Source organism: Neoarius graeffei, chromosome 9, assembly GCF_027579695.1.
Source record: "Neoarius graeffei isolate fNeoGra1 chromosome 9, fNeoGra1.pri, whole genome shotgun sequence".
Classification (NCBI taxonomy): Eukaryota; Metazoa; Chordata; class Actinopteri; order Siluriformes; family Ariidae; genus Neoarius; species Neoarius graeffei.
The window spans coordinates 36,814,933-36,871,671 of record NC_083577.1 but is presented as its reverse complement, the minus strand read 5'-3'; the positions used below and the strand labels follow the sequence as shown (position 1 = coordinate 36,871,671).

Here is a 56,739-nt window from a genome sequence, read left to right as displayed (position 1 = left end):
TTGACAGCCACTCTTCATATTTAGCGATCATAGACTGTACGCACTCCACTGCTGGCTGGCTGGCTGCTGCACCGCGACACAGCAGCAAGTAACGTTGCACTGATCAGCACACAGATTTAACGCATCGTGCTTCTACTAGAACTGGACTGTACCATTTCGCAAAAGGGGGAGGGTTAAATGACAATATGTTGAAGAACTCAAGAAATAGACAACCTTGTTCAATTAGCTGATTTTACCAGATGGAATATTGCATTGTTGTTATTTCAAAAGTCTTATTAAAATCATTAAAAGCATATTATCAGCCCCTTAAAGGGCCCCATGGCAGTGCTGGGCCCCTAGAATTGTTCTAACCTTTCCCCCCCTGGCAGCGCCCATGCTCACTTCTGAAACTTCAGAAATACTTCATCCACCTCAAAAACCTAATGCACTCACAGCATAGCATAATAACAAATAAACTCACATCATAGCATAATAACAAATGCACTGCCCGAGTAAGTAATAGTATAAAACAGTGACAGCGACTCACGGTAGTTTGTGACAAAAAAAGCCCGGCTGCTCATATCAGGAACTGTATTGGACATTATTTCACTAAGTAAATAACGCTACCGATTATCCTTAAAAAAATGATGTATTATCTTACTGGTGAAATGTGATCCCGTGTGCCCTACTTTCCAGACATCGCCGGTTCGAGCAACCGAAAGCCGCGCAGAAGTCTGGCATCTCGTCACAGTCAGTAATTTAATTTCCTCTAGAAATCATAATGTAAGTTGTTTTAAATTAACCAACCCGAAAATGAAAACCATGTGCAAGTGCAACTTCAGTTATTGAAAATATTATCTCATGACCTTCCATGTAAAATTACTTGGTGCTACGAGCTAGCCTAGCATGAAACACAACTTTGACAAAGCTGCAGTAAGTCGTTTTTGAAGAGAAAAGGTACGATTTTAGCATGTTCAAGCACCCAGAATTACAACCACATTAATAATGTTTTAAGAAATCAAACCACTTGTATATGCGTCAAAATTTCAGCGAGATAAGAGTATAAACATTTAAGCATCTCAATGGTCTTACCTCAGTGTACCGCAAATTCTGTGGAAAAGCTTGCCTGTGGTAAGATGGCCGCCCTGTGCGGACGTTCTGGAATACGCGGCGAGGCATCTATACATAATTATGTACGGTATATCTATGGGACATTGACTCCAAAAATAGCAATGGAAGCAGGAAAAATGGCATAATTATGCTTTGGCTCCTGGGATAAAACTAGCTCATGTTTAAAGCCTTTAATTTTTTGTAAAGATGCTTTGAGACAATGTCTGTTGTTAAAAGATAAGATAAAACTTTATTAATCCTGAGGGAAATTCTTGTGCCAGAAGTCGCTCTGTAACAAAACAGTATAAGGGTTGTTTTACAATCAGGGTACAAAGTTTGTGTCACAGGGGTCCAAAATTCAAATTGATTCAAACTGGTTCTTGTACCAGTTTTTAGGTGAAGGACAAGTTAAAGAACAGATAGGCATGTGTAATTGTTTGTATTATAACAAGATTAAGTGTAGCTTTAAGCAGGGCTGGGAGAAACAAATGAAGTGATTCCCGGAGAGGACATACATATATATATATATATATATATATTTTTTTTTTTGACAATTCAGAATCCACTACTTCCATAGTGCTTTTAAATATAAGGCTATAAGCTTTGTGTTAGTTGTCTCTAATATTTATGTCCCAATATCTTGACCACATTTTAGGATGAAAATAATCATTTTAGATATGTTATTTTATATTGAAAAATTAGCTGTCTCGGAGAGGACTTTTTTTTGACACAATTACATACTAATTTGATCAAAATAGTCTGAAAACTTACTGGCATTCAACATTAAAACTTAACTATGTTTCCAATGATATGGAACCAAATATGTGTTTTATGGTATAAAGAATGATGTAAGTGCATCCCTTTTGGAGCTACCTGTGGTCAAAAAAGCACTTTTTCTAAATGACACGAGTAATTTTGCTAAATATGACACATATTGCGGCGGCACGGTGGTGTAGTGGTTAGCGCTGTCGCCTCACAGCAAGAAGGTCCTGGGTTCGAGCCCCGGGGCCGGCGAGGGCCTTTCTGTGTGGAGTTTGCATGTTCTCCCCGTGTCCGCGTGGGTTTCCTCCGGGTGCTCCGGTTTCCCCCACAGTCCAAAGACATGCAGGTTAGGTTAACTGGTGACTCTAAATTGACCGTAGGTGTGAGTGTGAATGGTTGTCTGTGTCTATGTGTCAGCTCTGTGATGACCTGGCGACTTGTCCAGGGTGTACCCCGCCTTTCGCCCGTAGTCAGCTGGGATAGGCTCCAGCTTGCCTGCGACCCTGTAGAAGGATAAAGCGGCTAGAGATAATGAGATGAGATGAGATGAGACACATATTGCCATACATTCACCAAAAATAACGTTATCACCAAATTTTTTTTTGCATGGTAAATAGAGCTATCACAGGGCTACAATAAACAACCAAGTTTATTTAGTCAAGCCTTTTGATATTGAAGATAATAAGTGTTAAATGCGATTTTTAGCTTGCGTACCCTGATTGTAAAACAACCCATAAGTTAAAATACAACAGTACAAGCTGGAGGGGGAAAAAACCCTGATAAAAACTGTTCAAGGAATAAATACTAAAAAAAAAAAAAGTGTCCAGGTGACGTCAAAGCAAAATAGAAACCCAGATGTCGGCCATGTTGGTGGATATACAAATGCAGGGTCAAGCGATGTTCCATACAAAATATAGTCACGCGTGCGCAACTCTCTTTGTTTTTCCACTGTTTTAAGCATTCTTTTAGCTCTGCCATATCTTTGTGCTGTACATGGTTGTGGTCACAACAGGACTCGTGACCGTGGCACGTTCCGATTTTTTAGAATTCTGTCCGTGATTCCGAAAGAGGGCGAGGAAACCCTGAGGCTTAGTACGGAGAGGAGACGAGCACGGCTGAACAACATCGGCAGGGCTGATCTAACAGAGGCTAAAACCAAAACAGCTCGTGTTTGCAGTAATCATTTTGTCTCAGGCGAGATCTCTCAATAATATCATGGAAGAATTTTATTTCGTGTTGCTAGAATCCTGCTATAAAATGAGCGTTCTCTTGTCATGGTTCACTCAGTTGTTGTTATAATTTTATAATTATACAATTATAAAATTGTTATAATTTTAGAGTGGTTGACCTGAAATAAATTGAAATGTGATTTGTGAGCCATAAAGCGAAAGACTTGTCAAAATTTCACACTTCGTCTGTTGTTTGCACATAGAAGTGTTCAAAAGAAGCCCTAACTTACCCTTGTAAGTACAACTGCTTTGTCATTGTTGACTAGTATAATTAATAAGATATTTACCCATCCAGAGACAAAGTAGCTATAAGCTTCCATGGACTTATAAGCCTTCACTTGAGATTTGTCAACCCATGAAGTCTGCCAAACCAGATAGAACGTGATATCTGGGTATTCGATGGTCGGTAGAAGCGTCTTATCTTCAGAAAAGTCTGGCTTTGTTAAATAATATGGGTCAAAACCACACATATCTAGCTGCTCTTTGTATCGGATCTTGCTCAACCGTTCAAATCGTGGTAATACTGAGAAAATTCAGCATTGCTTACAGACATGCTTTTAGCGGCTGCCACCCTAGTTGCTTTGTATATCCACCATCATGGTAGACGCTCATGACATAGCACATTTTGATCACGTGGTTGCAAGTCATCTATAGAACAACATTAGAAATACTGTAAGTGCGCTATACAAATAAACCTGACTGTTGTTATAAGGATATTTTAAGAAGAACAACTTTATCACACGTACTCTTAAGCACAGTGAAACTCCTTTCTGCATTTAACCCATCTGAAGCAGTGAACACACACATGCACACACGCATACCCAGAGCAGTAGGCAACTATGCTACAGTGCCCGGGGAGCAGTTGGGGGTTAGGTGCCTTGCTCAAGGGCATTTCAGCCCAAGACTGCCCCATGTTAACTTAACCGCATGTTTGAACTATGGGAGAATCCAGAGCACCCGAAGTAAACCCAAACAGACATGGGGAGAACATGGAAACTCCACACAGTCAGGCCCCCATTGGCCACGGGGCTCAAACCCAGAACCTTCTTGCTGTGAGGCGACAGTGCTAATCACTATACCACCGTGCTGCCCATGACAATATTTCACATACTGTCACGACCGATATATTTCACAGATTTATGATGGATATACGCAAGCTGTAAGACATTTGTTTATAGTTTATTTATATTTTAATCATTTTCAAGATGTCTCAAATTACCAGGCATGCTCTGGTAACTGGGCAGTGCGGTGAGGAAGTGAGTAGCTTTTACTGCCTCACAGCTCCAGGGTCCCGAGATCCATCCTGAGCTTGGGGGATTGTCTGTGTGGAGTTTCTCTGTGCTGTATATGTCTGTGGGAGTGTCCTCCCTTCTCCCAAAGACATGCCAGTAGATGGACTCATCTCATCTCATCTCATTATCTCTAGCCGCTTTATCCTTCTACAGGGTTGCAGGCAAGCTGGAGCCTATCCCAGCTGACTACGGGCGAAAGGCGGGGTACACCCTGGACAAGTCGCCAGGTCATCACAGGGCTGACACATAGACACAGACAACCATTCACACTCACATTCACACCTATGGTCAATTTAGAGTCACCAGTTAACCTAACCTGCATGTTTTTGGACTGTGGGGGAAACCGGAGCACCCGGAGGAAACCCACGCGGACACGGGGAGAACATGCAAACTCCACACAGAAAGGCCCTCGCCGGCCCCGGGGCTCGAACCCAGGACCTTCTTGCTGTGAGGCGACAGCGCTAACCACTACACCACCGTGCCGCCCAGTAGATGGACTGTTTAAGATAAATTGTTCCTATAGTGCCTTGCAAAAGTATTCATACCCCTTGAACTTTTTCACATTTTTCCACCTTACAACCATGAACTTAAAAGTTTTTAATTGAGATTTTATGTGATAGACCAACAGAGTAGCACATAATTGTGAAGTGAAACGAAAATGATAAATGGTCTTCAAAATTTTAAACAAATAAAAATCCGAAAAATGTGATGTGCATTAGTATTCAGCCCCCTTGCGTCAATACTTTGTAGAGCCACCTTTTGCTGCAATTACAGCTGCAAGTCTTTTGTGGTATGTCTCTACCAGCTTTGCACATCTAGACACTGAAATTTTTGCCCATTCTTCTTTGCAAAATAGCTCAAGCTCAGCCAGATTGGATGGAGAGCGTCTGTGAACAGCAATTTTCAAGTCTTGCCACAGATGCTCAATGGGATTTAGGTCTGGACTTTGACTGGGCCATTCTAACACATGAATATTCTTTGATCTAAACCATTCCATTGTAGCTCTGGCTGTATGTTTAGTGTCATTGTCTTACTGGAAGGTGAATCTCCTTCCCAGTCTCAAGTCTTTTGCAGCCTCCAACAGGTTTTCTTCCAGGATTGCCCTGTATTTAGCTCCATCCATCTTCCCATCAACTCTGACCAGCTTCCCTTTCCCTGCTGAAGAAAAGCATCCCCATAGCATGATGCTGCCACCACCATGTTTCACAGTGGGGATGGTGTGTGCAGGGTGATGAGCAGTGTTAGTTTTCCGCCACACATAGCCCTTTGCATTTAGGCCAAAAAGTTCAATTTTTGTCTCATCTGACCAAAGCACCTTCTTCCACATGTTTGCTGTGTCCCCTACATTTCTTATGCCTGTCTTTCAACAATGGCTTTCTTCTTGCCACTCTTCCAAAAAGGCCAGATTTGTGGAGTGTACGACTTATAGTTGTCCTGTGCACAGATTCTCCCACCTGAGCTGTGGATTTCTGCAGCTCCTCCAGAGTGATCATGGGCCTCTTGGCTGCTTCTCTGACCAGTGCTCTTCTTACTCGCTCTGTCAGTTTAGGTGGACGGCCATGTCTTGGTAGGTTTGCAGTTGTGCCATACTTTTTTCCATTTTTGAATGATGGATTGAACAGTGCTTCTTGAGATGTTCAGAGCTTGGGATATTTTTTTATAACCTAACCCTGCTTTAAACTTCTCCAGAACTTTATCCCTGACCTGTCTGGTGAGTTCTTTGGTCTTCATGATGCTGTTTGTTCTTCAGTGTTCTCTAACAAACCACTGAGGCCTTCACAGAACAAGTGCATTTATGCTGAGAGTAAATTACACACAGTAGGACTCTATTAACTAATTAGATGACTTCTGAAGGCAGTTGATTGCATTGGATTGTATTTAGAGGTATCAGAGTACAGGGGGCTGAATACTAATGCACACCACATTTTTCAGATTTTTATTTGGTTCAAATTTTAAAGACCATTTATCATTTTCGTTTCACTTCACAATTATGTGCTACTCTGTGTTGGTCTATCACATAAAATCTCAATAAAAAACTTTTAAGTTCGTGGCTGTAAGGTGGAAAAATGTGAAAAAGTTCAAGGGGTATGAATACTTTTGCAAGGCAGTGTAGGTGTGTACAAGCATGTGAACGTGTATGTGTGTCCCATCCAGAGTGTGTTCCCAGGATAGGCACTGGATCTACTGCAACCTTGATAAAGATAAAGTGGGGTCAGAAAGTGGGGGGGTTAAAATACACTAAGATGAGAGAGGAAAAGTGAAGGGATATAATAGATGCATGGATGGATGCAGCGGCACAGTGGTTAGCATTCTCGCCTCACAGCAAGAAGGTTCTATGTTCCAACATCATGGCCAACTGGAGCCTTTCTGTGTGCAGTTTCCATGTTCTACCCATATCTGTGGGGGTTTCCTTGGGGTGCTCCGGTTTCCTCCCACAGACCAAAGATGTGGATTAGGTCAGCTGACTACTCTAAATTACTCACAGGTGTGAATGTGAGCGTGAATGGTTGCTTGTTTGTGTGTTTGCCTTGCTTGGCAACCTGTCCAGGGTGTACCCTGCCTCTCGCCTGAAGTCAGTTGGGATTGGCTTGATTATATCTGTTTATATTATTGTGGCAGCGGGGGCGTGGTCAAGCGTCGGTCTGTGACTGGAGGGTGGAGTCAGGGAAGGTAAGTGGCAGAATCACTGCACCTGATGTGAATTAACCTGTGTTTGTGTGTCTTCCCCAGTGACCATGCCCTATAAAAGGAAAGAGAGAGCAAAGGAAGGGAGCTCTCTCCCGACCAGAACACGTGTGCGCGCGCGTGTGAGAGAGTGAATGAGCTGAAAAGCCACATATACAGTAAAAAATAAATGTTTCTGAGACCTCAGTTCTGACCTGCCGTGCTTCTGTGCTCCACCCACCTGCTCTGGTTCTACAATTATATTTTAGAAAAGAAAAATTTTGGAAAATATTGAAGATATTCTAAACTGTGGGCGGCACAGTGGTGTAGTGGTTAGCGCTGTCGCTTCACAGCAAGAAGGTCCGGGTTCGAGCCCCGTGGCCGGCGAGGGCCTTTCTGTGCGGAGTTTGCATGTTCTCCCCATGTCCGCGTGGGTTTCCTCCGGGTGCTCCAGTTTCCCCCACAGTCCAAAGACATGCAGGTTAGGTTAACTGGTGGCTCTAAATTGACTGTAGGTGTGAATGGGAGCATGAATGGTTGTCTGTGTCTATATGTCAGCCCTGTGATGACCTGGCGACTTGTCCAGGGTGTACCCCGCCTTTCGCCCGTAGTCAGCTGGGATAGGCTCCAGCTTGCCTGTGACCCTGTAGAACAGGATAAAGCGGCTACAGATAATGAGATGAGATATTCTAAACTGTGTTATTGTTGTAATTGGTGTAAGAAATTAATAGACTGTTACATAGAGCAACATCTTAATAGCCCATTTTACTTCGTAATGTTGATGATTAATTTGCAGATTTTTTTTCCAAATATCGATACAATGAATAAGCATGCTATAATAAAGTGTGCTATAATAGTGTTTTTATGTCAGTGATTACATAGCATTACATGGCATTTAGCAGACGCTCTTATCCAGAGTGACATACAATGAGTGCAAAAGTTAGGTACACAAAGTGCTGAACTTCTAGACAAGAAAGTTTCTAGTGCCAATTGAACAAGTGACAGCAATACCTGGTGTAATATGCTGTTGAAGTACCAATACTCAAACAGCCAAGGAAACAAACCAACCATATAAAGTACAACTAAATAGAGCACTCAAAAAAAAAAAAAATGGCTAACCCCAGGCTGGACAGTACGCAGATTGGGTTGGTCTAGACCGAAACGCAGCAGTGGGCAGGGAGGAAGGGGAGAGGTGCAGCCTGAAGAGGTGAGTCTTCAGTCTGCGCTTGAAGGTGGTCAGGGAGTTGGCAGTTCTGACCTCAATGGGAAGGTCATTCCACCAATGGGGAACAAGGACAGACAGCAGTCTTGAGCAGGCTGGGCAGGAGCAGAAAGGAGGAGGGGCCAGGTGACCAGTAGTAGTGAAGCGTAAGGATTTGGCTGGTGTGTAGGGGCAGAACAGACTCTGGAGGTATGCTGGCCCTAACCCCTTGAAAGCCTGGTAAGCTAGCACTAATGTCTTAAATTTGATGTGAGCCACCATAGGTAGCCCGTGCAGGTCGGCAAGCAGAGGGGTGACATGGGAGGAATGAGGAACGTTGTAGACCAGGCAAGCTGCAGCGTTCTGGTTGAGCTGTAGGGGTCAGATGGCAGAAGCTGGAAGGCCAGCAAGAAGAAAGTTGCAGTAGTCCAAGCGGGAGAGGATCAGCACTTGGACCAGGAGCTGAGTAGAGAAGGTGGTAAGGGAAGGGCAGATTCTTCAGATGTTGTAGAGGAGGATCTACATGTCCAGGTCACTGCAGCGATGTTCACTGAGGAGGAGAGTTTGTTGTCAAACACGACCACAACCCCAAGATTATTTGCCCTGGGTGAAGGTGACGTAGAAATGTCCCCCAGGGAGATGACAATGTCCAGAGGTGGAGAGGATGGAGCAGGAATGTAGATTAACTTTGTCTTGCCTGGGTTGAGCTTCAGGTGGTGGTTGTCCATCCAGCTCTGGATGTCACACAGGCAAGCAGAAATGTGAGCAGAGATCTGTGTGTCAGAAGGAGGAAAAGAGAGAAACAGTTGGTGTCATCAGCATAGCAGTGCAAGGACAGACCATGAGCAGAGATAATCAGACCAAGAGACTGGGTGTAGAGGGAGAAGAGAAGCAGACCATGGACTGAACCTTGAGAGACACCAGTGGTAAGTGGGTGTGGTGCTGATACAGACCAGGTAACCTGGAAGGAGCAACCAGAAAGGTAGGACTTGAACCAGTCTAGGGCAGTCCTGCAGATCTCTAGAGCTGATAAGAATGACAGGAGAATGGGGTGATCAACAGTGTCAAATGCAGCAGAAAGATCAAGGAGAATCAGGACCGAGGAGAGGGAGGCAGCACGTGCTGCATGAAGTGCCTCACTAATGGAGAGAAGCACAGTCTCAGTTGAGTGTGTGGCTTGGAAGCCAGACTGGTGGGGATCCAGGAGGTTGTTCCGTGAGAGAAAAGAGGAGAGTTGGTTAGCAACAGCATGTTCAAGCATCTTTGGCAGGAAGGGGAGAAGAGAAACAGGGCAGTAGTTCTAGATGACAGAGGGGTCTAAGGTGTTCTTTTTTTTATAGCAGAGGAGTGAAATGGGCCCATTTGAAGCTGGAAGGAAAGTATCCAGAGGACAAGGAGGAGGGAGGTGATAAAAGGGATGATGTCAGGAGTAATGGTCTGGAGGAGAGATGAGGGGATAGGGTCAAGGGCACAGGTGGTCGGCTGGTGAGAGAGCAGGAGTGATGAACATAAGCGTAAACTAATGAAAATACAGTCTCATCTCATCTCGTTATCTCTAGCCGCTTTATCCTGTTCTACAGGGTCGCAGGCAAGCTGGAGCCTATCCCAGCTGACTACGGGCGAAAGGCGGGGTACACCCTGGACAAGGCTAGGGCTGACACATAAGGCAAGGCAAGTTTATTTGTATAGCGCATTTCATACACACAGGCAATTCAATGTGCTTCACAAAAAATAAAAGCATAAGAACAGTAACAAAGAATTAAAGTAAAAGTGAAATCATTAAAATCCAAAATTAAAAAGAAATTAAAATAAAGAATTAAAGTAAAATCATTAAAATCAAAATTAAAAGAAATTATGTTAAAGGAAATTAATTACACTTTAGGTAAAAATTAATCAAGTGAAAGCATCTGAAAACAGCTTTGTCTTGAGCCTGGATTTAAAACTAACAACAGTAGGAGCATTTTTGATATCATCTGGGAGTTGGTTCCAAACTTAGCAGCATAGCAACTAAAGGCTGCTTCACCACACTTCGTTTTGACAGCTGGTATTACTAGCAAGTTTTTCTCCTGTGATCTTAGAGACCTAGTTGGTGCATATAATTGAAACATATCCAGTAGGTAGCTGGGTCCCATCCCATTTAATGTTTTAAATAGAAGAAGTAATGCCTTAAAGTCAATTCTATAGCTCACTGGGAGCCAGTGCAGAGACCTTAGGATTGGAGTGATATGGACTACCCTTTTTGTTCTTGTAAGAACCCTTGCTGCTGCATTTTGGATTAGTTGAAGCTCTTTGATGGTCTTTTTTGGAAGACCTGTGAAAAGGCTATTGCAGTAATCAACCCTACTGGAGATTAAAGCATGAATAAGTTTTTCTAGATCATGCTTTGACATGAGACCCCTGAGTTTAGAAATGTTTTTTAGGTGATAGAATGCAGACTTTTTTACCACTTTCATATGACTGTTGAAGTTAAGTTCACTGTCAATAAGGACACCAAGGTTTTTGACAGTATCCTTTGCTTTAAGCCCCTTAGTTTCAAGAACAGTGGCAATCCTAAGCCTTTCCTCCTTTTTGCCAAATATAATTACTTCAGTTTTATCTGCGTTCAGCTGAAGAAAATTGTGAGACATCCATTTGTTAATTTGGTCAATGCATCTATGAAGAGACTCAAGAGGGGCATAGTCATTAGGTGACATAGCTAAGTAAAGCTGAGTGTCATCTGCATAGCTATGGAAGTTTATTGAGTTATTATTAATAATTTGTCCAAGTGGGAGCATATAAAGGTTGAATAGTAATGGTCCCAGGATTGAGCCCTGGGGAACCCCACAGTTCAAGGACACGGGTGATGAACTGTGGCCTCCAATGGCCACATAAAAAAATCTTTGTTGTAGGTAAGATTTTAACCAGTTGATACCAGTAAATCCAACCCAATGCTCCAGTCGATGTAACAGTATGAAATGATCTACCGTGTCAAATGCAGCACTTAAGTCTAAAAGCACCAAGACTGATGTTTTACCAGCATCAGAATTAAGACGTAGGTCATTCATAACTTTAGTAAGAGCTGTTTCAGTGCTATGATTGGCACGAAAACCTGACTGAAACTTATCAAAACATCCGTTTGATGTCAGGAAGGCAGTTAATTGATTAAAAACAATTTTTTCAATTATTTTACCAACGAATGGCAAATTGGATATGGTCCTGTAGTTGTTGAGTACTGAGACATCCAGGTTATTCTTTTTCAGTAGGGGTTTTACAACCGCTTTTTTCAGAGATGAAGGAAACATGCCAGTTCGTAAGGTGGTGTTGATAATCTGAAGTACCTCGTCTGATATTAGGTGAAGAACAGATTTGAAAAAGACTGTAGGTAAAATGTCCAGTTCAGATGTGGAGGAGCTGAGACTTTGTACTGTTTTTCTCAGTCTCTCAACATCAATTAAACTAAATGTTGACATTGTATTACGACCCCCTCTCTCTTTATCCAGTGGTTCCAGATTTTGAAGTGTTTGCACCTGCGTGGCTATATTCATACGTATTTTATCAATCTTTCCTTTGAAAAAAGATGCAAAGTCGTTGCATGTATTAACTGAGAGAAATTCAGAAGGCATTTGTCTTGATGGGTTTGTTAGCTTTTCAACTGTAGAAAATAGCACACGGGCATTGTTGATATTCCTATTAATAATGTCAGCAAAAAAAGACTGTCTTGCTTTAGAAATTTCTAAGTTGTGTTTACATAACATCCCTTTGTAGATTTGATAATGAATCTGGAGTTTAGATTTACGCCATTTTCTTTCAGACTTTCTACATTCCCTCATTAACATTTTAACTGCTGGATTTAATTTCCAGGGCGCTTTTCCTTTGTCTATGACTCTTTTGGTTTTTAAAGGAGCAATAGCATCCATAATATGATTCATTCTTGAATTAAAAATTTCCATTAGATCGTCTGCACAATCTAAAGATTGACATGGGAGTTCTGAGAGTGCCTGCTCAAAAAGAGCTGCTGTGCCATTGGTAATTACCCTCTTTTTTACAGTCACAGACTTGTTTTGAAAGTGAGGGGAAATGGAAACATGAAAGAAAACACAGAAATGATCAGATATACCCAGGTCCATGACACTAGTAGATACATTAAGACCCTTAGTGATGACAAGGTCGAGGGTGTGGCCATGGGAGTGTGTTGGCCCTTGTACATGTTGTGTTAGGTTGAAGGCATCAATCAGTGTAAGAAATTCATTTGCATACGTGTTATCTAGATTATCAACATGGAAGTTAAAATCCCCAGAAATAATAAGATTGTCAAACTCTAAACAAATATTTGACAACAGTTCCCCAAACTCCGCTAGGAACAGTGGTGCAGAAAGTCTTGGTGGTCTGTAAATAGTCAACACTAATATGTTAGAAGAACATTTTAGGATTGCACTTAGGTATTCAAAAGATGTAAAGTCACCAAGAGTTGTCTGTTTGTACTGAAAACATGTATATATTTGCTATTCCTCCTCCCCGTTTATTGGCTCTTCCAACACTCATAAAATCAAAGAGTGGGGGAGTTGCTTCAATAAGAGTAATAGAGCTGCTTGATTGTTCAAGCCAAGTTTCAGTAAGAAACATAAAATCCAGTTTGTGTGTACCGATGAAGTCATTAATTAAAAAAGGCTTATTAAGTGATCTTACATTCTGAAGAGCTAGTTTTACAGTGAATGTGGGGGTAATTTCCACAGAAGCGTTCTGTGGTTGTTTTGGAACTGGAAGGAGATTTGACAAGTTTACCCCATTGATAGGATGTATAAGAACACCTCTCCTTCTTGTTAGCACAGGAATAGAGAAGTACGTCATGGGTCCCAGCTTATTTTCAAAACTACCATCTGGACCCAGATTATATCAGTTCGTTCCAACATGAAGGTCATCACTGCTGCCGGTGAACTGTAGCTGTGCACATGGTCCTTGAGTCTTATCTGTAGTCACAGGGGGAGGTGGTGCCCTCCGTTTCTGGGGTGCTGTAGCAGTTGGATATATCATTAAAGATGTTGGGGTACACAAGGCCTGACCATGAGACAGCTCTGTGTACGGTACTTGATTTGAGTGTCCTCTTGGGCTTGCCAAAGACACTCGGCTTAAAGACAATAGTCTCTCCATTTTCTCAGGAAAACGCAGTCTGGGGGTGAAGGAGATACAGAGGGGCTTGGGGTTACATCCACTGTTGTTGTTGGTGATTGCCTATTGCCAGTCTCAGGAGGTTGTGGTGATGCTTGTTTATCTGATTGTCTTTCTGATAGTTCTGCCAGCTTACCCGTTAGCTCAGATATCATGTTGCTAGCCTTGGAAAGTGACAGGGATGTGTGTGGTGATAGATCCACCCTCTGATCATTTTCCTGAAATGACACACATAGACACACAACCATTCACACTCACACCTACAGTCTATTTAGAGTCACCAGTTAACCTAACCTGCATGTCTTTGGACTGTGGAGGAAAACGGAGTACCCAGAGGAAACACACGCGAACATGGGGAGAACATGCAAACTCCGCACAGAAAGGCCCTCGCCGACCACGGGGCTCAAACCCGGACCTTCTTGCTGTGAGACGACAGCGCTAACCACTACACCACCGTGCCGCCCCACACGAGTGTTTTACTGGGAAATATACCACTCATATTTTTCATACAAACTGCATCCAGTTGGCAACCATGACATAAATCTATATGTCACTTGTGAGGAAATCGATGAATTGTTTTGATAAATTTGGGTACTTTTTGTTTGTGAATGTCTCAATATAATAAAAATCATACTTTGGTTTGAAGATATGAAGTTTACCTTCTCGTGTTGAAAAACTCACATTTTTCAGACAAAATACATCACAGAGACTCAGATACTCCCACACATCACAGAGACACAGATACTCCCATCTTCGCTGTGGATCTTTGCAGCTCCTTCAGTGTTATCTTTGGTGTCTTTGTTGGATCTCTGATTAATGCCCTCCTTGCCCGGTCTGTGAGTTTTGGTGGGCGGCCTTCTCTTGTCAAGTTTGTAGTGGTGCCATATTCTTTCCATTTTGCTATAATGGATTTAATGGTGCTCTGTGGGATATTCAAAGTTTGGGATATTTTTTATAACCCAACCCTGATCTATACTTCTCCACAACTTTGTCTCTGACCTGTTTGGAGGCTCCTTGGTTTTCATGTTGCTTGCTTAGTAGTGTAGCAGAGTCAGGGTCCTTCCAGAACAGGTTGATTTATACAGACATCATGTGACAGATCATGTGACACTTTGATTGCATGCAGGTGGATCTTGATCAACTAATTATGTGACATGAAGTGAATTGGTTGGAGCAGCTCTTATTTAGGGGTTTCATCTGAAAGGGGGTGAATACCTATGCACACTCCAGATTTTTGTTTATTCATCTTATTGTTTGTGTCACAATAAAACGATTTGCACTTTTGAAGTGGTAGGCATGTTGTGTAAATCAAATGGTGCTAACCCTCCAAAAATCTATTTTAATTCCATCTTGTAATGCAACAAAACAGGACAAACACCAAGGGGGATGAATACTTCTGCAAGACGCTGCATTGATTGATTGTCAGGTGTCATCAGGAAACTTACCAGATGTATAAACAACACTTCCAAAAAGAGAAAAGACTAATTTACTCTAGTTCATGCCACTTGGTTATTTGTTCTTTCCACAAGCTAAACAGCGAACACATCACCTACAAATTATCACTGACACTAATCTCATTATAGCAAAACACTTCAAAACACACTGATTTAAAGCAATTTTATTTTTCACCCAATGTATGAAAATGTGATGTTATTCACAATCTCAGCCCTACTCCTTTTTTAACAGGCTTGACTGTAAAAATGTTAATGTGTATACATTCAGTAGGCTATATTTTTAAGAAATCATTCAGTATAAATATTACAGCTGTAGAAAAACTTCAGATCTGAACAGTCCCAGAGTCAGAGGTTGATGAACAGATCTTCACACTTTACAGCTGAGAGAGAGAGAGAGAGAGAGAGAGAAGGCACTGACTAACATCCATCAGTCACGCAGGGCAAACTGGGTTGATAAAGGGCATTAATAAAAAAAAAAACTTTCCCGTTATTGTGTTCTCTAGTAATATCATATCAGTATATTGCCAATCAAATATTTCTGAGCACCCTATATTAAAAAGTCTGATTTACTTTCATATGTTTTTTTTTCTTATCTTATTAATAAAGGAGTTAATAAGTGAAAAGTAGAATGTATTTTATTGGAAACAATCAAGACATAATTGGGAAATTCCCAGATCTTGATCATTCTGTTTAGGCACTTGTTGAATACAACACATAATTGATACCAGTGCTGTTTTATCTTTAGACCCAAGCATTAATTTTAAAGTCTCATTCAGGTCAGGTTTTCAAAAACCTTTGACTATCAGTATGTACTATTATTCTGAAATAAATGGTTAGTGCCCTTAGTACAACTATGCAACTTGAATGTAGGTTAATTGAGGAAAAAGCTAATTTTGTTAAATCAAGGGGTGTAGGTTTTCTGTTTAGCACCCAGTAATGCACCAGCGTGACCTTTAACCTCAGGAACCATGTTTCTGCACTGCAGTGTCTGTGGAAGGCACACACACTGCGTCATCATCCAGGTCTGAAGGTAACTTCTCCTCTGCTGTTAACTGCTTCCGACTCTGACGCTTATTAGCTGAAACACAAACATGTAACCAGTAAATACCTCAGTTACTCTATTACTATCATCAGAGTTCCTAAATTTGTGTGTCAGTGTAAGGTGAACACCAAACAATACCGACTGAAATACACATACACACACATTAGAAGTGGGACAATCTCGCTGTGATAGATCAGGGACAACCAAGAACAAAGTTCAGATCTCAAAGACTGTATGAAAACAAGAGATGGACACAACTAGATCCATAAAATATCACAAATCTATACCTACTGGCTTGTCCCTTTAGCAAATATATTCTCCTGGTAAAATAAAAGTCACGGTTAATGATAGGATGTAGGTAGTAATCTTCAATTTCACTCTAGTCTTGTATTTTTTTTTTTTATATAAAATATATGTAATGTCAACTATAGTAAATATACTAAAATATGACATTTCAGTGGTTTCCCAGAAGGACCACATTTTTCCATGACTTTAGTAGTATTTCCATGACATTTGATCAAGTTTATAAATAAAAACAAACTAATCTTGATATTTCCAGGTGTTCCAAAACATCTTGGAAAACTGTTTCATCAAAACAGATCAAATATAACACTGTAGATGTATAGGTTGATCATATTTGAGGGTAACAATGTCTATGCTTGTTCTGCTCGCTGTAGGCCATCCTATATCCAATTGTCATGAGTCATTGCCAGGCACGTGATGTGATCACATGCTACATTAGTGACACAACAACTTGAGACTTGAAGAGAGCCAACCTTGTGCCAGGCTACATGGCGTGAGGACAGGCTGGTCTTTTTGCTCATCCCCTCGGACAACAGAAGAGATTTTCCGCGCCACGTAGGCACCGGCTGACAGAACAGAACAGATCACACACACACAATTACATATGAGCATTAATATTGTATAACTGGTGTCATGGAACATTCCTTCTGAGGATCAGCAAGAAACTTTACTAAAAAGGTAACCCTAAGCAATAAAGGAAGTCGATTTCGAGAGCAAACACTGAAGAGATGACAATAGTGCATGATCTTAAAAACCCCAAGGGTGACAAATTTTTTTGCCTCCTTTAAAGTGCATATTCTGGACAAAATTCAGGGTTTTTTTTTTTTTATATGAAAGAATGTCCCTTTACACACTCATCCAGAAGGGTAATTTTGCACAAGGCCATCTGTCTACAGCAGGAAAAAAAAAAAAAAAAACGCGTCTGGAAAAATCCCAAGGGAGTCTGGAGCCAGATTCGTGATGTCACCTGCGGAAGCGCCAGCAGGCTGTGCGAGCTTGCACGGTTTCAGTGCACAGCCTGTGTAGACTAAGTTTAGCAGCTAGCGATTTTGCATTGAAATATGGAATTGTCACCTGAGCGCAATGTTACTTCACCTTTGGATGAAGAATATAATGAGATGTCAGAATTGGGGCTTCATCTGTTTGGATTTGATGATGACTCAAGTAGTGAAGACGACGGAGACAACACCGGGGATGTAAATAATACGGCGGTGTTTACTTTTGTGTGTGTCAACAAATAACATTATCCGTGTACCACAGGAACACCTAATTTAGAGTATAGTCTCTCTTATTTCTTACCCTGGCAACAGTCAACTTGTGAATTGCCGATTTTCTTGGTCTTTTTCTCGGCTCTGCTTGGTCCTCGGCTTCGAGGGCCTCAGTGGATGCGGCACTTCGCCTTCTGTCAGGGGAGACGAACACGGCTGGCTCCTTTGGTGACGCTGACACAGATGGAGATGGTGTTGCTTTGGGCATTCTGACAGATAGAACTGTGTCTTTTTTCAGATCAAGTTGCCTCGTGAAGCCCATTTCCCACTGCAAATAGTTCTCAAAGTCGTCAGGCCTTGTGAAGTGAGCTCTGCAAATAATGCTGTAGTCTGTAGCATGTAGCCAATTTTTCCGGGTGCCTCGCACAAAGCGCTCCCATTTCTCTCTCATTGTCCGGTCTTTTGGAAAACGATGAGTACTAATCCCATCAAGATTGGTGTTGCTACACCCTCCTACGATACATCTGTTAACCATTTTAATAATTACGTGATAACGTTGAAGAAATTTGCAGAAAACCACCAGGTCGTTTTCTCATAAACAAACCAGCGCTGAAGTAGGATTCAGAGGGAGGCGTCCCACACGTGACGTCACGAAATTCAATGTTTGCCGGGAAATCCAAATGCCAAGTTTTTTCAGAGGTGGACAAATTCGCCTCAAGTGACTTGATTTCAAATGAATTTTTCTGGTATTGTGCAAGGTAAAATAATTGCACAAAATGCAAAATGTGACAGATATTTGACCAAAGTTTAATATAAAACAGGAGAATTACATTGATCTTGCGCCTGAATTTACCCGTGATATGCACTTTAACTGGCCAATTCTAATTTGCCTTACTTTAACTCTCTTTACCACCCCTAGATGTCTCCCCATCCCTTTCTATCACCCATCTGCCTTTTATTATTATTATGTTATCTAAAGCAAACAAGGTCACTGAACTGCACCAGACCTGACAGACCTGGGAGGTGTCTCAACTTCCTTTCTTATCGATATCAGAGTTCTGCCTGTTTATCTATCAAGGTTTTTACTCCTCATCTTAAGCAATCCTTTGCATACCCTTTTACATGCTAAATTTATTTGGCTATCTGGTATCTCCCTAAGCAATAGGAGTGCTTATTCCCTTGCGATAGTGATGTGCAGGCTTGAACTTGTTTTTCTCATGTCAAGCTGCACTTTGCATGCAAGTCCCACTTCATTGTTCCTTCTCAAAGGAATCATGTTGAGACAAACATGATAAAATGGCTTCATAGCTTTATAAAACATACAGCAGAAACACAAATATTCTTATTTCAGCTGCTCCCGTTCGTTCAGGGTCACCACAGCAGATCTGTTCCACATATTTGATTATATCCTGATGCAACCCTCCCCAATCTATCCAGGCTTGGGACCAGTGCCAAGTTTGCACTGTTTTATACAAACCCAGTGGCTAGGTATTTTACCTAATCTGCAAGGTAGAAACCGGAGCACCCGAAGAAAATCCAAGCAGACACAGGGAGGATACTATGGTCATGGTTCGAACCCAGAACTACTGCACCACTATACTGCCCAAGCAGTGACACCAATATTATTCATCCATCCATTATCTGTAGCCGGCTTATCCCGTTCTACAGGGTCGCAGGCAAGCTGGAGCCTATCCCAGCTGGCTATGGGCAAGAGGCAGGGTACACCCTGGACAAGTCGCCAGGTCATCATACAACCATTCACATTCACACCTACAGTCAATTTAGAGCCACCAATTAACCTAACCTGCATGTCTTTGGACTGTAGGGGAAACCGGAGCACCCAGTGGAAACCCATGCAGACATGGGGAGAACATGCTAACTCCTGGGCTTGAACCCAGGACCTTCTTGCTGTGAGGCGACAGTGCTAACCACTACACCACCGTGCCACCCGAACACCAGTATTAATTTGTGTTAATACAGGTTAATGTAATAGATCCCCCAACCTTATAATCTGTGTTTCCTTGGGTTCACTTAGGTGCATTCAGGACATTAATAATAATAATAATAATAATAATAAAACACTGAAGACCTGCGCTGCTGAACTGGGTGAACCACTCCAACGCATTTTTCAACCTCAGCCTGCAGCTGGGGAGAGTGCCCACCCTCTGGAAGACATCATGCATCGTTCCAATTCCCAAGAAGAACCGGCCCAGTGAGCTGAATGCCACCAGTCGGAAGTCACTCACTTCACACCTGATGAAGACGTTGGAGCGGCTCTTCCTCAGCCTCCTCAGACCCCAGGTGCAACATGCCCAGGACTGTCTGTAGTTTGCATACTGGGCAGGTGTTGGTGTGGAAGACACCATCCTCTACCCGCTACACCGAGCCCACTCACATCTGGATAAGGGAAATGGCACAGTGAGGATCCTCTTTTTGGACTTCTCGAGTGCCTTCAACACCATCCAGCCCCTTATGCTTCAGGACAAACTGAACAGGATGCGAGTAGACCCGTCTGGTCACCTGGATCTCCAGCTACCTCACCGACAGGCTGCAGTACATCACGTCTGATACTGTGATTAGGAGCACCCCAGTGCATGGTGCTGGCCCCTCTTCTCTTCACCCTGTGCACTGCGGACTTCTGCTACAACTCGGAGCTGTCACACATTCAGAAGTTCGCCGATGACACAGCCATCGTGGGGTGTATCAGGGACGACAGAGAGGAGGAGTATAGAAGCCTGGTTAGGGACTTTGCCATTTGGTGCAACAGGAACCATCTGCAGCTCAACACCTCGAAGCCCAAGGAGCTGGTCATTGACTTTGGGAGGTCCAGACCAAGGTCACGACCAGTTCTGATCAAGGGAGTCGAGGTGGAGGCTGTGGATTCCTACAAGTACCTCAGGCTGTGGCTGGACAGCAAGCTGGACTGGCAACATACAGGAAGGGACAGAGCAGGCTGTACTTCCTGAGGAGGCTGCAGTCCTTTAACATCTGCAGGAGTTTCCTGCAGATGTTCTATCAGTCCGTGGTCGCCAGTGTCCTGTTTTACACCGTGGTGTGCTGTGCTGGGGGGGGGGCAGCACATCCAAGAAGGACACATCCAGGCTGGACAAACTGATCAGGCGGGCCGGCTCTGGGGTCAGCATGAAGCTGGACTCTCTGGTGACGGTGGCAGAGAAGACGACTACGGACAAAATACTGAACATCATGGACGATGCCAGTCACCCTCTGCACACTGTCATCAGCAACCAGAGGAGCCTGTTTAGTGACAGAATGCTCCTTCCCAAGTGCAGGACGAAAGGCCAACTTATGCTGACAACCCAGTCCTCGCAGTTAGCGTCTGCGTAGCCCCTCCCCCCCACCTTCGCAGACGCTCTGCGCGCACCTCCCAAAAATTGTGACCACCGCAGAAGCCTCGCAGACAGCGTCGCAGACAAGAGGGCTCTGATTGGCCCACTCTACATCCGCTGTACATGCACTTCCGCTTCCCTACTTGTTTGTTTTCACGACCGCCATTTTTAAAAACACGAGCGAAGATGGAGCAGCACGAAGAGCGGTTGATCGAGGAAGTACGGACATCTATACAACTCCAGTTCTAGTCATTATAAGTAACCGGAGGATAAACACTCCACTAACCACACCCACCAACTACTCCTAGCGATTTCGCGACTTCGCGCCCCCTTGTGTTGTGGCGGTGAATAACATCGCGCACACCTATTACTCCCCGCTCAACGATAAATTACAACTGTCTACGAAAAGCTATCTGCGAAAGCCTTGTCGCAAGAGCATGTAGAGGCCCTAACAGACTTAAAAACTCCTTTGTCCCTCACGCCATCAGACTGTACAACTCCTCTCTGGGGGGGGAGGACGGGGAACAGGAGGACAGAGGACAGGAAGTAGCAGTAGTTTAGCCTGACAAAAAACAATACTGGACAATGTGCAATACCTTTTCCGTTGGCCCTTCCCCATATCTTATTCTTTTTTTTTTTATATTTGTATATGAGTGATTCCACGCTTATGGGTACTGAAATGGGGACATGAACTTATTTTTAAAAATTCACCTAAAACCATTTCTTTTTTTTACCATCAGGTCACAAAACATGTAATCTTTAATGAATGATATGTTAAAAGATAACTTTAATTTTCTGAGATGTAATAAAAACATATTTATATGCCAAAGTCAGAACGTAACAGAAGTGTTGTGGACATATATATTCTCAATTTTAACAATGTAGAATTACTTTTTGAAACATAGGAAGGTGATGTTTTAGCAAATATAATTAATAAACATGTGTAGTAGAATAAACATACACATTCTTTCAATAAGATTAACATGGTATATAGCTAGATTGTAATTAATTTGTAACAGACGCGAGATGGACAATCGTAACAGAAGTAATGTAACAGACATCATTTTGGAACTCATAGGCTTGACTTTGGCATATAAATATGTTTTTATTACATCTCAGAAAATTAAAGTTATCTTTTAACATATCATTCATTAAAGATTACATGTTTTGTGACCTGATGGTAAAAAAAGAAATGGTTTTAGGTGAATAAGTTCATGTCCCCATAAGCGTGGACTCACTCATATGCAAATACCTAATTGAATTTAATTTATCTATAAGTTTTTTCTCTATTTTCTATTCTCTGTTTATCCTGTAATTATGCTACTGGAATTTTAATTTCCCTGAGGGAACCCGCCCAAAGGGATCAATAAAGTTCTATCTAATCTAATCTAATCTAATCTAATCTAATCTAATCTAATCTAATCGTACTGTATTAAAAAATTACTAATACACTATAAATATTCTGACAAAGAATCCATATCCTGTATCTGTCTAACTATGAAATGTATCCTAGTTACGCCTTTTCTAAAGGCCGGTCAGTATTTAATGTATGTATTAAATAATTAATTGTTTAATAAAAAAGAAATACTTACCTTTTATCAGAAGTCATACCATTATGGAGACCCCCGGGCCGCTGTACAGCGCCTGTTACCCAGTCAAACTGAGAAGAAAATCAATAAATATGAAAGAGAGCAATTGTTTATCTCTTGTTTTGACTCTGTGCTCTGGTCCTAATTACTTCCGTGTTGCTTGTTATGGAACCGAAGTGCATTACGACATTCTTTTCCTTACAGCCAATCGCGACAGGGCACGAGACGCAACGCAGCCAATCAGGAGATTTGTCCTTTAAACTGCAAAAACATCAGCTGCTTCCAGTACTCATATCTGCAGCTGTCTGAAGCATTTTAATAATAATAATAATAATAATAATAATCACTAGCCAAACAAACCACACAGTGTAAAGCATGTCGGTTCTTTTCCCTTTTTCTTTCTTTTAATACACAATTCTTAAGTTATAACCATGTTCAATACAGAACGTGTCCACAAGATGGCGTGTTGGGCAACGTCTCTGAGTCTGAATATCACTGGGCCATGAATACTGTGTAGTCCATAACTTCCCATGTGTTTTAAGCTAGCTGTATGAAGTCTCATCTCATCTCATTATCTCTAGCCGCTTTATCCTGTTCTACAGGGTCGCAGGCAAGCTGGAGCCTATCCCAGCTGACTACGGGCGAAAGGCAGGGTACACCCTGGACAAGTCGCCAGGTCATCACAGGGCTGACACATAGACACAGACAACCATTCACACTCACATTCACACCTACGGTCAATTTAGAGTCACCAGTTAACCTAACCTGCATGTCTTTGGACTGTGGGGGAAACCGGAGCACCCGGAGGAAACCCACGCGGACACGGGGAGAACATGCAAACTCCGCACAGAAAGGCCCTCGCTGGCCACGGGGCTCGAACCCGGACCTTCTTGCTGTGAGGCGACAGCGCTAACCGCTACACCACCGTGCCGCCCTCTATGAAGTCTTTCTGAGGATTTAAGGGAATGTGTTGTTCTGAATTGGATTCCAAGTGTTTATTTGATCATCTTCTGGTCAAATAAATCCTGGTCAAGGTCACAGTGAACCCAGGCCTGTAATATCCTAGGAATACTGGGCATAAGGCAGGAGTTCACACTGGATCACATTTACACCTAGTGGGAATTTAGAGTCGTGAAACTGCACCAAAGTGCCTCCTATGATGTAAGTACAGTACCAGTCAACAGTTCGGACACCCCTACTCATTCGTAGGTTTTTTCTGTATTATGACTATTTTCTAAATTGTAGGACAATACTTCTTCTTCTTCTTTTGGCTGCTCCCGATTAGGGCTCGCCACAGCGGATCTTTCGTCTCCATTGTTCCGTCTTCCGCATCCTTCTCTACCACACCTGCCACTTTCATGTACTCTCTCACCACATCCATGTATCTCCCAGTGGCACGGTGGTGTAAGTGCAAGTTAGTACGGTTGCCTCACAGCAAGAAGGTTCTGGGTTTGAGCCCAGGGGCTGGCGAGGGCCTTTCTGTGTGGAGTTTGCATGTTCTCCCCATGTCTGCGTGGGTTTCCCCCACAGTCCAAAGACATGCGGTTAGGTTAATATGGGACAGCCTTGGGCTGAGGTGCCCTTGAGCGAGGCACCTAACTCCCAACTGCTCCCCGGGAGCTGTTAGCATGGCTGCCCACTGCTCTGGGTATGTGTGTGTGCTCATTGCTCACGTGCGTGTTCACTCCTTCAGATGGGTTAAATGCAGAGAGGAATTTCACAAGTGTGTGATGAATAAAGTTGTGCTTTCTTTCCTCTTTGGCCTTCCTCGTTTTCGTGTGCCTGGCAGCTCCATCCTCAACATTCTCTGCATCTCTTCTCAGGATATGCCCATACCATCTCAGTTTCCTCTCTCTTAGCTTAATTCCACATGTGCTGTGGAAAGCTTGGGAATTAAGCTAAGAAAGATGGGACTGAGATGGTCTCATTGTAGAACAATACTGAAAACATCAAAACTATGAAATAACATCTGGAACATATACTACCGTTCAAAAGTTTGGGGTCACTTTGAAATTTCCTTATTTTTGAAAGAAAAGCACTGTTCTTTTCAATGAAGATCACTTTAATCAGAAATACACTCTATACATTGCTAATGTGGTAAATGACTATTCTAGCTGCAAATGTCTGGTTTTTGGTGCAATATCTCCATAGGTGTATAGAGGCCCATTTCCAGCAACTCTCACTCCAGTGTTCTAATGGTACAATGTGTTTGCTCATTGCCTCAGAAGGCTAATGGATGATTAGAAAACCCTTGTACAATCATGTTAGCACAGCTGAAAACAGTTTAGCTCTTTAGAGAAGCTATAAAACTGACCTTCCTTTGAGCAGATTGAGTTTCTGGAGCATCACATTTGTGGGGTTGATTAAATGCTCAAAATGGCCAGAAAAATGTCTTGACTATATTTTCTATTCATTTTACAACTTATGGTGGTAAATAAAAGTGTGACTTTTCATGGAAGACACAAAATTGTCTGGGTGACCCCAAACTTTTGAACGGTAGTGTATATGGAATTATGTGATAAACACAAAAGGGTTTAAAAACCACAATATGTTACATTTATATTTTAGATTCTTCAATGTAACTGCCATTTACTTTGATGATGCTTTGCACACTATTGGCATTACAGTATCTTAGGCTACAGGCACACTACAGCTTGCGATGCTTTGTGTTAGATTATCGATGAAAATGAGGTGTTTCGTACAGGCGAGCTAAAAGTTGTGGTCACACAGCAGGTGAACATTTGGTCCTTTTCTTTTGAGGAAACCTGATATTTTTCCTAGGAGGCATGCTTGAGGGTTTTGTACGTATCAGCGTCTAGCAGGAGAATTATCACCGATGCTTTGCTCAAAAGATTTCAACAATGCGTGACATCAGTGCCAACTAATCAGCGACGAGCTCAAATGTGTTGTCCAACCAACGCAAAACATTTGCTGAATATTCATGAACCCTTTATATGAAATCTCGGGGAAGGATTACCAAATGTAAATGCACTTTTCAAGTTTTGGCGAAGGTTGGGCTATGCCTTGCTGCTGTCGCCGAGGCCCCCGTGAGCATTGGTGATATGGATTCGAGACAAATACATCTCAAGAGGCTCAGCGAAGGTTCCCTGAGCTTTGGGAAGTATTCATAAATCCATCTCTGAGCATTCGCTGCTTAGTTTGCCGACTAAAACATTCCCACCAAATTTCAACAGATGCACTGAATGTTTTTGCAACTTTTTGGCCACATACAAAGCGGAGACACACCAAAACCAACTCAGAAAGCTCGGAGAATATTTACTGTGCATCGCACAATTGGTGGCGATGCTACCAACTTTTCAAATGCCGAGTATTCGCAAAACCATCACGAGCTGTAGTGTGACCAGAGCCTTAACCAGCTTCATGAGGTAGTCACTTGAAATGCTTTTCAGTTAACAGGTGTGCCTTGTCATAAGGCAAAAAAAAAAAAAAGAATTTTTTGCCTTCTTATGCCAAGGTCACACATAGCCGGTTGATCCGTGAGAACCATGGCTGGGGCTACTGTGGCCATTCCAGCAGATTTTGGAGGTGATCCGTCACATAAATTTGGGCGGAGTAAATATGCAAATGAAGCCACGGTAGCCGTGACAGAAGACATCAGTAAAACCAATGTCAGCAGCAGTGTATAGCATTACAGCAATGACAGCATTGAGTGATTTTCATGGTGTAGTAAAGTCTTAGCCACGCCCCCTAGGCAAACTTTTCACTTTCTGCACTATAAAAAGGGGTTCCGTGAGTCATATGTGGCTACCACCCCTGTTCTGTGAACATTTTGAGCTCGATATTTGTGACAGAATGCTATGGTAATCCCCAGTAGTCCACATATGCCTCAAGGATGCTCACAGATGGCTTCACGGTTGCGACAGATGAATTCATCCGGCGCTTGACCCACACCAATTTTCAACACGAAGAAACTTTCCAGGGATGGAAGCCACACTCAGATATAACTTTCCTGCCTCGCCGGAATGCCCAAGAAGACACGTCGAAAAGAATAAAATCCATCTGGTCCACTTTTCGTCACCCTCCACGTAACACCGGCCGGGTTGTTGACCACAGTGTGCTAGCCTGCCTAGCCCGGTCGGCTAAATCTCCTGCCAAATGTGACAACACCACTGTCAACTTCGGTCTGCTCAATATCTGCTCACTCACGAGCAAGGGACATCTCATCCAGGATCTCCTCAGAAAGTAAGTTTGACTTTCTCTGTTTAACCAAGACTTGGCAACAACCCAATGACTTTTCCCAACTTAATGAATCCACTCCTCCGGGGTTTGTTTACATCTTTCAACCCCATGGCACCAGCCAGGGAGGAGGTCTTGCGATAATTTACAGCGAGAAGTGGAAAGTCTCACTGGTGTCTGTTCCTGCCTTTTCTTCCTTCAAATCGACTGTGTGTCAACTGTCTGGACCTATTCCTACTATCATTGCAACTGTTTATCGTCCCCCAAAACCTAATAAAGACTTTTTAAATGACTTTGCTGCTCTGCTCACACATTTGTCCACCCTCTCACCAAACAATATAGTGTTGGGAGATTTTAACATTCATATGGACAATATCAATAACCCTCTTACTAAAGACTTTACATCTTGCCTTGAGAGTTTTGGATTCCAGCAGTACATTGATGTTCCCACTCACTCTAAGGGTCACATCTTGGACTTAATCTGCTGTTCTGGTGTCTTCTCTTCTGACTACACAGCAGATGAACTCCCTATAACTGACCATTTCCTCTTATTTAATGTCAGACTCCCTCTCTCCATCACTAAGCTCCCCTGTCTCATTTCTTTCTGCAATATTAAGGACATCAACTTGGATTCTCTCTTCTCCAGTACTTACTCCCTTATGGATACTCACAATTTAACCACCCTTGAAGAGTTGGTTTCATACTATAATACTGGACTTCATTGTATACTCAACTCTCTTGCTCCTTTAAAAACCAGGTCTGTTTCTTTCTCCCGTTCTGCCCCCTGGTTTACGCCCAAACCTCGGCTTATGAAAGCCAAAGGACGGCAACTTGAGCGGCTCGACCGGAAAACTGGACTAGTTGTTCACAAAGACATTTACAAAAATCATGTTACACTACAAGGACTGTATTACTCAAACCAAATCCAACTATTACACTGGTATAATCTGTTCTAATGAAGGTAACACCAAGTCATTGTTTTCACTATATAAGAACATCACCCAAGCCCCAGACTCTCTACCATCTCACCTGTGCTCAACTGCTTTCTGTAACTCCAGAAGATCCATCAGCATCTCAGTTCAAAACCCACCCCCGGTATCATTTCTGAACTTTCTCCTCCTACTCACTCTTTTTACTCCTTCCAGCTTCCCACCACTTTAGAAATTTCAGATTTCATCCACAAGTCCAAGCCATCCACCTGTCAGCTGGACCCTCTCCCCACAGTTCTGGTTAAAGCCTGTCTCCCTTCTTTGGTCCCTCTCATATCTGCTATCATCCACTCCTCTCTCTCCACTGGAACTGTTCCTGCATCATTCAAAACCGCTGCAATAACCCCGATCTTGAAAAAACCCAGCACTGATCCCACCAATTTCAATAACTTGCGTCTGATTTCCAATCTACCCTTCATTTCCAAAATTCTTGAGAAAACAGTCGTGACTCAACTCCACGCTCATTTATCACACAACAACTTGTATAAACAGTTCCAATCTGGGTTCCGCCCTTTCCATAGTACAGAAACTGCTCTTATCAAAATCATCAATGATCTCCTCATGGCAGCTGATTCTGGTTTACTCTCCATCCTCATCCTTCTTGACCTGAGTGCAGCATTCGACACCATTTGTCACACCACCCTCCTCAATAGATTATCCTTCATTGGTATCACCGAGACTCCTCTAAACTGGTTCAAATCATACCTTTCCTGCCACACTCAGTTCATTCAGCTTAAAACTTTCACATCCCAGCCTCCTTCTGTCACTTCAGGTGTGCCCCAGGGCTCTGTCCTGGGGGCCCTTCTCTTCATCTTCCCCTCGGCAATATCTTTCAGAAATATAACATCAACTTCCACTGTTATGCGGATGACACCCAGCTCTACCTTGCTAGTAAACCCACCTCCAACCTCCCACCCTCCTCCCTTACTAACTGCTTGGCAGAAATAAAATCCTGGTTCACTTCAAATTTACTTAAACTAAATAGTGACAAAACTGAGGTTCTTCTCATTGGCACAAAATCTACACTATCCAAAACCAACAGTTTTTCTCTTGATATTGACAATTGCTCTGTTTTCCCCTCCCCACAGGTAAAGAGTCTGGGTGTCATCCTCGACAGTACTCTTTCATTTCAATCTCACATCAATAACATTACCCGGTCTGCCTATTTCCATCTGCGTAACATCAACCACCTCCGTCCCCCCCTTACTTCCCATACCACTGCCATCCTTGTTCACAGCCTCGTCAACTCCCTCCTTTTTGGTCTCACCCACAAATCTCTTCACAAGCTTCAACTGGTCCAGAATTCAGCTGCCCGTATCATCACCAGAACCCCCTCCATTCATCACATCACTCCTGTCCTGCAACAGCTTCACTGGCTCCTGGTCAAATTCCGCATCGATTACAAAATCCTTCTGCTCACATTCAAGGCTATTCACAATCTTGCTCCATTATCTCTTTCCAATCTTCTCCATGTTGCCGCTCCCTCAGATCATCCTCTTCTATTTACTTGACTCTCCCCTCCGCCCGTCTCATCGCCATGGGGAGTAGAGCTTTCAGCCACTCTGCTCCCCAGCTCTGGAATTCTTTACCACCCGTCATAAGGAACATAAACTCACTCTCACAATTCAAGTCCACACTCAAAACCCACCTGTTTAAGATTGCCTTTTCTATTTGACTGACTCAATTGCATTGTTTTATTTTAATTTGTTTTTAATGTTCTTATTTATTTTGTATACTTTGCACTATTTGGAAGGTGACCTTGAGTGACAAAGGCGCCTATGAAATAAAATGTATTATTATTACTACACCTTCCCGGTTGTCAAGGTAGCTCCCTGGCTCTCATACGTATATTCTGACAGAAGGGCCTGGAGCACGTGCCTGTTGACCCCCAGAAGGCCCAAAATCATCTACCATGAAGTGATTCAGACTGTGTGAGACCTTAGCTTTAATGCATTTGAGATCAAACAGTAAATAATAAAAGATACAGTAGCCCTGTTCTACAACTGTAGTAATCCATAATAAACCAAGAGCCACTCAATCAAAGAGAAACGAGAGTTTATCATTACTCTAAGACAGGCAGTGTCCTACAGTAATTACAAACCCCATTTCCAGAAAAGTTGGGCTATTTTCCAAAAGGCAATAAAAACAAAAATCTGAGATTTTATATGACGACAGATTTTTGTTTTTTATTGCATTTTAGAAAATATTCCAACTTTTCTGGAAATGGGGTTTGTAATAAAAATAAAGAAAAACCACTGAAGTAGAAGGCGTGTCCAAGCTTTTGACTGGGACTGTATGTATGAGGGTAAGTCAAAAAGTTCTAAGACAAATGGAAAAAAAAAAAAAAAGCTATTTCTCTACAAATCCTCCATTTAAGTCTAAACACTTCTGCAAGCAAGGTTTCCATTGGAGAATTCCTTCTTTGTATTCCTTTGAAATTAACATCTGTCTTAGAACTTTTTGACTTACCCTTGTACATTACAAATCATTCATCGTCAGTAACCACTTTACCCTGGTCATAGTGGATCTGAAGCTTATAAACTGAATAGGTGCAATACAAGGATACACTATGGCAAAGATTAGTCAATTGCAGGGCATTACACAGTAATTCACAAAAAAAATAATAATTCACACCAATTTTGAGACAGCCATGTATCTGGCATGTTTTAGTGAACAAGCATATGAAGAACATGGTGAACTCCACACCAAGAGAAACCCAAGCTCAGGATCCAAAGCCACAACCCTGGAATCCAGAAGGTGCCTTGTGCACATTGAACTCTATCCAAATGACTTGTCATTACCTCAGGCCATTGTGCAGTGGGATCATTCCAACAAAGGCAAAACTATACACTAGAAACATCAGTATGTATTAACATTTTTAATTTAAATTATATGAAAACAGTACAAAAATATAGCAGACACTCTGTACATTTTCATAAATAATAATAAAACATGGTCAAATCAAACACCAAAACATAGAAGTCCAAGTACACAAACTGTACAGCAGAAAATATTTTAAAACTGGGGGAAAAAAAAAAAAAAACCTCTCAAACAAATAAAGCTATCAATACTGAGGATATTAAGTTAAAGTGCTCACCTTGAAATGCATTTACAAGACGGACAATAATATAGTGAAATCAACCATTTCGATATTTTTCTAATGGTGAAAAGGGGTCATTTCTGATTGCAAAAACACATTTATTTCTAGATCATTTTTATTTAACACTGTAATAGGAGAAATGGAAGAGCAGTACATCCTTTAAAGGCAAGGAGTGTGAACTAATGTGCTATAATAACAGGCACACGCACAATCAGGGTCCTCTGTCTTTCAAGCTCATGTCAGGGCTGTAGAAGAGGACGTTGTTATCGTCATCATCCGATTCGGACTCGAGTGCTACTGTGTATCTCACATTGGCTGGGTGATACTCGCCGATCCTGGTGTTGTCACACAGTCGAGACTGAAGGGCCAGCTGGAACATATATACGATAAAAATTAATGTGCATCAGCATAGACAGACTTGAGTGAGTGAGCGAGTTTCTCTTACTTTGATTCCCGTATTGCTGAGCTGACTCCACGTGTCCTTGCTAAAAACAAATGCATTTGCCAGGCCATGGAGAGGAGCACTGAGCACATGTAGGAGTATGAGGGAGAACACCGGCTCCTCAGGATACACAGCATTATGAAGCCTACAGGTATGCGACACATCCATTAATAACGCAGTATCAGGCATATTTAACAGTTATTCCACAAAAACGAGTCGTACATGAGCTGATAGCTGATGAGACGCGTAGCGCCGAGTTGGCTATAAGCCATGTACGACAAGATTGAGTGGAATAACTGTTTTATTCTATCCACATTCACTGGGTTTTGAGAAAGAGCATTTGTATTTTTGCAAATTCAATAAAACAAAATGTCTGACAAACTCATCTCCACTTGGAATGTAAATAAACCGGTGAACTGACAGTAGCAAATTGTGAAAAAATGTTATAATTATTGAGAAAAAAAAAAAAAAACGTTCTTTCCATCAAATACTTTCACTCCATATTTTGTTGCTTTTTTTGTATTTTTGGTGGCCTTGTTTTCAAGTAGAGTTTTTATTTCATCCTCGGTTGGTTCAGCAAAAAGCTCTGCCAGAACATTTCTTCTTCTTCAAGGTTTTTTGGTGGTTGCCAAACCAACTTAAAAGGTGCATTACTGCCACCGACTGGGCTGGAGTGTGGAAGAGGAAATATTTTCAGGGGTGGGGGTTTACCTATATTCTTTTAGCCATTTCTGTTTCTTTTAAATACTTGATAAAGTGATATATCTGACTTGATGTGCTCATATCATCTCTAGCTGCTTTATCCTGTTCTACAGGGTCGCAGGCAAGCTGGAGCCTATCCCAGCTGACTATGGGCAAAAGGCGGGGTACACCCAGGACAAGTCGCCAGGTCATCACAGGGCTGACACATAGACACAGACAACCATTCACACTCACATTCACACCTACGGTCAATTTAGAGTCACCAGTTAACCTAACCTGCATGTCTTTGGACTGTGGGGGAAACCGGAGCACCCGGAGGAAACCCACGCAGACACGGGGAGAACATGCAAACTCCGCACAGAAAGGCCCTCGCCGGCCACGGGGCTCGAACCCGGACCTTCTTGCTGTGAGGCGACAGCGCTAACCACTACACCACCGTGCCACCCGACTTGATGTGCGCCGCCACTTTGTTTTTCTCTACTCACGGTATATATGAGCTAATAGCCTAGTAGTAGAATAGCCAAACAGAGCACACGATTGCTCATATCCAGTGAATGTGGTGGATAGAATAATCTCTTATCAATGCATGTATTTATGCATGCTTACCGATTTAAAAGTGGGAAGATGGAGACCAGCAGATATACTGATGGATACCATTTCAGAGGTCGGATTTCCTCGACTAGAGACATCTAGAGAGAGAGATGGAAACTGACTCGTGCTACGTTTACATGATCAAGCAGCAAGCCACTTGTAGTTTTCTTGTGGAAGTGTTGTGGCCACGACTGTTGTTGAATGCAGCTATGCACTGTCCAACTTTTTTCATTACTCCACTGAGAAATTCTACTAACCAAAATACATAACCCATAGTACTTAAATGCAAAACAAATAACGCACAGATTAGTGTTGGTTGTTTGATGTTGCATGCTAGGCTTTGTAGATTATTTGTAGATAAATTAGATTTGGATTAGAAAAGGAAGCCATCTTCACTATCTCCATACTCTACCAGAGAAATCCACAATCTCTGCTACTTTCTTTCCAGCCTTATTTTATTACAACCTTGATACACACATAATGAGAGGTCGTAGTAGATGACAGAATAAGATGGTGCCATGGTTATTATTTCAACTCCCAGTAAATGCTGAGTAACCGCAGGTAGAAGCATCAGCGCACACAAGCCAGAGGTCTGCTCCAAGGAATCATCTAATCCAATTGTTTGGTCTTGACCAGGTCATACATAATTTGCATAGAATACGGGAAACCTAATGACAAAATGTTGCCTGTGGTGCTTTTGCTGAAATTGTCACTCTGTTACGCGCACGCATATTTTATTTATATCTGTCGCTTTGTCACCTATTAGACTACGTTCAGACTGCACCCTGAAACGACCCATATCCGATTTTTTTGCCCATATGCGACCTGTATCCGATTTGTTATTGACAATCGGAACGACACAGATACGATTTTTTCACATGCGACCCAGGCAGCTTGGATATGTGGTCCTAATTCCGATGCATATCCGATATTTTCACATGCGACTGCAGTCTGACCGGACAGGTCGCATTATGCGACCTACACGTCATCAACAAGAGACAAACGTCACTATTCTGCGTTGGCTAATCCCGCCTCTTTGGTGGAAAACAACAACATTTGTACAGTTTTCAGAATTTAAATAGACTTTTATAGAATTGATCAAGCTAATGGTGGATTTGGTAGGGACCTGGATGTTGATCTGTTAGCCTGATTAAAGAAAACAGTTTCTATAACTGATTTATAACTTAAACCATCCTGTATTACAAGATAAGATTGTTCTGGAAATTTCCAGTAATTTGACACCTTCGGTCTCATTAGTCTGCTGTTAATCAGATTATTGTGCGAGTTCCGCCGCCGCCACAAAAACCACATCGCCAGGTCTCGCCTCATCTCCATAGCAAACTGCACTGGTGTTTATGCACCTTGAGCCAGCGCTGAGAGAAGTTGCAGAATTCAGCTGGCTATAAACAATCTAAATAAATATTTATAAAAATGTAGAAAAAGTTTATTAATATGACGAAATAAATATGTGCAAATTATTAAGCCTGAATTAAGAGTTTGGTAATACAGCGGCCGTATCCCAAATGACTGCCTACTGAAGCTCGAGTGCACTATATAGAGTTTAAAATCCATTACTTCCTAGTAACATGTAGTGCACTTGTATAGAAATTAGAGAGACATTTAGGAGTCAACCCTCGTTACCAGGCTACACGTTTTCATTTCAGTTCAGAAACAAAAACACACACGAGACCTCACACTTTAACACTAACCAGATAATTTAAAAAAAAAAAAAAAATCATTAAACATGAAGAGTGCGCTTTTTTTTGTTTACGTATATGTGCTTATTACGTGTCAATTTGCGCATGCGGGACACTTTTGGGTCGTTTTCCGTTCATATTGGAGATCGCATACAAGTCTCATATAATTGGTAATGTGAACGGCCTAACAAAAAAATCGGATTTCACAACAAATCGGATATGGGTCGTTTCAGGTTGCAGTCTGAACGTACTGTTAGTGTGAACGTGGGCTCAAACACTGTTGCTACAACTACAGAAACAACCCATGGAAAAACCATGATAATATATTAGCAATAATAAAAACCATATTATTTTAGACTTCCAACACAAACTCACCTTCCTCCTCTCCCTCTCTGGGTTAAAGGTGCCAAACCAGGACTGCATCTAGGAGTAAAATAAAAAAAAAAAAAAAAATTCATACAAGTTTCTAAAATAACATTAAAAGTCTAATGTATTGTGTCTTGATGATAATGAAGCAGGTTACATCCTCTACAATGAGATCATGTGTAAACATGAAAGTGTAAATGCCATGCATGGGTGTGCGTGCTCATGTGGTAATCTTGATCAAGCAGAATATTCTAGAATCTAGTATGTTGCCCTCAGGCATCAGTGCAACAACAGAAGATGAATAACTCAAGAAGAAGTGCATGTAGGTTTAACAACCATGGCAGAGATGGAGTTCATAGCACTGCAACACCTTGGAATGTTTCAAAGAAGCAACAGAGATCAAACCAGTATCATATCGACTGTTGCTTCCTGTTGGTTTCATTTGGTGGTTGTGTGTTTGACTTTTAAACTCACCCTCTTATTGGCCACACAGATTATTCGTATATAACAGCAGATCATGAGGAAGATGAGGATGAAGAGCGGGATGTACCATCTGCATAGAAAAGGAAGAGGATGAAAAGCTATACAAAAGAAACATCAACTAACAAAATGTACTGTATATGACACTTCATAGATACAAACACGAAAAGGAAATGAAAAGAAAACCCTCACACACACACAAATTTGGAATAACAGCTGGGAGAAAAATCGGCCAGGCTCTCTGGGTGAGAGGGATAGTATTTTCTCTCTCTCTCTCTCTGATCACCATAACACTAGCCAAGTCACGAGTGCCTGTGAGCTCATGAAGGTAGAAAAGAGCAGATCACGCTTTCCTCAATATATACTCAACAAAAATAAAAACTTTACACTCGTTTCAAAGTCAATAATTTGAACATTTTGGAAAATAGGTTTGAAATAACGATTGTATTCAATTATCTTGTCATTAAAGATGCTATAGCATACAGATCATGTTTGTCATGGAATCGGTTCCACCGGAAATGCGACGACAATGTCCATGATCAAAAACTGTGAGTCACAACTTCATGAAATCATGTCAATATCGGGTGTGTCCTCCATGGGCGTTTACAACTGCGATACAACGTCTCCTCATGGATTGGATGATGCGTCTGAACACAGCTTGGGGAATGCGCTGCCATATTTGTACCAACATGGCACCAAGCTCCTGCAAGTTCTGTGGAGGGTTCCTTACGGTCAGCTGTGGTGCCAGTTTGATGGAGACGTGTCTGGAGATTATGGATGGTCTGTCGACTGCATCCCATAACCCTCGCAACGTCAGTGACGGATGTTCCCGTATCCAGCATGCCAATGGCACGTTCACGCTGAATGTTTGACAGTCGTGGCATTGCAAATTAATGAATAATTAACCATAAAACCTTGTTTTTCTGAGATGACACTCTACTCTGCTACCGTGAGATCAATTGCAAGTGTATCAATAGGTCACGTCACTTGTGTCACGTGGAAACGTGATTTTAGCGTGCAGTGCTCTCGCACGTGCTACGTAGGCCCGACCAGTAGAATGAATGTGTGATGTAATGCCCTTGACAATGCATTTAACCATAATCACAACAAGAACTCTTTCAAGAAAAGTTTCTAAACACTACTTGAAAAATAATGAGTGTCAAGTTTTTATTTTTGCTGAGTATATATGCATTAAGCTGCTGTGTGACAGCATAAGCATCAGTTCAAAAACTTGCGACTAGCTGGCATCGCATGTCTCAAAGGAAGCAAGTGATCACCTTCACCCTCCTGGTTGGTAGTGGTCATATGATAAAGTTCAGCCTAACGTGGAAAAAAAAAAAAAATTAACAATCCTACTGAGCTTATCTGAGTGACCTTCCTGTAAAAACGAACAACTTCTAGGTCAGGATCAGCTCAACATCATAATTGCTATCATGTTCTGCCAAGAATAAGTTTATGACCAATTTGCCTTCACAGAACACAATGTGGCAATATTTCCAACTTGTAGATTCTGAGCATATCAGGAAGATCAGAATGGATCTGACAGAATGCCACACATTATCTCATGGATAATAATTTCTGCAGCTTTCTGCTATCTGACCCATAAGCTTAAAGTGCATATCCTGGACCAATTTCGTGTTTTTTTTTTTTTTAAATATGAAAGCATGTCCCGGGCGGCACGGTGGCGTAGTGATTAGCGCTGTCACCTCACAGCGAGAAGGTCCGGGTTCGAGCCCCGTGGCCGGCGAGGGCCTTTCTGTGTGGAGTTTGCATGTTCTCCCCGTGTCCGCGTGGGTTTCCTCCGGGTGCTCCGGTTTCCCCCACAGTCCAAAGACATGCAGGTTAGGTTAACTGGTGACTCTAAATTGACCGTAGGTGTGAATGTGAATGGTTGTCTGTGTCTATGTGTCAGCCCTGTGATGACCTGGCGACTTATCCAGGGTGTACCCCGCCTTTCGCCCGTAGTCAGCTGGGATAGGCTCCAGCTTGCCTGCGACCCTGTAGAACAGGATAAAGCAGCTAGAGATGAGATGAGAATGTCCCTTTACACACTCATCCAGAAGGGTAATTTTGCACAAGGCCATCTGTCTACAGTAGAAAAAAATAAAATAAAATAAAACGTGTCTGGAAAAATCCCAAGGGAGTCTGGAGCCAGAATCGTGACGTCACCTGCGAAAGCGCCAGCAGGCTGCGAGAGCTTGCACGGTTTCAGTGCACAGCCTGTGTAGACCAAGTTTAGCAGCTAGCGATTTTGCATTGAAATATGGAATTGTCACCTGAGCGCAATGTTACTTCACCTTTGGATGAAGAATATAATGAGATGTCAGAATTGGGGCTTCATCTGTTTGGATTTGATGATGATTCAAGTAGTGAAGACGACGGAGACAACACCGGGGATGTAAATAATACGGTCGTTTTCTCATAAACGAACCAGCGCTGACGTAGGATTCAGAAGGAGGCGTCCCACACATGACGTCACGAAAATCAATGTTTGCCGGGAAATCCAAACGCCAAGTTTTTTCAGAGGCGGACAAATTCACCTCAAATGTCTTGATTTCAACTGAATTTTTCTGGTATTGCGCAAAGTAAAAAAAATAAATAAATAAAATTGCACAAAAATGCGACAGATATTTGACCAAAAGTTTAATATAAAATAGGAGAATTACATTGATCTTGCTCCTGAATTTACCCGTGATATAGACTTTAATGAGGCCCCTGCAGAAGACACCATCACTAGGGGGGCACTTCCCCCCAGTGGGACCCAACACATCCATACAAGTCCCTCCCCCCACACACATTTTAAAGTCTGAAGGGGGGGGAGGAACAGGAGAGGATGCAGGCACGAGGACCATGCCCTGCTCAAGCTGCTGGTTCCCTATCCGTATGGCTCTCCTCTCGTGCGCTCAAAAATGATTTAAAATGATTCAATTCAAATAATAGTTAGCAATGTCAGAACCCCAAGTGGCAAAAGATGGAGGACATATTTTTTTCCTTTAAAAATAAAAAAATTAAAAACCCGCGTGAGTGATGTCTTCAGATGAACTCTATATAAAGTTAACTGATGTTATGTTATGAATATTCCTAGTGAGATCATGTTGGAATAGGACATCACTTTGTAGAGAAGGACTTATTTTTTTACGTTATTTCAAACGAGCAGTCAGTGGAGAGGTGAGTGAAGTGAAAAATTACAGAAAGAAATAAGCTCTCCGACTTTCTAATTAGAATTATAAATCGATTAGAAGTAAAATGGCAGATGAACAATTTATAATCTCTTAATACTTGTTAAAAGATTTGTCAAAGACATGTTCTACTGTGGGTGGCACGGTGGTGTAGTGGTTAGCGCTGTCGCCTCACAGCAAGAAGGTCCGGGTTCGAGCCCCGTGGCCGGCGAGGGCCTTTCTGTGCGGAGTTTGCATGTTCTCCCCGTGTCCGCGTGGGTTTCCTCCGGGTGCTCCGGTTTCCCCCACAGTCCAAAGACATGCAGGTTAGGTTAACTGGTGACTCTAAATTGACCGTAGGTGTGAATGTGAGTGTGAATGGTTGTCTGTGTCTATGTGTCAGCCCTGTGATGACCTGGCGACTTGTCCAGGGTGTACCCCGCCTTTCGCCCGTAGTCAGCTGGGATAGGCTCCAGCTTGCCTGCGACCCTGTAGAAGGATAAAGCGGCTACAGATAATAAGATGAGATGTTCTACTGTAAAACAAATTGTAAAATTATTTAACAACAGAACAGAGTTCTATTATAAAAATTGTTCTAAAATAAAATGTCAAAACTTAAATATGACCCCTTTAACTGTTTGTTCAAGTCTAAATGCTCTGTGATAGGAGCTGCAGGGAGGGGCCCTGGAGGTAACATCTTCATCCAGACCCCCCCCCCCAAAAAAAAGTAAATTTAAGGGAATCACTGGCGTTAATTTGTGGTTGAGCTGCGATTTTGCTCCAATCCTGAACAGATGCGTAGTAAATAGTCCTAATGGCACTGCCTGCATGCCAAGCGTCAACGTGCGTGGATGTGGCACCCTTTTTTTTTTTTAAAGACTGACTCTGTCACTAAAGGCGGGGGACATGAACTTGGTTTGTTACAAGCGAAAGTTTGTAGTACAACAGTTCGTTATAGCAGGGTTGTAGTGTATACAGTACAATTAGCTGGCCATACATCAGAATCACGCCAGTTACAATCTTGCTGATCGAGAATACCTCTGTGTATATGCAATTCTGCACACTGATCTTTATCTGATGAGAATACAGGCTTTTAAACGTGATGAAAGTGAGGAGCTTTTCAGAGCAAAAAGAGTCACTGGATTAAAAATAAATAAATAAATAAATAAATAAATAAAGAAAGAAAGAAAGAAAGAAAGAAAGCTTGTGTGATTCATGGCATTCCGTGAAGTCTGTGTTGAAAGACTAAGCTACAGCAGTGGGTCCATTTTTATGCCTCCGCCACCGTAAGGCGCAGGAGGCATGTTGTTTTCGGGTTGTCCGTCCGTCCGTGTGCGCGTCCGTCCCGAAACCTTGTGAACACGATCTCAAAGGCTAATGAAAGGAATTTCACCAAACTTTCATCATTTGTGCGGTTTGGGACAAACATGAACTGATTAGATTTTGAGATCAAAAGGTCTACAATCAAGGTCACTGTGAGGTCAAATGTCTGTCTGAAAACCTTGTGAACACAATATCTCCAAGGCTGATCCAAGTAATTTCACCAGGTCAAGATTACTGTGAGGTCAAATGTCCATCCCCAAATCACAACTTAAGGCGTGTAGCCTACTGGGCGGAGGCATCCCCATCGACGCCGTTGGCGGCGAGTTCTATCTAGTTATCAGAGCACCATTTTCAAATCAGTTTTCCCTTCATGTCATGCAAAATCAATGGCCAGTGGTTGGGCATTTGTAAATGTCAGTCAAATGTCTTGTTCCTATGAAAACAGGCCACAATGCTGATGAAAATAACCAACACCTTGAGTGACAGCCAAGAACTCTTTTTTTTTTAAAAAGTGTCCAAGTGTGCCTACATGCCCTGTCCCCGAGATAATCACTGGCATGCAGTGATAAATGCTACTGATAGGTTTGTTTGACATCTCCTCAAGAAAAAGAAAGAAGAAGAAAAACAAACAGCACAGGAGAAAGCAAAGAAATTCCTAGAATTCCGAACATTGCGACCAACTGAGCTGTGTGCCTCCTTCGACCTAACAGTTGATGTAACTCGAGCAGTTTCTACAAGTTGACACAATTATTTTCCTTGACGGACCCGCAAAACAAACGAACACACACTTCTCACTGAGATTCCAAACCAAAACTAGGTGTTACTTACATGCCAAATCTCCAGGCCACATGGTCATCCATGATCCAGCTAAACAGAGATGTTGGGAAAAAGAATTTTGAAGACAGAGAGAAGGAAGATGAAACATGGGAAACAGAATGAAACTGGCTGGAATATTACAGCTAGAGTGGAGCTGGTTAGAGAGATGGTTCAGACATTTACATACATTTATTTAGTAGATGCTTTTATCTACCATTTACAGAATCAGTGGGCAGAATCCAAACCAGGTATATACCAGAGCAGTTCATGGTTAAGGTTTTTGTTCAAGGGACCGATAGTGGCTCTCGAGCAGTAGTACCAAATCTGAGCTACCACTGCCTCAATCATTAATAACTCACCACCAGGCTCCAGCTGGACCATAGTATCCTTTCATCAAGGGGAGAATGGACATAAGAAGAGGGATCCCCCATGCTACAACATGGTATGGTCTGAAAGACAAACATTAGGTCATTGCAACGTACAGTACAAGTCAAAAGTTTGGACACCCCTACTCATTCATAGGTTTTCCTGTATTTTCTACAATGTAGAACGATACTGAAGACATCAAAGCTATGAAATGGCATATGGAACATATTTGGAATTATACGGCACACACACAAAGTGTTTCATATTTTAGATTCTTCAAATAACCATAATTTACCTTGACACTTTGCACACTACTGCCATTATCTTAACCAGCTTCATGAAGGAGTCACCTGGAATGCTTTTCAATTAACAGGTGTGCCTCATCAAAAGTTAATTAGTGCAATTTCTAGCCTTCTTAATGCGTTTGAGATCAAACAGTAAATAATGAGACCGTCAATGACGGCGTAGCTCATGCCGGCCCTGTCTGGTCCAGAAAGAACGATCTAAACTGGGCCACCTTGGACAGTTCTACTCTCAACCAGTCCAGCTCAAATATTTGCCAGAAAGAATCCAAAACGGCGAGGAATTGACCAAAAAGAAACTATTTTTGTTAAACTGCTCATTAAGGCTTCATTAGTCCATAACTTCATTAATAATTGCACTTAAGCAAATCTGGTTAAATGTTATATGCACTCTAGGTACCCCTACCTTTATACCAGAAAGAATCAAAATCGGGGCGGCACGGTGGTGTAGTGGTTAGCACCGTCGCCTCACAGCAAGAAGGTCCGGGTTCGAGCCCCGTGGCCGGCGAGGGCCTTTCTGTGTGGAATTTGCATGTTCTCCCCGTGTCCGCGTGGGTTTCCTCCGGGTGCTCCGGTTTCCCCCACAGTCCAAAGACATGCAGGTTAGGTTAACTGGTGGCTCTAAATTGAGCGTAGGTGTGAATGTGAGTGTGAATGGTTGTCTGTGTCTATGTGTCAGCCCTGTGATGACCTGGCGACTTGTCCAGGGTGTACCCCGCCTTTCGCCCGTAGTCAGCTGGGATAGGCTCCAGCTTGCCTGCGACCCTGTAGAAGGATAAAGCGGCTAGAGATAATGAGATGAGAATCAAAATCGGTGAAGTGATGTGTGGAAACTGCTCGTTAGGGATTAATTACTCCATATCTTCATTATTAATTGCAATTATGCAAATTTGGGGAGAAGCCATATGCACCCCAGGCAGACCTCCCTTCCTACCAAAAATAATTTTTAAAAATAATCAGTGAAGAATTGAGAGAAGCAGCGATTTTCGTGAAACGTGGACGACACACGATGGCATAAGCTCATCGCCTCTCAGCCGGATGAGCTAGGCATACGGTAAATAGCCCTATTCCACAACTGTAGAATACACACCATATGTCAAGAACCGCTCAACTAAGTAAAGAGAAACGACATCCATCATTACTTGAAGACTTGAAGTGTCTTTTAATAAATAAAGAAAAGAAAAAACAAAACAATTCAAAGGTGTGTCCAAACTTTTGACTGGTACTACAGATCCAAAAGTATATACATAAGTAAAGAGGTGCAATCCTGTGCAGTTGTTCCTTACATCTCATAATGTTCAGTTCTGATCTCTCTGACCAGATTCAGGTAAAGATTCAGAGTGATCAGACACACCCATGCCAGAGCACTCCAGTCTGTAACACACAACCATAACACACTTACTATATACACCCATAGCAATGCAGGCATGCAGGCACGCAAACACATGGATCATTCTAGAATTCAGGGAACATTTCGTGTCTCGGAGATAAACCTTTTGTTATTTCCCACAAAAGAAATCTTTATTGAATCAGTTTGAACAATAATGCAAATTATGACAAACTTTCACCAATAGCAATGCCTGATGTACGTTTTATACCCAATTTATCCATAAAACATTAACTAAATGACCCCCCCACACACACACACACACATTATTGGCCCTCTTCGACTACTGATTTATCCATTCAACTTGAATAAACATGAAGTGAATCAGTCTAAAAACCTGTTTTTTGGGGTCTTATACTATTCACTGTTATAAAAGCAATTGCATAGAAAATCTATTTTCTGTATTATGTGAAATTTCAGTCATAAAAAAAAAAAAAAAATTATATATATATATATATATATATAAAAATTTTTTTTTTTTTTTTAAATCGGCCCCAATGTTCTTGTCAACTCCGTTAACTCTGCTATAAACCGCATAAAATTCACAAAGACTTAATAATTCGCATAACACCTGCATCGAGAGAGGTCACTTCCTCTGGTGGAAACTTCAGAAAGGCAGTGAAATATGTTCTGTTTCTTCTCTCATTAATCTGAACAAAATGTTGACGATACACCAACAGTAGATTAATTCTTCGTCAAATCTGTTATTGTGATATTGGAGTGAATCTTCCACTCAATTTTTTTTTAAAAACAATGTGATTAAAATCCATAAAATTCTGTTTTTAGACATGCCATGTGGTAGCTAGTTTGAGGTTAGCATGGGGAGTGAAGACACAAAGTGGTGGAAAAGGTCAACTCTGTTGCCATCAAGTCTGTTAATGGATCACCCAGTTTAACGATAAAAGAGTTGACGACGACTAACAAGGTCAAGACTTGAAATACTTGTACCCATAATTTTAGAATGGGCCATATACACATGGCAAATACAGATCTCTGATGACTGAAAGGTAAATAAATAAAGATCATTTCTGACCATATACACAAACTCACCAAAATATGTTAACCACCAGGCTTGGAAATCACACAGAGCCCCCTCTGGATGAGACTCTCCCTGTAAAGGGGGGATATTTAACATAAAAATGTAGTTTGACTCCATTTAAAATAAATAAATAAAAAAAATTATTATATATATATATATATATATATATATATATATATATATATATATATATATATATATATATATATATTAGTGATTCCATGCTTATGGGTACTGAAATGGGGACATGAACTTATTTTTAAAAATTCACCTAAAACCATTTCTTTTTTTACCATCAGGTCACAAAACATGTAATCTTTAATGAATGATATGTTAAAAGATAACTTTAATTTTCTGAGATGTAATAAAAACATATTTATATGCCAAAGTCAAGCCTATGAGTTCCAAAATGATGTCTGTTACATTACTTCTGTTACGATTGTCCATCTCGCGTCTGTTACAAATTAATTACAATCTCGCTATATACCATGTTAATCTTATTGAAAGAATGTGTATGTTTATTCTACTACACATGTTTATTAATTATATTTGCTAAAACATCACCTTCCTATGTTTCAAAAAGTAATTCTACATTGTCAAAATTGAGAATATATATGTCCACAACACTTCTGTTACATTCTGACTTTGGCATATAAATATGTTTTTATTACATCTCAGAAAATTAAAGTTATCTTTTAACATATCATTCATTAAAGATTACATGTTTTGTGACCTGATGGTAAAAAAAAGAAATGGCTTTAGGTGAATTTTTAAAAATAAGTTCATGTCCCCATTTCAGTACCCATAAGCGTGGAATCACTCATTATATATATATATATATATATATATATATATATATATATATATATATCTCACATTAAATGTACATAGAGTAAGATTTAGTGAAATAAGTGTGCTAAAGATTATGTGGAATTCTTTGGTTGTTACTTTATGACTTATAACTTTGTACTTTCTTCATTCTAATTAGGCCTGTGTTAATTGCTTAAAGAATAATTTAACAACGTAATAATTGAAAAAGAGGAAAATTCCCCGAAATCCCAACTCTTTTGCGCTTTCTTTACCTTTCTTACACACACGTGCACTTTCAACCATCACTTGAGTGACTCACCATGACATACGCAACACTGTCAAAGAACGCCGCTACTGTGAGGCTGACAATCATTTTCTGAGAACAGAACAGAACACTGACTGGAGAACACGGACAGCATTTGAATTTCCTTCTTCATAAATCACTCATTGAAAAATAACTCAAATGTTAGAAAGTTTTCTAAATCTGCCAGGATTATTCTGTTCAATTTGGCCTATGAAAACATATACATACAACCTTACTAAAAACATGCCGTCTGTGCAAAGAGTATTCAAAATATATAATTCTACACATAGGCCCTCCAAAAGTATTGGAACGCCATGGCCAATTGTTATTTTATACACACACACACAGAGCTTGCATTTTCAAATAATAAGTTACATCTAGATATGTAAAAAATTTAGAACATGGCACTTTGTTTCTATGCACCCATTTATCAAGCGACCAAAAAATACTGGATCCTGTGACTGGCAGGTGTTTCTTGTTGCCCAGCTGTCTCCTGGTAGACTGATAGTTTAAACTATTAATAGCTCTGAACGTCTTGGTTTGAGCCCTGGAATTTTTAGTCTCATGAGGACTGCGTTTGTTACACATGTTGGATAAACTAACATGAAGACGAGAGAGCTGTCTATGGGGAAAAAAAAAAAAAAAAAGCAAGAGAGTTTGAAGCTGAGAAATAAAAGGGGAAAAAATTGATCAGTTACATTGTACAAGCATTGGGCAAAGCCAAAAACAACAATTTGGAATGTCCTGAAAAAGAAAAACCACCGGCATACTAACAACTACATGTCGAACAGGTTGCTCAAGGAAACTTTTGATGGGACTAACTCATGTTGATAGCAGCTGAATAAATTCAGAAGTTTATTCTGCTTCAAAAACATTCTGTTTGCCAATTTGCAGAGAAATGCATCCAATGTAATTGGGAGATACTTCATCATGCAGCAAGACAACGACCCAAATCACACTGGCAACACAACAACCTTAAACACTAAACACCCCTTTAGGACTTCACTAGGGGTGTTTAAGGTTTTAGACTGGCCAAAATAATCACCAAACTATTTTAACCTAACTGAGCAGCATTTCACCTCCTAAAGAGGAGACTGAGGGGAGAAACCGCAAAAAAAAAAAAAAAAGAAAAAACCACACACAACACTGAAAGAAGCTGCAGTAGAAGCCTGGAAAAGCATCACAAAAGAAGAATGCAACAGTTTGGTGAGGTCACCTGCTTGACTAGTGATTACAAGTAAGGGATACGCAACCAAAACACTATGCACTAAAATATTTGGCTCAAGGTCATGGAAAAACAATGAACAACAGTGTGTGAAAAACGAACCAATCAATTATTTGATTGACAGCAAACCCGGAAGACAAAGTGTCAGGTTCATAGTCTAAATTTCCTTTTTTCTTCATTTGTATATGAGTGATTCCACGCTTATGGGTACTGAAATGGGGACATGAACTTATTTTTAAAAATTCACCTAAAACCATTTCTTTTTTTACCATCAGGTCACAAAACATGTAATCTTTAATGAATGATGTGTTAAAAGATAACTTTAATTTTCTGAGATGTAATAAAAACATATTTATATGCCAAAGTCAGAACGTAACAGAAGTGTTGTGGACATATATATTCTCAATTTTAACAATGTAGAATTACTTTTTGAAACATTGGAAGGTGATGTTTTAGCAAATATAATTAATAAACATGTGTAGTAGAATAAACATACACATTCTTTCAATAAGATTAACATGGTATATAGCTAGATTGTAATTAATTTGTAACAGACGCGAGATGGACAATCGTAACAGAAGTAATGGAACAGACATCATTTTGGAACTCATAGGCTTGACTTTGGCATATAAATATGTTTTTATTACATCTCAGAAAATTAAAGTTATCTTTTAACATATCATTCATTAAAGATTACATGTTTTGTGACCTGATGGTAAAAAAAGAAATGGGTTTAGGTGAATAAGTTCATGTCCCCATTTCAGTACCCATAAGCGTGGAATCACTCATATAGAAACTACATAGCAAGCTGACTAGCTCCTTAGAGGGGACGACTTGTGTCTTTCCTCCTTAAACTTCAGCAAGAAATCTTTTGAAAACTTTCATGTCGTACTTTGTTTAAAAAAAAAAAAAACACTTATTGTTGTATTTGTATAAACAAGTGAATTTCTTTGCTCGAAAGTACCTCCCCCCCATTTTCTTCAGCTTGTTCAATTAGGTCTGCATCTGAAATCATCTGGTTCATAAAATTCACCTTCACTGTGCTCAGTTGTGTCGCTCAAAGTAACAATTCAAAGCAAAATGAAAGTGGCAGAAGCGAGGGAAACGGGTCCGGGGTCGCACACGTCTTTTTTCAGACCGGATTCAAAAATCCGTATCTGCTCAGTCACGTGACTTTTCCCAATGGTTTTATTAAGAGCGTGCACACACACACGGGTCCACATGGGTCATAAGTGTCATTTACTTTAAGACTTTATGATGGTGGATGTGGCGGAACAAGATGGCGGTGCGCATGTAAGGTTAGCTTTTAATTTCATTGTATTTATACAATAAATTCTGATTTCGAATCTGATCCTATTCCTATACTTTTTGCTTACCTAAAAATTGGGCAGTCTGAAACACACAGTGCCATGTTCTAAAGTTGTTTAACACCTCTAGATTTAAGCAGCAGGAAATGAAAGCTTAAATTCTGATCCATCGTCTCATTTTCTTCTTTTGATCTCAAACCGAAATGTTTTCAGTATACAGCAAAAACAAGAATTGGCCTTGCCATTCCAATACTTTCGGAAAGGACTATACATTTTCTACACTAAACCAATGACTTGTCACCATTTTAAATAATTCCTTACTAATTACATCAATTATTATATAATATTCCGTACAGTACAGAAACAGGCTAGTCCAAATATCAACCTCATTTCTATCCTATGTTTACAGGACCCTAAAGGACTGTGAATGCGTATTTAGTAACAACATTAGATGTCTGGGTGTGTACTGTGGAAATATGTGCATGCTACCTGAGCCAAGGAGTTGTATCGGCGCAGCAGCCATATCACAAACAACATAAAAAGGCTGCGAAGGGAAGAAATTACATTAGCACTGACAGCAAAATCACAATCACAGCTCTCAAAACAAATATACTAAACAAGAAGAATAGAATATGCTAGCTACCATGCGACCAGAGAAAACGCCCCGGTGGCTCTCTTCACTGTAAGAATCACATCCTATGAGGAAATAAATAAATAAAAACATAAAAACAAAACCTACAATCAATTGCCACCAACATGAAATGGGTTTCCATCTGGAGACTCAGTCACTGAACCTAACCTCCATTCAGCCCTTTAGGTTTAAAGTCACTTCACAGACAACATGGTTTAGTTTTCAAACCAACAGCTGTCCAGCATGCATTCTTTGGGGGGGAATCTACCACACCAAAGTAAAAGTACAGTAAGGTCTTTTGATACAACACAGTCTGACACTATTGTAAATATTTTCCCCAAAATACCAATTAGGCTAAAGTACAGAACTATGAACACGCACTTAAAAAGATCCTCCAGCGGATTTATTCTCAAACTTATTGTAAGTAAAAGTAGCTACAGATCTCAAAAATCAAATCTTCATTTTCAGAGACCGCACTGCAAAAAATAAAAATCTTAGGACGTTTGTCTATTTTCAAGTCAAAACATCTAACCACCCTTATTATAAGACATAACTGCCCAACAAGCAAAACCTCATTGAGCTAGAAAGGCTAGTTTTTAGACAGTCCATCTTGAAAATCTTGTATAGACAAAATGTCTTGAAAAAAAAAAAAAAAGTCTTATTTGGAGCACCTCTGAAAATAAAACAAGTTTTTTTTTTTAAAACAAGTAAGTACATTTTGGACATTGTCAAATGCGGTTCATCTTGTTTCAAGAAAAAGTATGCTTGTTTTGGGAATAAATGAACTTTACTGAAATCTTTGAATCTTTCATTACAATTCAACTCCACCTTACAGATCCTAAGTTTACTGCGACTGTTTTCTCAGTCATTCAGAGTGAGCTCCTTCTAGATGCTGTACGGTACAGACTCTAGACCAGACAAGTGCCTTCAAAAAGGCTATGAGTGAGTGGAGGGCGTTTTATGCCGCTTTTCCACTACAAACGCGGCTGAGTCGGGCTGAGCCGTGCCGTGCTGAGTCGGGCTGAGTCGAGCTGAGCGGGGCTGTTGGAGTTGCATTTCGACTACAACCGCGCTGAACCGTGCTGGCTGGAAGTGGGTGGACACATTGGGTGGAGTTAGCGAAAGTGGGTGGACGTCACGTGATGTCGTTAAGCAGCGCAAACAGTGACATCAGTGATCTTTTAAGCGGTAGTCTCACGACCCGAATAGTAAACAATAAACATGGAGGACATGGAGTCGTTAGTGTTGCTGGTCTTGGTTCTGTGGCTTGTTGTCACCGACAACGCCAACAGATACTGGCAAGAGCGTATAGATGAGGCGAGGCGCATAAGGCTTCAGAAATTCTCGTAATTCTTCTTCTTCCGGGTTTACGGTGTTTACAGATCCCAGCGTGCTCGCGGGGCGTGTGTGGGCATGTGAGGACACTCCTCCTCACCAATCAGTGCACAGGGGAGTGTCTGCTCACGCCCCTAGCCTCACTCGGCTCGCTTTGGCTCGCTTCAGCCCCACTCCAAAACCATGCGAGTTTTAGGGGCTAAGCAGGGCTGAAGCGAGCCGAGTCGTGCTGTTCTTTGGTAGTCGAAACGCGAGCCGTGTCGGGCTGAAGCGAGCTGAAAAAGGGTAGTGGAAAAGGGCCATAAGTGAGGTCTTTTTGGAATGCTGTGAGTTAAGTTCAGTGTTTTTTTTTTTGTTGTTGTTTGGTTGGTTTTTTTGTGCCTGATCTTGTAAACCCCTCGTACACATGAATAGTCAGTGCCCCCAAAATGCACTGTTGCTTTGGCGTTGTGTAAGCACTAAGTCAAAATGCGTAGTTTTTTTTTTTTTTGGTGCCTGAGGTCCTGGGGAAGTGGAATCTTAAGAGATGTTTTAATGTTGAAATGGGGGGGAAAAAAAAAAAAAATACACTTGTTGCAATGCTACACGTGTCGTCAACTTGATTCAAGATAGTCTCTGGTCTCATATCTAGAGTATTTTACTAATTACAGGTCACAAAAGGAGAATCTTTTAAGCTAGCAATGCTTAGTTGTAGAATTTAACAATCCTAATATTAGTATATTTATCTTAAATTCAGTTTTTACTGCTAAGACTTTGTCATGAATTTAAGTGAAATACCCTTAAAATGAAATAAATAAAAACGACTTGAATGGCTAAATGTAAGAAGGACGATCTTGTTATAAGAACTATTTTGAGTTAATCAGATCTCGCATAATAAGTTCCCCAATCTTATTTTGGAATTATTTCATCTAAAAACAGGTTAGATTTTTCATCTTACTTTAAGAAATCTTACCAAGTCAAATTTGACTAGTTCCATTGGCAGATTTTTTTTTTCACCTGATTCAAGCAAATATGCTTTGTTTTAATCTTTTATTTCTTATTTTTGAAAGGCCATTTTTTGCAGTGCAAGTAGTGTCTGAGAAAAATGAATTCTCTTTAAAATATCAGATGGGCTTCCTGCGGTGGTGATGTACGTGATGACATCAGGTCGTGGTCGCTTGGAGCAACTCAGCTGTTTATATTCTCTGTTTACATCATAGTTTTGCTGGTTTTACTAGTATTTTACCAAATTTATCAGTTTTTAATACAAGTATGCCTCACTGTGTAGCATATAAATGCCACAATGATGCTAAAGAGAAAGCACAAGCTGGAACTAGACTGCATTTCCGCAGAGAAAATGCAACGTGTGCTTGATCAGCTGGAACGGAGCATCACCGACAGAAACTGGATCAGGCATGAGACCTCACGCTGCAAAATCTTTTATCACAAGATCTACAGAAAGTGTGTGTGGCAAAGTGTCACCGACAGAAACCGGTTCAGATACGAAACTTTGTACTGCAAAATCTTTTTTTTTTTTTTTTAAATATGATACTGGGTAGATTAACCAAGAGAGTGTGTGGCATGGTTTAAAACAGATTTTAGACAATGAAGTGTCGTGTCGCGAGTTGTGCCATTTTAAACCGAGATTTTAGAGCACGCAACCATACGCACAATCTGTAGATCATGTAAAACAGATTTTTAGCGTGAAGTCTCATGTCTGATCCAGTTTCTGTCTGATCAAGCGCACACTGCATTTTCTCTGAGGAAATGCGGTCTAGTTCCAGCTTGTGCTTTCTTTTTAGCATCATTGTGACATTTACATGCTACACAATGAGGCATACTTATTTAAAAACTGATAAATTTGGTAAAATACTTGTAAGGGTATTATCTCACTGGGCTGTGACAGCCCACGACTAGTTGAAGACACAACAATTGCGATAAAATATGCGAATTAGCAACAATTTTCACTTGGAATCAAACTGCATATTTTACCGCAATTGTTGTGTCTCCAACTAGTCGCAGGCTGCTGCAGCCCGGCTTTCCCTCGGCAGGCAGGGAAGTAGAGGAAGCCTCACGGAAACTGACTTGAGAAGGGTTCGCGACAGCTTTGCGGCGACACCAACACATTTGCAGCCATTTTGAGAGAAATTTTGTCACACGAGTTTTTTGAACATGTTCAAAATTTCAGCGACAAAAGAGCGACACTTTGCGACTCTTGAGAAGCCCCGCGAATGTTTCAAGACACTTCTGAAATTCTCTCGCGAATGACGTTCGCAATTTGTCGCAGCCCAGTGAGATACTGGCTTAAAACTAACAAAACTACGATGTAAACAGAGAATATAAACAGTTGAGTTGCTTGAAGCGACCACTACCCAACATCATCGCATATGTCACCACCACAGGAAGCCCATCTGACATTTTAAAGAAAACTCAAACACTATCTGGACTTCGAAAATGAAGATTTGATTTTTGAAATCTGCAACTACTTTTACTTTAAATAAGTTTGAGAAGTCATCCGCTGGAGGATACCTTTAAATGATCATACTGGTCCAAATGCATCATTTTATTCTAAAAAAAAAAATATTTTTTTACAGTGTAACTACAAGATGTAATAATACATAATTGTCTAAAAAAAATTGTGCCGTTTTAACACCTGGTACATGTGAGATCGTGTGTTCTCATTTTGAGCGATTACGATTTTGTAAATTTCTGCTCTTTAACCATGTTCGCTTGTTTCTGTTCAATTGGTGTGGTAAAAAGCTTTATATGAACTTGTTTATAATTAATTATAGTACAACACTGTGTGTCATGCTTTTCTGTCCGTTCTCGAAAAAGAATTAAGCTATAAGAATGAAAGAAAGCATTCTCTCTGTGTGTAAGAAGCTATTATGTTTTTGTGAATGCTGCCAGCATCTCAAGGTTAACTTAATATCAGTTCTCCTCCAGTTACTGTACATGTGGAAAAACACCATTATGAAATATTATGATGAGGATTATGTATAATTATGATGACGAATGTCTTGTTTAATACAGGAAGCGGACCATGTTTAGAAGTAGCTATGGGAGGACCGGTGTTAATTTGTAACCATCATGTATCTCATGGTTGTTGACTCAGTAGGCGTTATTCATGTACTAACTTTTATATATTCATGTAAGTGATAGCACTTATATTGTATGGTACTCCGTATCACCAACATTAAACACGCAACAGCTCCCGACTGGCTCCACAAATCATCTCTACCATATCCTTTTTCAGTTCAATACAGAAAACAATTATGAAATGATAAAGAAAACACAGAAGAGGTGATGGAATGTGCCCTCGCTCCCTCTCAAGCAGTAAAAATGCTGAAAGACAAGTTCATGGACAGCTTCTGCTGAGGAGTGGCGTTTGCCAGCTATACAGGGCAATTATTCAGCAGACATTTTCACATACTGGTGTCTCAGCTGTTATCTAAATCATGTCGAGTTTGAGCTTGTGTTGATTTTTGGGATGCTATTCTCACTTGTTTTATTGCAAGCTTTCCCACAAGGAAATAAACATTTTATTCCACTCTATACAGCCCAATGAACAGTTAAAGAAAGAAGACGAATGGTGGGTGGCACCAGCAAGAATGTTATTAGAACACACTGTAGAGCTAATCAAGGATTTGCTTACCTATTATTTGAATTCAAGTTCTGTCTCACCACTTGCATGCTTAATTAAAGGTCTTAAACTCTGATTAAAGTATAAACTGGAATTAATTCTGAGTGTCGGTGTCTGCCATGATGAACTTGGTAGTGTATAAAGTGTTACTCTTGAAATAAATCATTATCAACATCTTTATTCCTCCCTGTTTCGGCATTTCTTTTTCTCTTCAAAGAGGATTTAAAAATATTCTGCTATTTTGGAAAGGGAAATAGATAGATACAATCTCGATTCCATAAAAAAAAAAGCTGGGACTCTGTGTAAACTGTAAATAAAAACAGAATGTGATCATTTGCAAAATCATGGAAATGCTATATTTACACTGAAAATAGTACAAAGACAACATATGAAATGTAGATACTGAGAAATTTTATTGTTTTATGAAAAACATATGCTCATTTTGAATTTGTTGTCAGCAACACATTTAAAAAAAAAAAGTTGGGACAGGGGCATGTTTACCACTGTGTTGCATCACCTCTACTTTTAAAGTGCCATTCCACCATTGGATGTATTCTTTGGCATAAAATACAATATATTTTGACAACATATATAAATGGTATCACTAGATAGAGAAATCTTTTAGCTTCAAAATGATATATCAAACAGTTTTTTGACAATGACAAGTATATTAATTTTGTGACCAAAGTCACCTTGCCAACTTTTCTGAAACCTGCTGTTGACATTAAATTCAAAATGAGCATCTCATCTCATTATCTCTAGCCGCTTTATCCTTCTACAGGGTCGCAGGCAAGCTGGAGCCTATCCCAGCTGACTACGGGCGAAAGGCGGGGTACACCCTGGACAAGTCGCCAGGTCATCACAGGGCTGACACATAGACACAGACAACCATTCACACTCACATTCACACCTACGGTCAATTTAGAGTCACCAGTTAACCTAACCTGCATGTCTTTGGACTGTGGGGGAAACCGGAGCACCCGGAGGAAACCCACGCGGACACGGGGAGAACATGCAAACTCCACACAGAGAGGCCCTCGCCGGCCACGGGGCTCGAACCCAGGACCTTCTTGCTGTGAGGCGACAGCGCTAACCACTACACCACCGTGCCGCCCCAAAATGAGCATATTAAAAAAAAAAAAAACCTGTTTCAACATTTGACATGTTGTCTTTGTACTATTTTCAGTGAAATACAGGGTTTCTATGATTTGCAAATTATCGCATTCTGTTTTTATTCATGTTTCACACAGTGATCCCAACTTTTTTTTTTTTTAAATTGGGGTTGTACTTTATTAATCCTGACAGGAATTTACAGCTACAAAATTAAACTTAGGTTTTAAGTGAAACTGAAGTTGAGTTTAAAAGTTTAGTCAACACTAAAATTAAAACCACAGAGAGAGAGAGAGAGCGCGCGCTTCTGGACTTTCCGATAGCGCAACATACTCTGGCGTCACTTCCGGTTCTTTACAGGGAGTCGACTCATTTGGCTCAACTCACCATTAAGAGCTGATTCTTTCTGCTCTCTCTCTAGCTACAGTATTGCTGTGTTCACACTTATACCGGTACGAAAGTGGTATAACTGTATCGATACAAAGTATACCGGTACAGTTTAGTGCATCTGTCCACACTAGCGAGAAACGTTTGCGTTTCTGTGGTTACCGAGTAACTTCCTTCTGGCATCCGTTATTTCGAGATCTCGAGAAAACAAAATTTCCTGATCTCAGCTGGATCACCGTATCTCCGTCGGTAGAGACAAAGCCGGGCCAGTCTTCTGCGGAGGTGCCGCGGACTAATTTTGAAATTATCCCTTATTAAAAGACTTAATGCAATCTCTCCCTGTGTCAACCCCTGATCAAAATATTGCCTTATTAGGTGATCGATTATTCCAGACATTCTAATGACCAAAGTTGCGTCTATACAGAATGAGAAATAGCCCCAAAGTCAGCATATCACAAGTCTCTTGGCGCACCTGAATGAACCATTTCTCAGCTGTTTACTCGAGATCATGAAATAATTGTTTTGTTTTCTCGAGATCTCAAAATAACGGTTTTGTTTTCTCGAGATCTCGAATTAGTTGTGTTGTTTTCTCGAGATCCTGAATTAATTATGTCGTTATCTCGGGATAACAAGGTGAATTAAAAAAAGGATTATATGAAGGGCCTCTCTTGGCTTCCGTACGGATGAAACAACGTGTGTGTGCTTTTTGTTGTCAGTGTACAGTCTGTATTTCTGGTGGCCATTTATTCAGTCGAATCGTATAAAACGCGCGAAGCAGCTGAGAAAGAAACAAACGAATCTCCGTTCTTCACTATTTTATTCAGCGAAGACATCGATTGAGGTGTGTGACTTTGCGCATGCGCATTATATTTGTATCGATACAGAGCCGCTTCATCTGTCCACACTACAGCGAAGCGCTACAGTACCGATACTGTACCGGTACGAAACCCATACATTTGTGGGTTTCGTACCGATACAGTTATACCGCTACAGTACCGGTATAGTTGCTAGTGTGGACAGGTGTTGCGGTACGAAATCCCTAGTGTGGACAGGGTAACACATTTACATTCTCGTTCTGCTTGCTGTTACTGTTTCAGCTCGCTGCATTACGTCTGAAAATATACTGGATACGACCAACACTGGTGGCAGCGTACTGCACATTTAGCTAATGTTTATCCAGCTCAGGACAGCTAGCTAACTGACTAACCGACCATCCATCCATCCATCCATCCATCCAGGCCCTCATCTCATCTCAGTTACTCACACATCGATAGTCACTTGAGTCTGCACTGAAGAAAGTACAGCGGGAGCTGCTGCTGTTCTTGTCGGTTTCAACTGAACGTCTAGTTTTCACATTTTCCATACTTATTCAGTCTATCAGTTAGCCGTTTAGCTCTCGGTTAATATCTACATTCAGGCATGACATCATGTGAGCTCGCGACCAGCCACATTGATGAGTTACTACGGTGTGCAGAGAGGGACAAACAACACGAAACGCTTTAATCCGATGGCGGAGATACTAAGGAAGTGATTCAGACCTGATATTCCTAAAACATTTTGAATTTGACTAATTTAGTTGAACAATTATATCATTTTATATTTTAGTACAGTTATATTTTTTTTACACATTTAAAAACCAGACGAAATTGTCAATTTGTTGTTGCCTCCTCTTTGTACTCTGTGCCTATTTAAAGTTTATTGTTTCGTCATGGATGCACAAGTTTACAAAACAATACCTCTCTCGGGTTTTTCTAAACAACACATTAAGATGACAGAATAATTAGTTTCATCTAAGGACCAATAAAAACTCTGACTAGGCTAATAAACACTGGCAGCCTGTACAAATTAGCACTGTTATTCCTATTAGCTAATAAACAGTTTATCTACAAAATCGAGTCATGCATAGCTGATGAGGTGTGAGTGGAATAATTGTTTTATTCTGTCCACATTCACTGGATTTTGAGAAACAGAGCATTTTTATTTTAATTTTTTGTAAATTCGATAAATAAAATCTTTATACAAAACGTCCGACAAAATAATTTCCGCTTAGAATGTAAGCACAATGACAGAAGCAACTTGTGAAAAATGGTATAATAATAATAATAATAATAATAATAATAATAATAATGCTTGGAAAAAAAATAAAAAAATGCATCTTCCCATCAAATACTTTCATTAAATGTTTTGTTTTCGAGTAGAGTTTTTATTTTGTCCTCGGTTGGTTGAGCAACACTCGCCGCCATTTTGTTTTTCTCTCCTCACTTACAGTGATGCTTGAAAGTTTGTGAACCCTTTAGAATTTTCTATATTTCTGCATAAATATGACCTAAAACATCATCAGATTTTCACACAAGTCCTAAAAGTAGATAAAAAGAACCCAGTTAAACAAATGAGACAAAAAATATTATACTTGGTCATTTATTTATTGAGGAAAATTATCCAATATTACATATCTGTGAGTGGCAAAAGTATGTGAACCTTTGCTTTCAGTATCTGGTGTGACCCCCTTGTGCAGCAATAACTGCAACTAAACGTTTGCGGTAACTGTTGATCAGTCCTGCACACCGGCTTGGAGGAATTTTAGCCCATTCCTCCATACAGAACAGCTTCAACTCTGGGATATTGGTGGGTTTCCTCACATGAACTGCTCGCTTCAGGTCCTTCCACAACATTTCCATTGGATTAAGGTCAGGACTTTGACTTGGCCATTCCAAAACATTAACTTTAT

At 40.9% G+C, this 56,739-nt stretch overlaps 1 protein-coding gene and 1 long non-coding RNA gene across 2 annotated transcripts; both read right to left on the bottom strand.

Annotated features, from left to right (window-relative positions):
• Window positions 1–14,985: 14,985 nt before the first annotated feature.
• LOC132891636 (uncharacterized) lies at window positions 14,986–22,487 on the bottom strand. Its single transcript, XR_009655347.1, has 3 exons — window positions 22,329–22,487; window positions 16,655–16,747; window positions 14,986–15,914 (listed from the first exon to the last, which is right to left on the bottom strand). It is a non-coding gene; the product is annotated as an uncharacterized LOC132891636 (long non-coding RNA).
• A 7,942-nt stretch (window positions 22,488–30,429) lies between these two features.
• si:dkey-100n23.5 lies at window positions 30,430–55,469 on the bottom strand. The gene is made up of 13 exons (XM_060929413.1): window positions 55,276–55,469; window positions 47,570–47,622; window positions 47,416–47,470; window positions 44,410–44,466; window positions 43,292–43,352; window positions 42,141–42,228; window positions 40,546–40,635; window positions 40,199–40,237; window positions 34,884–34,962; window positions 34,419–34,466; window positions 32,362–32,444; window positions 31,057–31,198; window positions 30,430–30,981 (listed from the first exon to the last, which is right to left on the bottom strand). The coding sequence occupies exons 1-13, from the start codon at window positions 55,372–55,374 to the stop codon at window positions 30,823–30,825; spliced, it is 1,053 nt and encodes a 350-aa protein (XP_060785396.1). The 5' UTR covers window positions 55,375–55,469; the 3' UTR covers window positions 30,430–30,822.
• Between the last annotated feature and the right edge of the window lie 1,270 nt (window positions 55,470–56,739).

Coding starts and splice junctions, on each gene's coding strand:
- si:dkey-100n23.5 (XM_060929413.1), bottom strand. CDS start 55,374: ATGGAAAATGTGAAAACTAGACGTTCAGTTGAAACCGACAAGAACAGC. Junction 44,467..47,415: donor GATACAACTCCTTGGCTCAG/GTAGCATGCACA, acceptor TTCTGTTCTCAG/AAAATGATTGTCAGCCTCAC. Junction 30,982..31,056: donor TCAGCAATACGGGAATCAAA/GTAAGAGAAACT, acceptor TATATGTTCCAG/CTGGCCCTTCAGTCTCGACT.